This window comes from Hyalella azteca, unplaced genomic scaffold, assembly GCF_000764305.2.
Source record: "Hyalella azteca isolate HAZT.00-mixed unplaced genomic scaffold, Hazt_2.0.2 contig8537, whole genome shotgun sequence".
NCBI lineage: Eukaryota > Metazoa > Arthropoda > Malacostraca > Amphipoda > Hyalellidae > Hyalella > Hyalella azteca.
In genome coordinates, this window is record NW_025938628.1 from 55,631 (window position 1) to 123,618 (window position 67,988).

At 36.7% G+C, this 67,988-nt stretch overlaps 1 protein-coding gene and 1 long non-coding RNA gene across 2 annotated transcripts; one reads left to right on the forward strand and one right to left on the reverse strand.

Moving 5' to 3' along the window:
- Positions 1-743: 743 nt before the first annotated feature.
- Positions 744-4,154, forward strand: LOC108683093. The gene is made up of 4 exons (XR_007156840.1): positions 744-865; positions 2,055-2,180; positions 3,267-3,328; positions 3,801-4,154. It is a non-coding gene; the product is annotated as an uncharacterized LOC108683093 (long non-coding RNA).
- A 4,907-nt stretch (positions 4,155-9,061) lies between these two features.
- On the reverse strand, positions 9,062-19,165 carry LOC108683096. The gene is made up of 9 exons (XM_018172378.2): positions 18,960-19,165; positions 17,613-17,780; positions 16,994-17,128; positions 16,320-16,449; positions 13,762-13,954; positions 13,311-13,416; positions 11,727-11,860; positions 9,998-10,160; positions 9,062-9,295 (listed from the first exon to the last, which is right to left on the reverse strand). Exons 1-9 carry the CDS (start codon positions 19,021-19,023, stop codon positions 9,219-9,221), a joined length of 1,170 nt encoding a protein of 389 aa, XP_018027867.2. The 5' UTR covers positions 19,024-19,165; the 3' UTR covers positions 9,062-9,218.
- Between the last annotated feature and the right edge of the window lie 48,823 nt (positions 19,166-67,988).

Consider the following 67,988-nt stretch of genomic DNA (forward strand, 5'->3'; position numbering starts at 1 on the left):
ATTGAAAAATGTGAAAACTGATATTAATTTGGTGAGTGTAACAATTATTCAGGAAATAATAAAGATTTTCCGTGAAATTTCAAGACGGGACTTAATGGGACTTTCATGCTGAAGGTGAATTTGAACGAGTTTTTCTTTACTAACCATAATTTTGTTTAAACGTTTTCCGCTGAGTTCTGAATGATTTAATGTAGCATGACGAGATTCGGAATAGCATGAATCTCGAATTCATCTCGAACACGAAGAAGAGGTTCTCGAGCGCCTGGTAGCTCATAATCCCAACAAGTCATGTGGACCAGACGGCTTCCATCCCAGATTGCTCAAAGAATTAGCATCCGTTCTGGCCGGCCCATTGACAGTATTCTTTCAAAAAACCTTGAACGAAGGAATTAAGCCGACCGCGTACTCTATGACCCACTGCAAATTTCTTTACTGCCACTTCTGATCCATGTTGCATAGCGGGTCTTCCTCCCAAGCAGATTATGCGGGCGGAGAAGTTAATTTCCTCGAGACCTTCTGCCGGCGTCAAGAAACGTCGGTACACGCGGCCCGTACGACAACAGTCGAACCCTGATCGTCGAACCCAACGTCGAACCCGCTTGGCACCCTCAAGGTCTATGATTTGAACTCAACTATTTTTGAAGTATATTTTAAAATATCGTTAATTCTTTCATGTACCTACCGTTGCCTGGCCCCCGATCATGGTGTCGCAATTAATCTAATAATGATTACTGTACAGCTACATCACAATAGACGAAGAGGCGCACAACCAGTGTGAATGCCAGTGTCGCATTCAGGAACAGGACTGTAACCCGGCAATTCAAGACTACAACTCTACCAACTGTCGCTGCGTCTGCAAAAATCAGTAAGTCTTTGGCGATCAGAAAGGTGCAAAATACGGTCTAGACCATCGAATTTGTTTCCATCTGGCAACTTATTAATATTGTTTAGCGTCCAACAAATAAATAATTTGTTTTTACTTCGCAAAGAAACGCATGATGTATTCAGGTTTCTCTTTGAATTCTTTGTCGTTTCTTGGTCTACGACCGTCCATGTGAGTCCTTACAGTTTCCAGCCTCATATGTGAAAAAATATTTCATCAAGATTTCCGTTGAAGTTAGCCGTGCAATGGAACACTGTACGGAATCAGTTCAGCTCAAACCTTAATCGATCAAGTTGATGAAGCCAAAAGGTAAACGACTAGGACTGATCAGACGCTCATATACGAGTACCTATAGATGCAGAAGCGATGAAACTGTTGTTTATCTCTGTCGTGCGTCCGAACCTAGCGTTTGGAAACACCGCGTGTTCATAAAAAAACTAGAAAATGACAAAAATTTAGTCGAGAGAGTTCAAAGACGTGCAACATGGATAATTCCGGGATTAAAAGGCAAATATTATGAAGAAAGATTAAAGATTATGAAGCTTCCATGACTGTTTTCGACGTCTGCGTGGTGACCTCATTGAGGTATATAAGTATATCCATGGTTTACGCAAGGTCTCAGTAGGAGTCCTAAAATTTTATACAAGAACAAAACCAGGGCCCAAGGCTATAAACTAAAAAAACTGCTTTGTAACACATCCATGCGACAACATTTCTTCTCGCTTCGAGTCGCCGACATGTGGAACAGCCTCCGTGATAGCATCGTTGACTCTCAGAGTATGAACGCCTTCAAGAACAGACTAGACGAAGCTATACAGGAGCATATGTTCAGTCTTGAATCGCTATAGCACCTTACGGGCCTGGCAATAAGTCCAGCAGCTATCTCAAACAATCGTCAGTTATGAAAAGATCGGGTTCATAAGGCCGGATCCCTTTTGGAATCAAGTCACGAAAAGTACAAGAATCGGCAACATGCCATATGCCTATTTCTACAGTGCCGACACTTCTATTCTATTCTTCTATTCTAATATCATAAGCAATTTAAAAATAGAAGCAGACAAATGAGTCTGATTCGAGTAAATGTAGGTTCAGAATAGCCCCCGAAGTGCTACTAAAAATGAACTAATTGTTTTTTTCGACATGATTTATATTTGTATCCTCACTCTTACAGGGATGAGCAGAGCAAGTGCAGCGATAAAAACCAAACACATTACTGGAGCGAAAAAGACTGCGCGTGCTACTGCTATACCGACGAAACCTGCAGCACCGGCCAGCGATACGATCACAATCTCTGCAGGTGAGACCAGGAGGAGTCACGTCTGCGGGAATGATAACTACATCTCTAGGTGAGAGGAAGTAGGATCAGGTCTTCAGAACTGATCGCTGGTAGTTTTGCCACGACAGAAAAGCTGAACACAACATCTGCAAGTTAGACCTTAAGATCCCCCCAGGCAACATACCCGGAGTGTTTAGGGACACACACCCAAGGCCATGCTGAAAGCGCCACCTTAATGACGGTGACTCCACTAGCGACCACTAGCCGTCCACTAGCGACACCGAGACATTATATCTATATGAGCTTCCCGGGGCTCGAACCCACGCCTAGCTCCTCCATCTCGGTGCCGCTCTACCGTCGAAGGGTAAAGGACGAAGACGAAGAAGGGTAAAGTCTACCTGACAGTAGATCATTCTTGCAGGTGAGACTGAGAGAATAGAACTATTCACGACAGTTGATTCCACCTGTAGAACGGGTTATAGGTGGGACTAACTGCGGGACCGGGTGATTCCCGAAGATCTCTGAGGAATGATCTCATTTGCTGCATTCATAATTAGCAATTCAAGTTCTGATACAACCTCTATAAATTCCAATCCATGGACAGAATTTCACTTAAACAATGCAGTTATCTAGAATACGTTCGAAACATAAATTCGACAGTCAGTAGAGAAGAGTGCCACAGACCACTTGTGAGGGGTAAGGTACTCTTAGAATACATTCATATTCTGCTCTCACAAATTTGTAGGTAATGGATGGTTAGAAGTAAAGCCACACATTTTGTGCGAAAGAATGCTAAACTCGAGTTGAATTGAAGCTATTTATTAGTTCGCGTTCATTAGTTAAACTAATTTTTTGGCCTCTTAGCCATGAATTGCAAAGATTTAAGAAGATGATGATCTAATTTTTATGATTTACAGTGATTTATCTTTTTCAGACTTATTCTTACATGTTAAATCTAAAACTTCAGGAAGCAAACATGGTTTTCAAAAAAATTCCGACAGGACATATTAATTTCTGTTTCGAATTTTCCTCAACCGAGATCTGTATTTGTGTCACATATCTGTAGTAGACCTTGACGTAATCACTCTTAATTATTTCTCTTCACAGATGCACGAATGTGAACTTTGCGGCTCGATTACGACTCTCTGAACTCCCATCGTTCGCTACCGGTGAGTCAAACCAGAGCAGATTTTCAACAGCGAAAATTAACAACATTTTCAACAGCGATAATTAACAACAGATTAAGTGTTGTCGATAACAACAGATTAAATAAATCGACAGATGATTAAGGAATTATTCTAATAATAGTTATCAAACTAAAAAATTACAAATTCCATACATGTTTACAAAGCTAACTCTGCTACGATTCGCATCTATGACTTAGAATAACAAAGGTTTAAATGACAGCATACAATCGTAAATTGGCTCGAGAGACTTGACGTGTCATGAACACGTGGAAAAAAAACCTACAGACTCACAGGACCCAACCTCAAGTTAATCAACTCAGTTCGTGTATAAATAAACATTGGTAGTATTGTATTGTGTGCTTATAAACTTTTGACATTTAATTTTAATTTACAAATTTTAATTTAAATATTTAAGTCCATGATACAGCCAAATAAAGTTAACTAATATTTCCAGGTCTGGACCGCCGGCCGGCCACTCGAGTGCCCATCACGTTCGGAGGGTGAAGTGCGACGCTCGTTAACTTCCCTGCGGATTTGTTTTGTTCTGACCAACTTACAAATATAAACAAATTATCTTTAATCAACAATGCTTGTAGCTTCTATGAGACCTGAATTGCAACATTATTGTCTATAATTAAATTCTGAAGTCAAACACACTCGTGACAAACGAGTACTTTCTGGGCATCGATATTTTAAAAATTTAGTACCTTAAATATTGCAATGACTTTAGAGAGTAGAGTAAGCTAAAATTTTCATCGTTTTATCTATGATTAAGGAAACTGGTCGGCCCTGAGTGTCGTCAAAGCAGCTGGACGCATGACTTCTATAGTAATATCCCAGCCGCACGCAAAATAATGTTAATTGGAAGAATCATTTCTATAGAAGCGCTGACTCACCAATTATAAAATATATACTCATTGCCATAAAGGACTCATAAAAAACTACCATATCAAAATTCTTATAACTCTCACATTTTCTTGCCCAATTTCAAATAGCAGATGTTTACGCATGGACAGTCATCGTAAAATTAAAATTAGGTCAATATGGACTATAGAGTTTTTTATTATTATAGACAAAAGATTTATATCATATTGACGTTTGCAGACGATTTGCAATAAGTAATAAATAAATCGACGATGAGCTCGCAACGTTAAGAATATTTTCGTATATTTTAACGCGAATTACTGAGACTTTCGTCTATAAAAGTTACACGAAGTTGGATTATTTTGTATGCAAATGGTAGCGTTAAGCTTAAGAATATAAAATCATTATATGAAACCTATGCATTTTTATATCATTTTAGCTTAGATACTCCTTTAGTTATTATGTTAACGATAGGAACAATGTGCGCTATTCATTTAATATAGGTTGTAAATAAATGACGCTTTGCAGAAACACGGCAACTTCAATCATCCCTAATGATTATCTTCAATATTCACGAGTTGAAATTGTGTACAGTGGATAATTAAAATATTCCCTGATCTGATAAAAATCTTGATAAAGGTGAAGTTGAAGGTCAGTTCTAACCGATGAGAAAATCTCGACGATTTGAAGTCCTATTTTATATTTTGTGAGACTGCGTTTGAATTATTGGTATGAAACATTTTTAAATTTATAAGAGTACTAAAGTGCTTCTGAAGAGAAGTGATATTAATGAAGAGAGAAAAAAATTGCCGCTACTTTTCCCGTTTATTGTCTTTCAAATAACGTAAGGAAAAAAATATTGTGGAAATTTTGCATTGCGATAACTACGCCACCATAAATTTGTGATGAAATATGCGTGTTTTGTTTCCAAATGTGACTGAAGGCGATTAATTATATTATTTAAAAAAGTAGAGTCATCGTCCAGTCAGCATTTCTTGCTTTTCCGTAAACCTTCTCTGTCGTGCTAGTAGAAACGTTGCTGTTTCTGTTCCCTTCCAACAATTTCTTTCTTCAATTACACAGTTGATCATTTTCATTGCCGACAAGTCGTCTTGAGATGATCATGTATAGTTTTTTTTTAATTCAAGGTTATTAAACTGAATTAAAAATTTACCTTCTTCTCAAGAGATGAACCGATGAGATTTAATCAAATGAACAATATGTAATTTTCACATTTTCACTTGATTAATACTCACCAATTCGTTTCACTCACCACATTCGACTCACCAGTGCAGTGTCGTGTATTGCATGAAGTTGTATGAAGCAGTGCAGTGTCGTGTATTGAATGAAGTTGTATGAAGAACTCCCGATGCTAGCCTCGTCGTCATACCGAATGATGCTAGCCAGAAACTCATCCCAGTCTTTTTTATTTAATAAAGATCGGATACGAAAATCAATAGAACAGTAGATATTTTTTCTTTGAAAATATAATAAACATTACCTGTGATTTTTAACTGAACTTAATTATTTTCAATACTGATATTTTATCAGAAGATATACACTCAAATTGTGAATAGAAATTTAACGAAGATACGCATATAGAATTAATTAATATTAGTATAGGCTGGCAGAATTTCTTCTCTTAAGCAAGTTTTGTTAAAGACCAGAGAATTAGTTTTATTTATTAGCTTCTTGTTAGTTTTTTCAATATGAATCTTTATTGAAATTAAAGAATGAAAATAAAATTGACATNTGAAGCAGTGCAGTGTCGTGTATTGCATGAAGTTGTATGAAGCAGTGCAGTGTCGTGTATTGCATGAAGTTGTATAAAGCAGTGCAGTGTCGTGTATTGCATGAAGTTGTATGCAGCACACCCGACGCTAGCCTCGTCGTCATACCGAATGATACTAGCCAGAAACTCTTCCCAGTTTGATACGTTCTGTTTTCAGCACAATATTAAAAACCAATGTAAGTAATAATTTAATAAAGATCGGATACGAAAATCAACTGGACAGTAGAGATTTTTTCTTTGAAAATATAATAAACATTATCTGTGATTTTTAACTGAACTTAATTATTTAATTTATTTCCAATACTGATATTTTATTAGAAGATATACACTCAAATTGTGAATAAAAATTCAACGAAGATACGCATATGGAACTAATTAATAGCAGACATGAATCAAGATTAAATAGCATTAGATTATGATCATACGGGACCTATACAGAGCCCATGTCAATCATAAACATCATCGCCGGAATTTCTGTTTTCCAAACGTAATTTTTAAATAAATACGCCTAACGTTAAGAAATGCTTCTGCCTAGCGTTAAGAAATAACGAAGATTTCTAACGTTAATAGAAGAAGTTAATCTAACGTTAAGAAATTCTTCTATTGAAAAAGCAATTCTTTACATTTGTTTTAGATGTGATATTAAGATTATTCTTTTGTTTTATTTCGAATAGTTGTAATAAATACTAATAAATCGAAAAAAATTGTAAATGCTTGTTCCAAATCTAATGTATTTAATTCAAATCGATATATTGATTTTGACACGTCTCTTGCGAACAATCCATACGAATTGACTACGAGAAATTAATTAAATTTATCCTGTTCTGTTTAATCACCAAAACGCAAGTGAAAGTTCTCCGTAATAGACCTGCCGGGAGCCGCTCTTTAATTCATCAGTATATACATATAGGTTCTTCCTCATACCTAGCCGCTCTTTTTCATCAGTATAAGTTCTTCATCATACCTCGCAGCTCTTTTATTCATCAGTATAAGTTCCTCCTCATACCTCGCAGCTCTTTAATTCGTCAGTATATACATATAGGTTCTTCCTCTTACCTAGCCGCTCTTTTTCATCAGTATAAGTTCTTCCTCATACCTCGCAGCTCTTTAATTCATCAGTATAAGTTCTTCCTCATACCTCGCAGCTGTTTTATTCATCAGTATAAGTTCTTCCTCATACCTCGCAGCTGTTTTATTCATCAGTATAAGTTCTTCCTCATACCTCGCAGCTCTTTAATTCATCAGTATAAGTTCTTCCTCATACCTCGCAGCTCTTTTATTCGTCAGTATAAGTTCTTCCTCATACCTCGCAGCTCTCTTTTTCATCAGTATAAGTTCTTCCTCATACCTCGCAGCTCTTTTATTCGTCAGTATAAGTTCTTCCTCATACCTCGCAGCTCTTTAATTCATCAGTAAAGGCATTCTCAGTCAGTAGCCAGGGCGTGTAATGTTTATTAAGATGTAATGTACAATTGAGTTCTGCGAAAAAGGATCAAAATTTACTATGTAGGTATAATTAATATATGATGATGTTTCGAACTAAACACTTAAAAATAAACAAAATTTAGGATAATGACCGGCACCTCTTTTCGAAATCATAGACTGAAGCTAACGTTGAAATTTCTGCATGTTCGAGGCGTAAGCTGTGCATACAAACCTAATGAAATTATAAAATAATTGCAATGGAATTGTAATTAAGGTCAACTATTTATTTCGTGAACAAATTTTTCGAGAGAAAAAGATTACGTATTGAGCTTTGTCAGCAGTGAAGGTAATAATGATATTTAGTCACTTAGAACGAAATAATGTTGATTGTCATGATATCAAGACAACATGGACGGACCAAGTTATAAATCGTGGACACGGAAACAACTAAGAAACTAACAATTCAGCGAAACCAACGCTATGATTAATTAATTAAGTAGCCTTGCTGCTCTATTTTCATTAAGCTGTTCTACACGTTAAACTAAATAAGCTGTTCTACGACCATTTAGTAGCACGCCGGATTTCTCCGATGTACCTGTTAATAAATTGCAACAAAAGCGCTTAAAGCAAACATGAATCAAAATTGGGTCAAGAACACCTTGAGAAATAAGTGAAATTTTTCCAAAAAAAGGAAGCACTTATACTCAACCATTTTGCCTCAACAAAAGTAGCATATCACCACTACGTGAAAAAAGTGTGGCTTTATTTGGACAATGTGACCCATTTATTTATTCAGAGTATACAGGTGTGATATTATACACAGGATGTCCTCTATAAACCACTATATACAATGGTTAGTTAAGCGGATGAATGGCTAATGTTCGAGATAATATAATGTAATCTCCAATTGACGTCACTCTTATCGGGACTTTTATGAGTCGGAAAAAAACGTGTGTGCCGACCCATATGTTCCTAACGATGATGTCAGCAGGTGTCAAGAGGGTAGTAGAGGTGTCAAGAAGTAGTAGAGGTGTCAAGAGGGTGGTAGAGGTGTCAAGAGGGTAGTTGAGGTGTCAAGAGGGTAGTAGAGGNAACAATGTATCCATTTAAAACAATAAATATTTACAGAGCAACTCATCATTGGAAACATCAATGCGAAGCGCAATGTGATAAGGAATGTGTTATGAATTCTAACTATTATTTGTATATACTCGTCTGAACGTGTATTGCACATGTTCTGCAGTGATGGAACACGGTCACCTCATGTTCTTTGTTACAATGGAGAACATTTCTTGAAATCGTCAAGCGTAATACAAGCACCTGTCATTCTAATTACCTTTAGACTGGAAAGTGTGCAAAATTAATTTTTTTAATATCAATAATATTATTTTAGGTATCAGTAACTTGCTGATAATAAATGACGACTATAATTGGAAAACCTCTTCTATTGGTCGTGGTCTGGAGAAGTTTAGAAAAGGAATTATTTATATGTTTAATTTACGTTTATTTACAAATAACCGACCCTGCCATTGGTCACAAAAATTAAAGGTTAAACGACTGGTTTTCTTGATATCATCTTCACGATTTCATGACCATTTAAATATAGTGCAACATTTTTCATTACTGATACATCATGTCAAAATTTATGGATTATTTTATTTAACTGTCTAGTTATAATGAATACTGCTTGTCTAATGATGAACAACTCTCTTGCTTGATGAGTTTCAACATCAAAAACTACTTTGTAACTCTCGCTGCAGATAACTTCTTCAGAAGTTGCCGCCGTGGTCGCTACCTGACGTAGAACCGCTGCAATGCTAGCGCCAGCCCCAGGAGGGAGGCGCTTGGAACGCTTGAGCTACAGACACCTGGTAAAATATTATTAATTGATGGAATGTAATATAGTAGTTTGCAATAACTTAACTGTAAATATTAATATGTGATCAGGGTTGTAAATACTATATCTTTCGATTGGATAAGGATTGTGTTGCTTGGGTATGAAAACAATGAAACGCTAGTTTGGGTCTTGTTTGAGTTTCGGATCGTTCAATTGAATATTATACATGTGCATGTGACTATTAGTATGTAGTTGTCCAGACGCTTTTATTTGCTCCAAATTTTGTTGAAGGCCAAGGAGTTACTTTTAATAACGTTTTTATCAGTAACATTTTGTGTTTCTCAGGGTTTCAGTTTAATTTCCTGATTCAATTAAACACGAATTTGGGGTTGAAAACAAAAATTGAAGGTTTACAATGGCCATTTTATGCTCTTGATACGACGTAACTAACAATAATTTTTCATATTAATGACGAACAATATGTTTGCAGCGTTATAAAGTGTGATTTCAGGATGAATAGGTACTAATACTAGGTATTATTTGAGATAAAAACTCAAGAATAAGATATGGATTACTGCGAAAAAATTTACCATGATCCCCAACAAATCGGCATGTTTTTAAATTGATATCTGTAGCGCTTTTTTCATTTCATATTGTAACACTCATTACACTAATTAGAAATTGCATCGCTTATTAATTATTGGATAAATTACTCATTGTAATGACTTATTACCGTTAGGACCTGTTGATAATAAGTCACGAGGGCACGACTTATTGAAGTTCCCGATGTAGACGTCGTATTCGGCAAGAAGTTGTTCCCCAGCCTGCAGCTTCCAGACATTGTCTCGGCAGACCAGCGTGCGAGAGTCGTGCGACTTGTCGCACAGCAGAGTCGCCTGCGTGGAAGCAATCAAACGTATACGTATAGTATAAAGTAAATATATATATATTAATTTATGTTGTGTTTCGTTAAGAATATATAATATTCTTATTTTCACACATGCTGTATTTAAACCTGCCGCTGCTTGTCACTCGTTTATAGAAAAAATAATAATAGCTTACACAAATAGAATGGTCAGCCACATTTACAGCACGCATTCAAATGATCAGAAATTAACATTAACCGTTCATTATGTTGTAGCGGGCCAGCTTTGGCCATGCTATTAGTTTCTTCAGCCGCCGCACCTCTCTAACGAAGACCGACGATAAAAAGTATGCGTAGATTGTCTAGGGAAACAGCAGAATGCTAGTAGGCAGCCTACCTTTACCTGACTTACCACACTTTGTAATGACTGTAAATAACTGTAGTTAATGTCCATATAATGTCTGTGTTCGTAAACCTAGATGCATTTAGTGATAGTCCTGTGTAGTGGATGCCAGTTTTCCATGAAATTTAAGTAAACCTTATGGCCTTTGTAAATTTGCTGAACCGGTTTTCATTCATACTCGTACGTTAGGGCCCGGTTGCAGAGACCCAGTAACTTTGTATATGGAGCGTAGTTATCCCGCTACAATGTCACCGTCGATATTTTAGCAATAGCGAAAAATAAATCTTAATGATGGTAATCAATAATCAATGTGAAGCATACCGTGAGATTAGACAGGCGATTTGAGCTGTAGATTTTGCCGGCGCAGTTTTCAGAGAAGGCGGAGAATTTCAGTGACAGTCCATCAGTGATGTAGCGCTTAGGTACTTCTACCAGGCAGGCATCTGAATAGTCTGTTAAATGAAATGGATGAATCAAATCAAAGAAAGTTTTTTTCGCTGATTAAATTAATTAATTATAATATGCCTTATATTATTAGGGTTATGACAATTATGACGATGATTAGGGTTATGACGATTATGACGATGATTAGGGTTATGACGATTATGATAATTTCGTTGACGATTTTTAAGTCGTTGTAACATGATGATGCAGCAATTTTATTGGAAAATACATAGTTTCTCGATTTGAAAGTAAATAGAGCTTGGGAGTATTTTAGATAATTATGAAATATTCCAGAATATTTTGAAATATTTTTGGAATACAGCGACCTTCCGGGAGGGAGGTAAGACAAAAATAATATTTTATCTATCAACATCCAAAATTTGCACAAAATCTCTATGGTGCGGGAGTCGTGCGTCTTGTCGCACAGCAGAGTCGCCTGTGTGGAAACAATCAAACGTGTACATATTAAACAGAGTAATGGCATATATTAATTTATGTTGTGTTGTATTAATAGTACCTATACAATATTTTTATTTTCACACAAGCTGTATTTAAACCTACCGCTGCTTGCCACTCGTATATAGAAAAAAAATAATGACTTACAAAAATTTAGTGGTTAGCCACATTTCCAGCACGCATTCAAATGATGAGAAATTAATATTAACTGTGCATAATGTCACCGTTGATATTTTGTCAATTTTAAAACTGAAATTTGAATGATGGGCAATCAATAATCAATATGAAGCATACCGTGAGATTAGATATGCGATCTGAGCTGTAGATTTTGCCGGCGCAGTCTTGGGTGAAGGATGAGAATTTCAGTGACACTCCGTCAGCGATGTAGCGCTTGGGCACTTTTTCCAGGCAGACATCAGTGCCAGACACTTTTTCCAGGCAATTAAATGGATGAATTAAATCAAAGAAAGTTTTTTGATTTAATTTAATTTAAATTAATTAATTATAATATGCAATAGACGCATTTTATTATTATGGTGACTATTGACGGCGATATGACGATTTTCGTCGACGATTTTTAAATCGTTGTAACTAGATGCAGCAATTTTATTGGAAAACAAATAATTTTTTCCAAACGGAGTTTGAAAGTATTTTTAAAAACTATGAAGTATTTCTGAATATTTTAAAGCATTTCTGGGGCACAGGAATTTTGCAGAAGGGAGGTAGGACAAAAATATTTCAGCTCTCAATAATCCAAATTTGCACAAATAATAAACGGTACAAATGGAACGGAAATTGCAACTTATCACTATTATTTAATTAATATTAATAAATAATATTGAAGAATAAATATTTAATAATAGTAACAGTAATAAATAAATATTAATACTATTAATTATTCATTTTCATCGTTGATAATTCTCGATTCCCGTCACATTTGGCAAAATGTCATTGTTCAGCATTTCAATAATCCCAATAAATGATGGAAATCCACGGTGAATCGTGATATTCGTAGATTTCGGCAATGAAATCTTCAATGAATTTTAGTGTTTCCAACTGCAGCAAATTATTTTGAAATATACGTGCAGGTTATGGTCGTATCTTGTTGCTGTTTGAAGAGAATTTCTTTTAAAGTAATTTTCTTCATCATTCACAAAACATGATTGAATTACTCTTAAAAATTCCTACATAAAGCTATTCTAAGCTATTAGTCACCTGCTTCTATCGTTGAGATAGCGACGGAACACTCAACGTGAAGCTGGTCTAACATTTTCCTTGCCACATCATACACCTTTGTCTCCTAATTAAAAATCTATTCTGTGCAGCGCAGTCTAAATTTTCCAATTCGAATTACTATTTGCAAGTTATTATTTGCCAATTGTTCATTTAAATTCATATTAGTATTAATATTCATGGTCTAACTTGAATACCATTAAATATTGTTTTCAACACGGAGGTTATTCAAGGTGCGTTTGCTAATAAAACGTGTAAGGAATAATCGGAAAATTATAAAATGTTAGTTGATATTTACCTGTCGAACTGTTTTAAACTTATGAACGTAAACCGAAAACCATATCGTTCATAAGCGTTCAGCTTTGAATCTTGCCTACCAAATCCTGGACTAATTTCAGCTCGTCACATTTTAAGAGAAATCTTATCGTAAAGGTAAACCGAATTTTTGTTTCTCTACCTTTTTTCGTTACCTTTTGCTGACGGCTTCCGCCTTGTGCTGCTCTCAATTGCTCAAAAATTCCTTTACGGAGCCTAAACTTACTTTGCGCTAGCTAGATGATTGTAACACGATATTTGAGCAATTTGATTTTTATAGTAAAATTGTCTATAATATAATTCAAATAGACTTGTAGTTGTATCACTCACGCTCCTCCCAGTGATAGGCAGAGAATCTTGATTGTGGATACCAATTTCCTCTTGGAGAATGAAAGCCGAAGGTGCAGAGAAGGGAGGCGTTTAGGTCGTTGGGGAACTAGGAAAATTTTGTACAATTATGCCGAGTAAGAAGCAGAGCTTTTCATAACTTATTTATCAATTATGACGTTATGAGGAGAAAATATTGATATAAACTTGAAAGCTCAACCTTGAATATTCTTGAAAATGAACCTTTTAGAATACTTATGAATATTACTGAACCTTTTTGAATACTTATGAATACTACCCATGATTCGATAAGGTTAAGGCAGCAAAAGCTTTTAGATTGGGTTTAGTAGTGCCTCTCATATAAAAATTGTGATTTTCAGTAATGTATTTTTCAATAATCTTAGAACTATTAAGGATGTTTAAGCCTAATACACTATACTGTTTCATTACTTACGATAAAAAGTTTTTCGTTAAGTTGGAATCGGATCCGACCGGTACTGTCAACCAATTCGTCAAATTCTCTGCGGTCGGATGAGTACGACATCTTGACGCTTCGAAAATTCGAGCTTCGTTGTAAGGCAGATGCTTCCGTAATGCTAGATGGGGTCACCGGGTCCGGTGCTTCCAACCAACGTTCACGGCCTAATGTGGCGTCAAAANAGCCACATTTCCAGCACGCATTCAAATGATGAGAAATTAATATTAACTGTGCATAATGTCACCGTTGATATTTTGTCAATTTTAAAACTGAAATTTGAATGATGGGCAATCAATAATCAATATGAAGCATACCGTGAGATTAGATATGCGATCTGAGCTGTAGATTTTGCCGGCGCAGTCTTGGGTGAAGGATGAGAATTTCAGTGACACTCCGTCAGCGATGTAGCGCTTGGGCACTTTTTCCAGGCAGACATCAGTGCCAGACACTTTTTCCAGGCAATTAAATGGATGAATTAAATCAAAGAATGTTTTTTGTCATGCGTTAAATTAATTAATTATAATATGCAATAAACGCCTTTTATTATTATGGTGACTATTGAAGGCGCTATGACGATTTTCGTCGACGATTCTAAAATTGTAAATAGATGCAGCAATTTTATTGAAAAACAAATAATTTTTTCTAAATGGAGTTTGAAAGTATTTTAAAAAACTATGAAGAATATTTTAAAACTATCCTGAAAAACTGACTATCTTTAAAAACTATCCTGAATATTTTAAAGCATTTCTGGGGCACAGGAATTTTGCAGAAGGGAGGTAGGACAAAAATATTTCAGCTCGGTACAAATGGAAGGGAAATTGCAACTTATCACTGTTATTTAATTAATATTAATTAATAATATTGAAGAATAATTATTTACTAAGAATATTTAATAATAGTAACAGTAATAAATAAATATTAATAATATCAATTATTCATTTTCATCGTTGATAATTCTCGATTCCTGTCACAATTTTCAAAATGTCATTGTTCAGCATTTCAATAATCCCAATAAATGATGGAAATCTACGGTGAATCGTGATATTCGTAGATTTCGGCAATGAAATCTTCAATGAATTTTAGTGTTTCCAACTGCAGCAAATTATTTTGAAATATCCGTGGCGGTTAAGGTCGTATCTTATAGCTGTATGTAGAGAATTTCTTTTAAAGTAATTTTCTTCATCATTCACAAAACATGATTGAATTACTCTTAAAAATTCCTACATAAAGCTATTCTAAGCTATTAGTCACCTGCTTCTATCGTTGAGATAGCGACGGAACACTCAACGTGAAGCTGGTCTAACATTTTCCTTGCCACATCATACACCTTTGTCTCCTAATTAAAAATCTATTCTGTGCAGCGCAGTCTAAATTTTCCAATTCGAATTACTATTTGCAAGTTATTATTTGCCAATTGTTCATTTAAATTCATATTAGTATTAATATTCATGGTCTAACTTGAATACCATTAAATATTGTTTTCAACACGGAGGTTATTCAAGGTGCGTTTGCTAATAAAACGTGTAAGGAATAATCGGAAAATTATAAAATGTTAGTTGATATTTACCTGTCGAACTGTTTTAAACTTATGAACGTAAACCGAAAACCATATCGTTCATAAGCGTTCAGCTTTGAATCTTGCCTACCAAATCCTGGACTAATTTCAGCTCGTCACATTTTAAGAGAAATCTTATCGTAAAGGTAAACCGAATTTTTGTTTCTCTACCTTTTTTCGTTACCTTTTGCTGACGGCTTCCGCCTTGTGCTGCTCTCAATTGCTCAAAAATTCCTTTACGGAGCCTAAACTTACTTTGCGCTAGCTAGATGATTGTAACACGATATTTGAGCAATTTGATTTTTATAGTAAAATTGTCTATAATATAATTCAAATAGACTTGTAGTTGTATCACTCACGCTCCTCCCAGTGATAGGCAGAGAATCTTGATTGTGGATACCAATTTCCTCTTGGAGAATGAAAGCCGAAGGTGCAGAGAAGGGAGGCGTTTAGGTCGTTGGGGAACTAGGAAAATTTTGTACAATTATGCCGAGTAAGAAGCAGAGCTTTTCATAACTTATTTATCAATTATGACGTTATGAGGAGAAAATATTGATATAAACTGGAGCTCAACCTTTAATATTATTGGAAACGAACCTTTTTGAATACTTCCACGATTCGATAAGGTTAAAAGGCAGCAAGAGCTATTAGATTAGGTTTAGTTGTGCCTCTCATATAAGAATTGAGAATTCTAGTGATGTATTTTGCAATAATCTTTGAACTATTAAGGATGTTTAAGCCTAATACACTTATTACACTTTTACACTATACTGCTTCATTACTTACACTTAAAAGTTTTTCTTTAAGTTGGAATCGGATACGTCCGGTACTGTCAACTAATTCTTCAAATTCTCCGCGGTCGGATGAGTACGACATCTTGACACTTCGAAAATTCGAGCTTCGTTGTAAAGCAGATGCTTCCATAATGCTAGATGGGGTCACCGGGTCCGGTGCTTCCAACCAACGTTCACTGCCTAATGTGGCGTCAAAATACCTTATCCCACAAAATGCTGATCCTCTGGGGTAGGCGAATGGAGACTTGTATGAAAATACGTAAGAACAATTGTTTGAGGAGATCGAATGGTAATCGTATTCGTTCAAGTTTATATCTGTTGATGAGAAAGAAAATTCATGTTGTTTAAACTGTGATAACTTTCCCTGAAAATATATTGATGAGCACAATCACATATAAGATTGTATGAAACGAGACAAAAAGAAAGATCAATATTAATAAACTAAATACATTACACAAGGCAATGGGCATTAAAAACTATTTATTCAATTTCATAATAATTGATAACGAATTGAGGAAAGCAGGGGTGCCAGAGTGGCTCAATTCACCAGTTTCACCATTTTAATAGAAAATAAATTCAAAATGTAACAAAAAAATTCTCGCAACAGCGCAATAATGGGTATTAAAAATTGTACATTCAATTTCACAATTATAGGTTACGAATTGAATAAATGGGACGTGCGTAAGTGGGTGAGTTTAATGATTCGATTCAGCGCAGGCGTAGCGCCGGGATGACCCTCACAGTAGCCCATGCAAACGCTCACGCATTTCTGTCAATTTGGTAAGGCAGCCACGTTTTCATAACTAAAGAGTAAAGACAAGGCAATAAGGATGAACTTAAGGATAACTATTACCATTACCTATTACGAAGAGTTCAAATTTGAGGGTATCCGTGCCAGCGCTGGTGCGCACCGTGCAACTGTAGATGCCGTACGACTCCCGGGAGGGGGCGGGGATAGGGTAAAAGTCTGACGTTACTTCCCCGGCCGTCACATCTGCTTGAATTTCGGTAATATTCAGAGAAAGTTTTTTCTCAGAATGTATTTTTGATGAGTGATGACAAAGGCTTTGTGTAAGCATGTGGTGAGAACCTTTATGATCAGAATATATTTTTAACGAATGACGAACAAGCTTATGTGTAAGTGCGTGTTAGGCACAAGGAAAAGAAGATTGAGTTGGTATCATTTGATATGCGGATGCAAGGGCCTCAAGTATCAAGTTCTATTTACATTTAAAATAAAAATTAATCTGTTCAATTTACTTGGTTTTTATTATACGTCCATAACATGTCAGTTCACGCACCACAACCAGCTCAGCCACACTGCATCACCATCCCCACGAGCCCGGAATTCTACTCCACGTTCTCAGAATTAACAATTCTGAGCATGAAATGTATAAATATTAAACATCAATAATTAGTAAATATTAATAAGCAATACTTTTTAATAAGTAATAAACATTTTTAAATATTTTTCGTACTCGGTGTAGAACTTTTAAGCATTCGGCCCCCGAGCACCCACACGACCTCCTCCAAGATCTCGCCCTGGTCCAGGATAAATCGACACTCCAAGGCAGTGTCGTTAGCGGGGAGGTAAAGTGCGTCGCTTCCGTTCAGACGCACTTCTACGATGGACACCGACTGACCGCCTGGAATAAATGACAGGGCACTTTGAATTAAATGTTATATATGAAATAGAAATTGGTAAGTTTTTTATGATGGTTTGGAGGTGCATTCTGAGTTGTGCAAAATGGTTGGCCTTGAAATTAGATGAACAGAGATAAAGAAGCTGGCTCATGAATGAGATGATTTCATGTTATCTTGATGAGTCATGCAGGATTATCAAAGTCCACTTGAAACTCTGTTCAAAATTATTTTGAAGCGTATTGGTGAAAAATTTCATTAAGATATATCTGTAAAAAGCACAAGTTTTTTTACAGATATTTCACTTTTTTACAGATAAAAAAGTTATCTGCGCAATTATTGTAGAGAGTTTAGAAGCATGTGATCATAGCCAGGTAACCACTTGATTGTACTGCATAAAATTCAAATTGGAACTATTTTTTTACATGCGACTTTTTTGGGCATTAAAATTGGAACCACTTTTCAACTTCAAAAAATCGAAACGCACAGAAGACACGCTACTGCTAGGGAGAATCAAAATTTTTAAATTTCGTACAGCATTATCTCCTTATTCCAATAAAGTTTTCTTTGCCGTGGTTTGCATGCCGAATTGGAAGGTGCGGTCGATCATACGAACCCCTAGAGTGTGTTTCACATTTATTACTTTATTGCATAACCAAATTTTATTATTATAACAGCTTATCAATTTTTATGATATGAATGAATAATAACTTGTATTGTATACTTTTTATTGCTAGTTCCTCTCCTATAAGGTTCGATGTGAACCCCACCGGTTCCGACAGCATAAAAGTTAGTTAAAAAGCGTGATGCACATTAAAGGCTTATAATTCAATATATCTATAGAAATACGCCCTTGTCAGTTGTGCGTGGTGCAGCGAAAAGTAATAAAACAATTACTTCATCATATAACTTATAACTATTTCCTGCCTGATAAGAATAAGAAAAATGTCACTTATTCATGCCATTATTCGTAGTGAATGGAGAAGCAAACAGTGTTCATCATTTCATTTTTAATTAATTTTACTAAACCTCTCAAGGAGCACGAGAAATTGAACTTACAGTGACAAAAGATTCAATTTTTCATAATGCGCGATAAAGCGAACAGTTATGATACGGCACTTACTCAAGAAATATACTCATATGAAACATGCTTTCATGTGGAATATGTTCATATGGAAACTCACCGGACGGAAAGAGTAGTATCAGTGATGCGACGGACGCTAGGATAGCTCCTGCAGGATTCGCCATCGGTTAGGAATGACTTGATTTATGTACGCTCGATGTTTTCTTTACACAAAAATTATCCTATAAGACTAGAAACTGGCAACCATGAAACGACGTACAGGAAATAAAGCCTGGAAAGACATAATTATTTTCATTGTAACTGTTTTATATGTTCGGTAAAATTTACATTTTTAAATTCAGTGCATTTTGCATTCTGTATAACTGCCATAGAATAATTACTTAATCATCCCCAGGCTGTCGTATACGAGTATCTTTATAACTGCATTGCGTATAATATATTGATTACGACCGTGGTGACGCATGTGTATTTTTTAACGTTTGCGTCACTTCCTGCTGATACAGCGTCATCTGAAGTAACGCGCAGCAGAGGTGTATTTATTATGAATTTTATCAGGAAATTCAAGATGTTGTAGAGATATTACCGGAATAGGGATAGTGAATTATAGGGATATTATCAGAATAGGGAGAGTTTTTATATGGATGTCATCAGAATAGAAATAATGCATTATAGATATGTTATCAGAATAGGAATAGTTTAATGCGGTGATATTATCAGAATAGGATTATTTTATTATAGGGGTATTATCACAATAGGGATAGAGTATTAAAACATGGATATGTTCAGAATGGGAATATTTTATTAAAGGGACATTATCAGAAAACGCTCGGGCATCCTGATCTTCTTCAGCATGTCCTCGAAAATGACTTTAACAAGAATAAATAATTTCAACGTAAAATGCACTTCTTTTATATACATATTATTTATCCCTCTTATTCATCCTTTCATTTAGAAATTATCCTGGGGGTAAATTTTTCTTCAGCCAATTTGTCTTACTTTCAAGAGGTAGGACTGAACGTACCATGCCGAATTTTAATAATTGTACAAAATATAATAAAAAGAACTCTTCATAAATATTTATCAACGAAAGTTGACTTCATGATTCCCGAAACGTAAATTCGGTTAAACCACAGAACACATAAAAATAATTTGCCTTAAAAAGTAACAGTGAAGGTCCATACTTTTTTCAAAAAATTGAAAATGAAATTATTTGTTAATGGTTGAAGTAAATGCATGGATTTACTCGCTTAACATTATAATTAAGAAATATATAACTCAGTGACAGAGAGCGCAGTGAGTGACAGAAAGCGCATTTTCTCGTCGACGAAAACATGAAGTCAATTGGACGGACAGAACGGACGGACAGACGGACATGGCGAGCACAATAGTGCATTTTTTCATAAATGAGAAAATGCGCTAAAAAGTTAATTCAGTCAAAAATCTTGGGGCTATTTTCAAGCTAACCTATATATGATCTTCGTAATTTATATTATGCATTGTTATGATTATGCATATCAATGAGAGAAAGAGTTTATTCGGCGATGAAATGCGCTGCATGTATTCCTGCCAACACGCCTTGACGCGTTTACACTAATTACTTTGGTACGATCTGTAAGGCAAAGAACATATTTCATTTATCCCATTCATTCGATTCTAACTTAATATCGTTTGCTAGTGAAGTCATCACAATGGTATAGTTTACGAAGGTTGTAGACAGTTAAAACATTTCAATAATCAATTTTAAATTGTCGTTTTAAGTGCATACGAACATATATTTCACGATAGCTAGATATTTGCAGTGATTTTTTATGTTACAAAACATACGGTGGCAGAGATCTCGTCGAGGCATGTGCCAACTTATCAACGAGACGTCTGAACCTACAGTTTCAATGCTGCAATTATGTTGCCTTGATAGTGACATCATACAGGATTAAAAAAAGAAATGAGATTGATTCTGAGATAACGTCTAATTCATTGATATTATAAAATGTGTCTAAATTCAAGTATTAGTCGGGATAGATTTTTACTGCTGAGCCACAGCACGCGCGGAGCTGAAAGCTTGTAAAATAGTCAGAAAATACGCAAGGTTGGGCGTTCAGATATATCGTATACTTTGCTTATATACCGTATACCTTGCTTATATACTTTACATTCAGATACACCGTATACCTTGCTTATATACTTTACATTCAGGTACACCGTATACCTTGCTTATATACTTTACATTCAGATACACCGTATACCTTGCTTATATACTTTACATTCAGATATACCGTATACCTTGCTTATATACCTTAAATCTTGCTAGGTTAGAATTAAGAGCAGGTATCATCACAGCCAGACTGTTGCCCTTTTGCCGATGGCGTAGTGATGCCACTCAGGCGAGTGCCACCTGTTGCTATAGAGCGCGCTACATGCATACATCACTCGAAATAAGTGGGTAATGTTGTGCAAATTAGGATACACTTGCAGCACGTAGCGTTGATACGCTCTTATGCCGGGCAAAAGTGGACTAGGATGATTTACGCAGGGGCAAGATGTGCATCGCTATTTGGAAAAATTCTTTCAATTTTTATGAGAGTGCGCTCACTGTTGTCAACGAATATTTAGCTCCGTGTGCTATATGTTAGATTAAACTTACCAGGTGAGAGCATCTGTTAACTGAAATAGTGTATAATATAATATAATATAATATAATAGTGCTACAGGTGTATTTAATTGGGCGCTCCAAACTCTGTCGTTTCATTGATAATTATTTCATCAACGAACTGGTATGAATTTTGTATCAAAAACGTCAGAGGAAAGAAAGTGGAAAATTTTACTCAATATTTCCAAATCACAAATTTCCTCGAATAAAAAAATATGAGGTTTAATTGAATTTACGGAAAATATCAAATGGTGAAAATTTTTAACTTCTAAGGCGTGTAATTTGCACGCATCTTGAAAAATAATTTTCGTGGGAGTGTGAGAGAAAAGTGGCATGGGTGGCCTACTTAACCCGATCCTGGAAGTCATCTTATTCACCCTTTCACTTTCAACTCTGACATTTCCAGCATAGTTTAACTTCAAACATAGAAATATTTCATATATAATTTATACTTTAACTTCTAAACTACTTTAACTACTATACTTTAACTTCTGTTATAATTTATTATTTAACTTTTAACATAGAAAAACATTGATTAAATTCAGAATAAATTTATGAATTTGGTTGCTGGAATTTCAATTTTGACTCAAGTCGTCCCAAGTTGCGGGCTTTTCAGTTGACCTTCAGACGTCCAGGTCAAATTAAACCTGAGAGTGAGTCATTATGAATGAGAATGCGCCATTAAGAATGTAAATGAGTCATTCAGAATGAGAATGAATCGTAATGAATGAAATTGAGGCACTTTTTGCAGCTTAATTTTTAGATGAATCTGCCAAAAACTAAATAACCTTATTTAGTTTTTGCTTCATTATCAAACTACGAAATAACATCGCGGAAGAGTATGTGAAAAGTTGATAAATGTGCAGAACCGTAAGCGTTGGTAAGCCAGACTGAAAATTCGAAGCAAATAATGTTCCTGAAATTCGCTCGGCATGCATGCTAATAATGATAATAATAATGTTTACATCAAATAAAACTATTTCATTTTTTTGACTCTTAATATCAGTTTTGAACTGAATTTTTGAATTATAAATCCATTTTTTGAAATGAGTCATCAATCCTGATGATTTTTCAGACTCCGCCGTTTCAAATATATTCAAGTATCCTCCGAAATAACGATCATCCGCCACGTGACTTTATTTATAAAGTGCGCTTCTTAATGCATCGTTACATAACTCCGTAAGAATAAGTACAATTAGCTCATTAAATAATCATAAATGAGAGTCGGCTACTTATACGCTATTTTTTAACGTTTTCAGGCCGTTATTTCCTGTTGCAGCGAGCACGAACTTTTACCTCTTGTATCCAACATAAACCTTGTCACAAAAAAGATACCTTAGTTATGATTAGCATTTAATCACATTATCCAACGAAATTCCGACAAATTTAAACGTTCGACATCTGGTGATGACAACCGCGTAGATAAATGAATATAACCATCACTTTGGAATAACATAATTTTCAAAATTTATTGTGCAAGAAGAAATGCAAACTATCATTTGAGTGCTCATATAATCAGCATTTAATGGAATTCATAATTTCCTGACATTTGTATGAATTAATATAGTGGTCTTTTATTCCGGTTTTTACGCGCGAAAAACGAATAAAAACTTGATTCCGGCGATGAAGTTTGATTGAATCATAGCGGTAACGCCAGTAGCCGACAACAGGTGCAATATAATTCATATGATTCTTCACACTTTCACTTGCACGTTAGTCGCAGCAGGACCATGCTTAAGCTGGATGGAAACTACAACGAACATAAATAAATAATATTGCCCATTTTCTTACGACGTTAGTTATTCCGTCCGGACATGAAGCGACCTAACCCATCATTCCCACACACCCTCTCTCTGATCACCGCGCCCCAGCAGCACCACCTTCTTATACGGGGTCTTGAGTACCACTGCGTGCCAACGAAGGTGTGGTTCAGAAGGAAGCAACCTCAGTCCAATGCCGGTAGTTTTGATTTCCCTTATCTCTTGCAATGAAATGGCCGGAAATTCAGCAATGATGTAATGCGTGCAATATAAAACGAGATCTTGCGCACAACTTTTTAACTGACGCACACTACAGATCCGATTATTGATTGATGTACAAATTGATGCAAAACAACTGACGGTTAGCTTTCCTGCGGCATATTTTGTTAGAAAAACTACGATGTTTCCAGAAATTTTGGCATCCCACAGACTCACTAATAATGCATCATTGCTTGATGGTGCATGTAAAAGAAACCGACAGCAGTTAGCTTGTGGTCCGAGCTCACTTTGTACCTTTGTATGTACCGGTACTCCGCTACTTTATGACCGTAATAGGATTATGTCCGACACACTCATGATGTTATACAATCAAACATCACTAAGTGAACGCTGGTGAGATATGAACTCAGGTTCATGTTATGACGGTTTGAATAGTTGAGTAACGCAATTATTTAAACATAGTTCTGAAAGTTATGAACATTGAATTTGAGCGCATTCTACTTTGGCGTGATATTTGCAGGAGGAAAGATTCACATATGATGCATTTGCTGCGGATGGAATCTGTCCGGTGTACGTAGAGATGCTTGGCTGCGATGTCAGCAATTTCACTAATGTTTACCAACAATTTTATCCGAGTTACCTGAGCAGTGATCAGCACGACACTTCCAACCAAACTGCGGTATATCGAGTTCCTCAAGCCGCTGTGGACATATCATACTATCTATGCAATAATTATTGCAAACTAGCAGGTTATTTCGACTCTGTTAGGGGCAAAATATCCCTGATATTTTGTAATTCCGTTATACTGAGTCCCGCTATTCCGAGCCCTAATAATAATAATTCCAATGTATTAGATGACTCAAGTTCAAATACACATGTTACATAGAACATTGAAGTAAATTTCACTTTCCTTTCCAATTTCGAAAAAAAAATTCGAAGTATAAATTAAATTTATACATGCAAGCATCAAAATTATTTTTCATCGAATCCTTTCCCTAAAATAAATTTTCAGGTCCAGGCAATATCCCGACAAAATAAATATTCGGACACGCGCCCCTACAGCACCTATCTTTTTGCGATGCCGCCCTTCAAACACATACGCAAACAGATAATTAAAATATGTAAAAGATTGCTGCAAGGGTCGCCATAAGATTTAATTAATAAATTAACTAGTTTTATACATTTTAACAGCAGTGATATCTTAAAGGGCTTAATCCTTGTCATGGGAACAGAATCGATCATCGGAATCTCAGGCAGAATATGAGCCAGTGAGGGTAGAGGAGTTAGTTGCAGACAGTCTGTGTTTACACCTGGTGAAGGAGCTCCTAAATAGTTTACACAGCCTTGTAAACACCACTACCGCCGCATTGTGGTAGACACACGCAGCTTCTGCCTCCCATGTGCCGTGGCCAATAGCCACACGTAAGCTCTTACATTCCTATAGCCACCACCTTGGTGTTCGGTAGTGTGATCTACCGGGGCAAAATGACTAGAAAAAAGGTTAGCTTTGGCAAGATCATCATCATGTCATGTGCAGCATCATGCAATGAATAGGAGAAACTGTTTATGGGCCTGCCCTGAATGCTGCGTATTTTCCTCCAAACTTCCGTAGTGGTTGTTGATGAGGATATGGTGCTTATACACTCAACCCAGCTATTACGTTGCTTTTTAATTTTCAGATTTCGAGCCACTGCCTCACAGCGCTTGTAATCAATGAGATTTGCTGGAGTAGGAGAGCGCCACAGTCTACCTTTTGCTCTCCGTCTCAGGGCCACAGCCCTAGAGCACTCACCATCCCACCATGGTGTGGAAAAGCGACAGTGTCTATGTCCAGAGCTGCGGGGCACTGACATAGAGGCAGCTTTCAGGATGGAATTTGTCAAACAATTGGAGGCGTTGTTAGCGTCTTCAGGGCCACACTTCGAATCAACCAGTGTCTCATTGAGGAGCTGCTGATAGAGTGGCCAGTTAGCTTGGTAAAGCTTCCACCGGACTGGAGCCTTCTCAGAGGACTTGACTGTTTTGATACCAATTTTGCAGCAAATTGGAAAATGGTCACTGCCAAGATCCGGCCCCTGAGTCAGAATAGCCTGAGTAGATAGAGTGGGAGAGAGAACAGCCAAGTCCAGACAAGATGTGGTACCACATCGATTATCTATATAAGTAGGAAAGCTACCATCATTCAAGATGCAAAGGGACAGAGCCTCTATAGCTGCTTCCATGGATCTTCCAGTAAAGTTAGTCCTTCCCCTTGCATCCCACAGAGGTGAGTTGGCATTGAAGTCTCCAACCGCTACAAATTTCTCACCAAGTCTAGATAGGTAAAAACTTATTTCCTCATGGCTCACATTTTTACCAGGATTGTAAAAGTTACCAATTGCAATCCAACCCAAAGCTGTATTTATCTTTACTGATTGAAACTCCAGATTTGCTCCTCTGGAAAATTGTGGAAGTTGAAACTGCTGATGCTGAATATCTCTCCGAACTAAAATTGCCATACCACCTCCTGCAGCATTTTCCCGGTGTGACTACATTGCATGATATCCGACAAAAGAAGGCTCATGCACTCTTAGCCATGTCTCACACAGACATACCACATCTGGCTTTTCCCTATATAGATATAGCTTTATTTCTGTCAGCTTCCAAATAAGCCATGACAGTTGAGCTGCACAACTTCTAAGCCTAGCTCCCTTCTAGGTGATCGGGTCAAATGCTGTGTCTTCAGTGCATAGTTCATTGAGAGAGTTCGCCGCTGCCTGCTGCTCCATTTTTGCCTCGCCCCTTAGACCTCCCACTCTGTTTTGGAAGAGCCTGGTTCTTTTTCAAAGATGTTCTAACCATGGGGATCCGTCCTCTTGTGCATTCTGCACCAGCTGCTTTCTTGGATTGTGGAGTGTGTGATGTATTCACTTCAGGGGACTCTTCTCCCATAGACTGGTCCTGTTGAGAGGAAATTTTGCTGCCAGACATCCACTCCTCCTGCAATGCCTCACTGGCCTCCTGTCCAAAAGCATTTCTGAGGAGGCTAATCAAAAGCAAGGTTCTCTCTTTTGTTCCCTCATTTTGCAGGTTTAGCTTGAACACTTCATTCATGAATTTTCCCAATCTGATAGTGAACCAAGTTAATGATGCCCTTATAGTTTCTTCTAAATGCCTCTCAGTAGATGCAAGTTCCTCCTTCATTATCTTCCTCAAGATTGAGTAGGAATTTCCATCGGTTTGGTCAGTCACAGCAGCCGCTGGCAGATTGGAACTAGAGGCTCTTTGGTTCCTTGGCACTCGCTGCATCTGTGTAGATCCGGAACTCAAGTAACTGCCTTGAGATTGATGAACATCAGCGGTCGTTATCACAGGAGATGTAAATCATGAGCGTGTACTTGTCACAGAGGGAAAATGAGTAGCACTTGGGCCTGCCACTTCCCGGCCTGGGACTGCACCCCGTGCACCAGACTCAATTTCTTTGACAGCTTCGGCGTAAGTGCGTCCATTAGCACGCAGTTTTTCTACTGCAGTGGCTTTTGCAATGAATGGGCACTCCAATGAATTAGCACGATGGGGGCCTTTGCAGTTAGCACAGCACCTCTCCGTTGATGTACACACAGAGTGCTCGTGGGGACCCGCACAAAGAAGGCACCTTCGGGGTGAATTACATCCTTCAGCAAGGTGCCACAACTTCTGGCACTTGTAGCATCGCATTGGTGGAGCCACAAAAGGGCGCACAGGATAGGATACATATCATATTTTCACTCTGCTTGGTAGAGTTTGTCCCTCAAATACAACCTTAAGGATAGCAGATGGCTTACGTTTTCCATCGCGAAATCTGTCTAGGCGCACAATGTTCACAATAACAAAGTCACCAGCAGTGGCAATTTCTTTTATTTCATCTATGCTAGCACTGGGATGAATTGGACCAAACACTCCACAGACTCTCACATCCGATCCAGGCTGATAGCAACGAACTGACCACTTGCCAATTGTTGAAACTGCAAGGAAGTTGAACATTTCTTGACCACTAAGTGAAGGCGATTCCAAGGCTATTAATTGTCGACGTGGATTTGTCCGAACAATTAGGTCACTAATGGCTCCAAAAGGCGAGTCCCTTATGCCTTTGGCCAGGCCAATTGGATCCTTCAGAAACGTTATGGCATCAGGACCCTGTGGCTTCAACAAAATAGTCTGACCAGACCCAGCACTTTTCAGGGTAGCATTTGATGGGAGTTTTATTCCAGGTCCACTACTGGATTGGGAATCCCTTGACATTCTTTGGCAAGCCATTGCTACACGCTTCACTTTTGTACCAACAAGATTTTCTGAAGACCCACTTGTTTCCCAAACCCTGCGTTTTCGTCAGGCACCAACATTCACATTAGGAGTTGTATCAATGAGACTCTCTAGATCTGAATCCTCAACGATAGTACCCTGAACATCCATTCCATCAATCACAATGACCCCTGAGCCAGAGTCAGCTGGAGGGCCAAACCCTGACCCAGCAAGACAGTCTGAGTCCATACCTAACAACGTCAACAGGCAACTAAACTAACAACTAACAAAAAGATGGCAACTTGCAGTCAAAGGGAAGGAAGTAGGAGAGAGAGTAGAAAAAAAAGAAAAAAAGGAAAAAAAAAACGAATGACTGACAAACCTTGTTGGAGGAAGCCAGTCGTGTTACTTAATGACTTTGGTCTGGAAATCCTGCAAAAATTAACTCTAAGAGAACTTTTTTCAGGAAATCAATCAGAGAGCGCAAAATGGCACACGTGCTTACACAACGAACGCAACTGACTTCCTCCAAGTAGGTTGTGCAGATAAGAATGTGCAGTACATTCCGGTAAATAGGTATAAGCAGGTTGTCGGTTAGAGCATGGTTGAAATAACACAAATATTATTTCAACCATGGGTTGGAGCAGGTTGCCCGCGCGGGCAAACCTGCTTTCACTGTGTACGTACCCTTACCAAATATAGTGTAGCACACTAGTCAGCAATTCGAAAAGAATTCACTTTGAGAGCAAATGTCTTTGTGTGCATCATGAAAAATTCCTTTTAACCTAAAAAATGTAGTTCCTGACCCCATCTATATCTCGGGGGTCGATATTATGGCAGAAAGAAAGAAGGCATTAACCGCATATAAGATATTTCGACCGCTTAAATGCTGGAATCCGCTGTCGGACATTGTAAATATTAAAAGCGAGTAACTAACAAAATCCACGAAACTACGTCGCAGACTTGCAAGAAGTAAAGAGAAATACCATAATGTATTCCGTCAACTTCAACTCTACACAGCTGTCCATAAGCCCCGTATTAAAGAGCTCGCGGTATCATACAGGACTGTGTCATTTTTGTTTGGGGACTTCTTCCCACCTGTGAGGTGCGTTTAGGACTCGCGTAAATGGCATATGCAAGATTGCTAATACAGTAAGTAGTACACGCGCAAACGGTATCTTGCAGGGGTGTTTAATAGGTCTCGTTCAAACAGCCTCTTTTATGAGTGGTTAATGGATCTCGCTTAAAAAGCCTCTTCCATGAGTGGTTAATGTGTCTAGCGCAAATGGCCTCTTACAAGTTGGTGAGTCTGCTGCGAACGGTCCCTCGTATGAGTAGTTTGTTTAAGTCTCGCACGAATGACCTCTCGTAAGATTGGTTAGCTCACGCAAATTGCCTCTTGCGAACTTCGCTTCTTTAGCTGTTCATCGATCCGTTCTTTGTATCTTGAAAGGGGCTCATAGACGCTTAATATTTTTGTGAAAATAAGTTACATTAATTAGTTGCGTTGTAATATGAATAATTTACCTTCGAAGTCATTTCATTATTTACCCTCGTTTCCACTTCTTGACGCGGCTTTTTCAATATCTAAGGGTAAGGTGGCCCAGTGATTTCAGTTCAGAAAATCGTGACTGGAGCAGTAAGGTGCGGGTTCGATCCCTGATACCTGCTACAGTTCTGGTTAAAGCAGCAAGGAAACAGTGCGATTAAGGGGAGCGTCTAGGTCCAAAGGTCGAAATTTTGGCTTTACTGATTTTTAGGCTCATCTTAAAGCTTACTTTTTGACGCATCGAACGGTGCTAAAACCATCTCTGTACGTTGATTTATGCATTCGCATCAGATCCCGTAAGGGGGGAGGTGGCCGGGCCCCTACAGTAAAGTTAAGGCGGAAATTACCCGGCCGGGCATCAGAAAAGGGATCGTCTGATGTAAAGCGGCCAATTATGACATTCTCCAGTTCTTATACTCATCTTAAAGCTTATTTTCTGCCGCATCGAACGGTACTAGAACCATCTCTGTACGTTGATTTATGCGTTCACGACAGATCCCGTAAGGGTAAAGGAGGTGGGGAGCCTTCAGTAATTCCAAAGGGGGAAATTAACTATAAAATGTGCTCTTCACTCGGCTAGAGCTCAGTAACCTCATAGACAGCACGCGGGATGGTGTTCATTAAGTGGCTCCATGTACCGATAACTGACTTTGAAGTGAGTTGATGCTTACTTTTGGTATCTAGGCTACGTTACGTGTCTTTACGTGCCGCGCGGCGGTTTTTTGCCTCTACTGAAAAGTTGCCAAAGCTGAAAACATGTCTCACGGCAATCCTGTCTCCACCTACAGTTTTGAAGCTACAGCAATGAGACATATACCATTCTATTTGGAAAAGGAAGATCTACAACCGTCACTTGGTCGTTTTTCCAATTTCGTTATAGTTCGGGTTTTATTTTGCAAAAAGTGGGGGAGGGCGGGGGTAAAATCGGAAAATTTCGAAAAATATCGGAAAAAATACTCCCACACCCACAAAAATAGGAAATGCAAAAAACCGCAAAGTGAAGTTTTTAGATATGGTCTTTACGCATCGAATGATATGTGTCTCGATGTTGTAGCTTGAAAATCCTAGGAGGAGATAGGATTTCTAAAGTACCCCCTTTTTGGCCGTTTTCTACGAATTTCACGTTTTTTTCATTTTTTTCGAAAAATTCACACGGGAAAAAAGACTTAGAATTCCGTTTTACATACGTGTACCAAATTTCGAATCGATCCGTCTGTAAATAACCGAGATAAAGTTGTCCCTAGAAGCTCCCCTTAAGCACAGCAAAATTGGACCAGTGAGTTGCGTGTTCGAGGCCGCTACGAGCTGTGGAAATTCTGCGACGTTGAGAATTGGTGACGGGTCGAACGCCCTAATGAAAGCTTAAACCGCTCTATATTACGATGTCAACTGTCACAGACACTGATATAGCCCCAGCCATTGATACGGATCTATGTCATGGTAAAATATTGTAATATTTTTTCAATTTATTTATACATATTTGATTTTACTCCAGCTATGAAAGAAGGAGAAGGAATATCGATGAAAGAATAAGAGTATGCATAACACGTCTCGAACAATTTTACGGCCGGACTTGCGGCCATATATCTTGGGAAAGAAGGGAAAATCGAAAAAAATGTTTCGAGCTAAAAATCACCGTTTGGAGGTTAGGAATGTATAATCAGAGTTTCATCCAAATTTGTTCAGTAGTCGACGCACTGATACTTCAATAATCTTTCAGCCGTCAAAACTAGAAGAGGAAAGTATAATTGCCTCTAATAATATCGGCTCAAAATGTCCCCATGCAGGATAATTCATGCATAGTAACATGTAACTTGGCCCTAAACCCTGACCTAACAGCAACACTACCGCAGCCGAACTCGAGCAAAAAGGGTTTAACAAATCAATCAACTTCGCAATATCAAAGGTGATTTGATAAATTAAAATTGCGCATATGCATGATCTACAGTACCTACCGGGATTGAGTCATACCAACCCGATGCAAGCAAGGAAGTGCAAGGCACCGCTTCCTACCTGCAAGTGGCCCTTGCTAGATAGAGAAAGCAAAAGACTGATGCTGGGTGCTTACCGCAGTCCAGATTTGCTCAACTTCAAATTCCTTATCCGTATTCCTTTTCAGTGACAAGAACACTGCAGGCGAGAGTAGCAAATAGAATAGAAGTGGCGGCACTGAAGAAATACGCCCATGGCCTGTTGCCGATTCTTATACTTTTCGTGACTTGATTCCGCAAGGGATCCGGCCTTTTGAATTTGAACCCGATCTTTCCATAAAACTGACGATTGATTGAGTGAGATATGTAACTGCTGGACTTATTGACCCGTAAGATGCTATGCATTTCAAGACTGAACTTATGATCCTGCATAGCTTCGTCCAGTCTATTCTTGAAGGCGTTCATACTCGGAGCGTCAACGATGCAGTCAGGGGGGCTGTTCCACATGTCGGAGACTCGAAGTGAGAAGAAATGTTGTCGCATGGATGTGTACAACGCAGTTTTTAGCGCATTTTCTCATTTACGGAAAAAATGCACTATTGTGCTCGTCATGTCCGTCCGCCTGTCTGTCCGTCTGTCTGTCCGTCCATGACTTCACGTTTTCGTCGACGAGAAAATGCGCTCTCTGTCACTCACTGCAGTGAGTACCTAGTTATATTTTTTGGGGGATACAGATTGCAGAAACAAAATTGACGTAAAAAACGCAACACGCACTGGACTCGGGTTGAACAAGTGAAGTGCATGCAAACGAGTATGCACTACACATATTATGATGCACAACTCTATGTATTTTTCGCAAAATATTCAAATTTTTGAATGAGGAAAAACACATTTATAAATATTTTTTTTTTATTTTTTATTAAAAATTTCGAAATGTTACAATATTCAATGCGAAAATGTGTCGGTTCCAACTTATTTAGGCAAACATTTTCTTTCAAATCACTGATTGAATTAAGACAATATGATCTCGTTTCGGTATTGAATGATTTAGTATTTTAGTTAACTTCATTAAAACATTACCCATAATTTATCAATTTAGGTGAATTTCTACGCAAATTTCAAATAGATTAGTGCACAAATTAAATAGGAATTTTATCACCGTTGATTTTTACAAACGCGTTTGAAATGGGCACTCATCACATTTTTCGCTGTCGATAATTGTTAAATAGGTTTGTATTTGCTTCTGCGAAAACATACACCATATACCATCAGAATAAACTTTCAAACGCACCATCAAAGGTTGGAGTTTTAACCGAGACACCACGCACGCGCGGCCCCGCGACAGAGCGCCTGCTTCACTTTATCGCTAATATTATGGGCGAGCTTGTAAAGCTGGGGAATAAATGAGCGCACTTTCTTTCTGGCGCGACGAACAGTGTTCATAAAGAAGGAATTTTTACCATAAGTTGTCTCCAGGGCATCGACTTTCTATTTTCTGATGCTGGGATTATTTAAGTTGCGTCGGACAAAATAATAAGAGGCGTGATGGCATATTAGCTAGATTCTTTGTAGAAGTGTTATTCGTCTATCAATTTCAACATATAAATTCAAGTTTTTATTCCATTACACTAATTTATTATTATTGAATTTGAAACTTTCACAGGTAAATAGGTATTGAATAAATATTAATAACATAAGAATAATTGAGAACGCTTCTCTTGCTTTACGCTTGAACTAATTCTGCGTTATAAAAAAATTGTCTTGTGGCGTACGAATTAGTACAAAACCAGGAATTTTCATTCTTACAACAGTCTAAATTCAGCTTCTACGTGTGGAAAAAACCAACATGCTGAGAGCTGGGTGAATCTGTGGCCGCAGCAGTGGAATGTATGAGTCGTCAGTCTGTTCATTTTGAGGCGGCCGCTCATTTTGTCTTGGAAAGAAGTAGACGCTTTACAGCGAAGTGTAAACTCGTAAAATGGCATGAAAATCGCTACGCTATAAATGCCCGGAACTTCTCGACGGTCTGTGCATGCATTGAAGACAGTCTCGTGAAATTCACGGTGGTGAAGGTGTATGATGACGAGCGTTCATTGCGTGTCGAGCGTCTTTGCTATTTCCCCTACATTTAGCTGGCCGTCTAGAAGCAGGGTCGATAGTTGGCCGATGATAACATAAGGGTAATTTTCGTGTACGAGTCCATAGCTACGAGCGCAAAACCCGCAGTCGATTTTTTGTACGGAACGCTGAAAGGTCGGGATATTATTGTCATACATATTTTAAAATTATTGGACAGACAATGTATGTTGTGCATAGCAGGTTGGATGAAATTCGATGCTGTTTTGGAGCCCGTTTCATGTCATCGCTATTTGTGATACATCAATTAAGTTTAGTTCACTTAACGTATTATTCTGATAAAAATAGCTGCACCCTACGTATAAGAAATCATTTAAAATAATTTGTTGTCAAAATAACAGCTGAATGGATTAAGAGAAAAAATTTGAGTCACATAAATTTTGTTATAACGTTGCATTGTTAACACCTGTGACCTAATTAAGTCATTTTTAACGAAGAAGTTATTTCATATTTTGCCTGCGCTCAATCAATTATTCAAAGTTATGGTCAACAGTTCACAAGTAGTATTAATTTTAAATGGGCGTTGACAGCTGTTCCTTGATGAAAACTAGAGCCGTAACAGTGATGAACTACCACGGCACTGACGAACTACCCGTAATTTTCAGCAAGGTTTTTTATATTGGCGCCCGGCCGGCAGATTTACATTAGTCCTGTGCTGTCGATTTTAAGCGAGAGAGGGAGAGGTGGGAAGAGAGAAAAAGATGTATGTGAATTAAGAATGAGAGTTAAATGTGTTTACATGGCGTTTTCGACATGTAAACGTTCAATTACTACAAGCCTGCAGGAGTGCTAAATCTCGATTGAATCATTTGTATTTCCACAATATAGAATAAATTTTGCTTTTTCCTGAACCAATCAATAATAAAAATGCACAAATCATCACACGGATTAGAGGGTAATTTTACCTTGAATCTTTATTTTTTTTGTACATTCATGGTGACATTTTTGTCAATTAATAACATTCTCCAACCGTTTTATTCGTATGAACTATTATCTATTAAAAAACTTCCATCCCATGAGATTACGTATCATATGTTCACACAGTAAATTTCAGTATTAATTTATTTGAAGTAAAGTAGCCGGTGAACTCAAGGAGATTTTCAAAAATTTATAAAAGTCAAATCTCTATATATAGTTTGATGAAACGACGGACTTATGATTCAACACTTCATTTTTTAAATTGAAAAATAACAGATAAAAAAACCGATCTTCCACAATCCTGCCAACCTGATCGACTCTGAGAATGACAGCCTTCAAGTTAGCAAAAACAATGTGAATAATTAACGAGAAGAGCACGGATCTCCCCATATGAATCACGAGGGTATTTGTATAAAGTTTTTAGCTAAGTTTTTCTATTAATTGATTACAAGTAAATAAGAGAGCGCTTCCCAGCCACGGTAAACAAGCGAGGTTGTGAACAAAATACGTGGCGCTGGAATTTGTGTAATCAGCAGCGCTAAAAGAATTGCTCAATGAAACAAGAAAACACAAATGTATTTTCTTGTTGAAACCTACAAATACAAATTCGAATATATCACGAGAAGAAGTCAAGAGTGAAATGGTGACGTAAAATAGAAATAGCAAAGAAAGAAAGAAGTTGCAATTGTAGACAAATTTTATGTTAAGACTTTAAATTTGAAAATTGAAAACAGCTTATGAGTTTCATTTTGGCGAATAATGAAAACATTTCGGCGTAAACCTAATTTAATTTATTCATCTACAGTCAAAATAATTATAATGAAAATGCATATGAAACGAACAAATTGCATTCAACTTTTCTGGCTACATTTACTTACGGACATTCTGTAAACAAGTGAAATACAAAGCCTTCGTATTTTTCCAAGCTTCAGTTGTTCGGGAAACGAAATTCTCTTGCTTGTCGGGGAAGCAAAATTAGGCTGGTCTGGAGTCAACAGCTGGGACGAGTCCAGATGATTCTGTGTCAGAGTCGCGGCAAAACAAACTTTTCAGGAGCTGCTTAGGATTCAGATATTCGCGTCGAGACTTTTGCCCTGGAGTCTCGACAAACATGAAGAACTGAAGCCTCGGGAGACTCGACGAGTGGTCCCAGAAACTGATCGTAAAGACCCTATTTTAAGCACGGAATATTTATGTGTGCAAAGCAAATCAGCCGAGGACAAGAGCTAAATTTAGGATTGCGTGATCAATACGATATGCACGATTCAATAGCCAATGAATTGCCGTTTTTAACCAGCGCTGCGTTATTAAACAGAATATAGTATAATAATTCTAACCAACATATTATCTTAACATAATAAGTTGCCGTCATTGATGCACAAATCCAAACAGCCAAGAAACAATTGTCAATTGTCAATTGCCAATTCCATTGACATTAATGCAAGTTTCAACAATTACCAATTGAGCGAGTTTCAACGTCTGCTATTTTTCATGTGCTGTAATTCGTCCGTAAATTTTGCAGCCGATATCTATTGTTCATTGCGAGCAGATTTTTTATTAATTCTTTCACCTAAATGTTGTTCAACGGAAATTGCTTTTAGGTTAGTAGGAACTAAATTAATTTAATATAATATAAACATAAACGATATTATATCATGTTTATATAACAACCAAAATAAAGTTGTTTTGCCCAATTATTAAAATTTTCGAACAAAATTGTTTTATACACTGAGAGAAATGGGCGGGTCTGGATGACCCACTTTGATGAGTCAACCGCGTCCGGAAATCGATGCACTTTTTTGACTCACTTGCCCCATTTGTGGGTCATACTGACCCATTAAATTTCAAGCATGACTCACTTGGGGCGTTAAATCACTCTGATGCCCAGATGCTAACTACGTATCCATGCTACGGGTGGCGTCATAGGAGATTTGACGTCACAAGTGAGTCATGCCTGGAATTTAATGGGTCAGTATGACCCACAAATGGGGCAAGTGAGTCAAAAAAGTGCATCAATTTTCGGACGCGGTTGACTCATCAAAGTGGGTCATCCAGACCCGCCCATTTCTCTCAGTGTAGTGCGTTCATTGATCGCCTATAAAAACGTTCATTAACAATATTAAAATTGTATAAATTTCAATCGTACATGTTATGCGCTTATGAGCATCGCTCGGTGATTCCTCCCTAGGGAGACTCAGTTAAAAAAGATGGTCGTCTAATGGTAGGCTGAGCATAGTGCACAGCTTGGCCATCAACCATCGAAAATTATTTTATAATGCTTGCAATCCTGACGAAAAGTTGTCTCCTGGGAGCCATAAAGCTGCCAAAGGGTGCCAGCAACCTGGCTGCTATAGTGAACATCCGCAAACAGTCTAAAATGCCCAGGTATTGTCAAAGAATTGTTATTGTTATTGTAGTCATTGTTACTGAATTGACAACGATGGCGATTTGGATGACAGCTAACGATACGAGAGCCAGAAATTTACAGTTTTAAATAATTTTCATCTACTCGTACAGCATTTTTATTTCTAAATTACACCGTGGAATTGAAATATTCACACTCTAAATTAATTCATAGCAACGCCCGCACTTGTGATCCTCAGCAGTGATTGAAGTTTCAGATCTGCATGGAGCAGCAAGAAAAGCCTGCTAATAATATAACTCAGATTGTACTACATCGGAGCAAACTTTATTAATCACTCTTTCTAATGCAATGCGTGCCGAGCTTAACTCTATAGAGGTTCTCCTGTGAAAGGCAAATCAAAGAGAGCTGCTTTAACATAGCGATGTCGGCGCTAAAGAGTAGGCCTGATGTGGCCTTAGAAAACGTTCTTAAATTATTAAATTATTAGAACGCTAGACTGCCCTCGTATGCTATCAAGCTATACAGGCGTATCAAGGGCAGCCGCCAGTCCCATGTTGACAGATTGGGATAAAATAATTTCATATTTAATGTAGAAAATCTCTATGACTCGCACTGGCATGCATTAACAAATATACTAATGTGTGTATAGCTGGGATAAGGTTGTTCATTAATGGAAGTTTTGTTAAAGACCGGAAGTGTAATTCGTCGAACTGAGAAAATCAATAAGAAAATGGTTGATAAGAAATAATCTCTGGCTTTCAATGAAATTTGCACTTATAAATATGTATGCATGAATTTTATATGTTTTCTTCTAGAATAATTTCGATGTCGTTGGATATAATACAAAGCTACACGAGCAGACTGTTGTGTAAGGAATCATACCATAAAAGAGCAACTTTCTATCTCAGTATTATATGTTGTTTCCTCCTAAATAATATCCTTTAAATTGTGTTTTTATTACTGTTAGCTTTGAAATTAGGATACGTAGGAGTCGTGGCATAACAAGAAGAAGAACTACTAAGAATGTCACTTACTAATTATGTTGTTATACCACGCTACTATTTTTTACGTTAAAATGCTATTGACGTCGGAGCGAGCAAAGTTATTCATTAGTGGAATAGACGTTCATTATGTTTAATTTCTTATGAATCGCATTGCGTGCATCAACTTCAGACACACGTAACTGAAAACATCGAGGATATCACAATCTTATTTACGGGGATTGTCAGCTTTACTCCATGCGCACAATTGACCGCTCTACTCCATGCGCACAATAGGCAAGGACATCTTGAGTGCCAAGAGAGCCACCCTGTCAGATGCCAACTTTGAGAGGCTGATGTTCATGAAGGGCAACAATCATCACCTCGAGGAGATGAAGGCGAAGAGCAAGCCAGAGTAAAAGGAGTGTGTAACCCTGGTGCAACCTTAACATTTCTTATTCGTTTAATAAACTGTATGTTGAATGTCAACTACTGCCTAATTTCATTTGTTCATTTAATTATTTATGTTGCGTACATCTTGATCATCATCTGATCTTGGCATGCTACATCTTTTTGGAAAGCTCATTTTCAAGGCTGAAAGTTCGGCTCTCTAAGACTGTTTTTCAGAGTTCCCCCCCCCAAAAAAAATTAACTAAAATCTAAATTTATATATTAAAAGTTAGCGGTTAGCGGTTAGCGGCAAATTCCGCTACATTTTTTGGTGATTTATCGGTTTAGCGTTATCGAAGCTAACTTTTCAGTTAGCGGATTAGCGGTTATCGAAGCTAACTTTTAGGTTAGCTGTGCCCACCACTGGTCATTCCTACTTACGCCATGTCAGCAGAGGTATACGCTGTACTTGAATATCCAACCATAATATAACCACTTAATGTCAACAGTAGTATTTATGGTATGTCAAAGTTTTAACCAAATTTGCTCTCTTATGTCCCAGTAAATTTGGGACTCAGTAGATTCAACATTGGACTTAAATATGCTACGGGCCGACGTTTTTAACACAAAAGCCTTTCATTGCCATGCATATATCAAATTGGAAACCAATCATAATAGAATAATAGAATCCGAGATGGCGTTGCACCAAGATGCCTCGTAATTTGGATTAATTCCAAATTGTAATTAAATTTAATTTTTTAAATTAAATTTAAATATTATTTTTTTATTCGTTACATTTAATTTTTAGTTAAGAAAGTATTTTTTGTTAAATTGTGCGGTAAAAGAAATGATTCAGCATCTTTCACATGCAAACCTCTAATAATTTAGGAATTAAAAGACAAGTTCTTACGCCATTTAATTACATTCATATTGTTATTCCCGTGAGTTCAGATATTTATAAAAAAATTCTGTATTTCCCACTGAATGTTGAATAGGATGTATCATTTGAGTGCGATTATCTAGTGTTTAAAAATAAAGCATTGGTTAGTATTGATTTGTTTGTTGCAGCCCCTGACAGATGCCAGCTACGATGCAGTTTGCTGATATCAAAGCCCAATCTTGTGCACAATTGAAGCCAGAATTTCAGGTACAGCGGCGTTTCGTGCTATAGTTGCTAGTTACGTTGATATAATATCCCAGTTATTGTTTGCTGAAAATTTTAATTGAGAATTAATAACATAAAGTGATTGTATTGTTTTTTAAATTTGCAAGGAATTAGAGACTCCGAATGCTCATCAGCTTTTAAAAGCATGAATGGAAACCAACATCCAGATAAAAAATCTATTCTTGCGCAATAACACTTCAATGATACAATGTGAGTGACACATAATTGGCACAGTTTATGAATAGAATCCTGCAGTTGCTTTCCCACTTCCATGTATATTAAAGACTTAGAGGCTGGAAAGAAGAAAAATTTAATTAGCGCCATTGGAGTTCCATAATTGAAACTAATCCTAAAAGATCCGCGAATAACCAATGGTGAAATTTTCAATGAATTCGAATTTATTGTTTGTATTGCTCGTTCAAATTACCACGAGTTTTATTTTTTAAGAGTTATTGAAATTCATGGTGCTTCAGCAGTAGTGTGAGAAGCCATATTTTCACTTGTATTGTATTTATCTTACTTATCATTTTGTCCATGTTTTACTTCATATTTTCACATGTATTGTATTTATCTTACTTATCAATTTTTTTATGTTTCAATTATGTTCGTTTTTGTTATAGGAGTTGGTTTTTGGTTTTATGGAAGTAAAGAAGAGGAGATCTTGAATTCCTGGTTTATGCTGAAAAATGTAGGGTGTAAACTTTGACTTTAATGTTGCTGATAAATACTATTTAGAATACATATAATTTCATTGAGGAGAACGAAATACTTCTCTAATATTAACAAATAAGTGTTCATTAAAATTTGATCCTGAGTGCTCTCCAACGTATTAGGATTTTCTACGATGGCTACTGGAGCATCACATGGCTGGAGCGGTGTAGGGTAACACTACAATTTCCCCTACTCGCTGCTACAAGTCCATGCAAGTCACAGATGAGAGCTTCATATGGGGCAAGGTTACGGAGTAATTTTAAGCACAACATATTACGGAGACAAATTGTAAGCACAACATTGACATTGTGTAATTGTAGCACAACACTGAGCTCTACACACTGCTCGTCCATATCATATGTAACTTATGTAAGGGTATCGTATGGAGATGAGCCCAAAATATCTAAAATTAAAATTCATCGAAAGTCTTCGTCTACAAATGTAACATATTTTCAACTAGAATGTCCACCATCAATTCTTGTCAAAATGTTCTTCAATTCAAAACCTAAAGTTTCATTCATGAATGATTACAGTCAGGTGGATTAATGTTTTCAGGAATTCTTTTAATTATGTGTTTAATTTTTTTTCATTTTTTTTTCAGTTATATCATTTCACGCATGCAATTTTGTCAAAATTCCTAACTTCATTTTCCGAATAAATTGAACTCTTGACGCTCCTGGTAAAGGTAGTTTTGAATTTAAAATTTTATTTGAGATTCATGAAATTAGAGTTTTTCCAAGCATTGCACGAGTTTAAAATGTTCAATATCATAGAATTTAAATAAAAACGTTTGGTAAATAATTTGTTTTAATTTGAAGGCCATTACGACACCTTGCTCAACTTGCTTGAGGTACTACGTATAATTTTTTACTATGGGAACATAATTATTTTTAATTATGTTTCCGCTGGTCAAGCTTGATTCGCATAATTTACTGATCCATGCTCTCTAACTATATTTAATTTTATATTTTATGTGCTGGCACCTGCCAATCTTAAATTCATTTCATATACATCACATACCGACACGTGTAAACCTTGTTTAATATTATATATCATATTATTGTTCCGTCAAACTTGATTTCATTATATAAAAGTGGCCTATGTAATCGCTGTTATGTTATTGAAATAAAATATGCTTGGTCAGGCAGACGCGAGTACTTGAGCTATGCCACAACTTGAGCTATGCCACAACTTGAGCTATGCCACAACTCGAGCTATGCCACAACTTGAGCTATGCCACAACTCGAGCTATGCCACGACTCGAGCTATGCCACGACTTGAGTTATGCCACGACTTGAGAAAGTGCGACCGCAGCTTCACCGCCATTACGCAAATGAAGCTAACGGCTCGCCTGCCTCCATTACGACGTCGTTGCCGCGCCGCTCTGCGCTCCTTAAGTCGATACTGCAACAACAATTTTCAAACCTTCTTTGTGCTTGCACTGGATGTTCAAGTTCAGTTAACCTGACCTTTCAAATAATCTGAGCCAGCTCCTAATTCCGGTTAATATTATTTTATTGTCTGCTTAAACATCCTTACATTTTCGCTTAAAGTGACTGTTGGGAATGTTTTGAGAAGTTATGCGTGGGCTTTAATTTGAAAATCAATTTCCGACACATAATTATTCTGGTACAAGTTGAGCGATCTCATATCTGATTACCATCTCACCAAAATTACATTATTCTGGAAAGTTTAACGACCTTCAAGCTTCCAATTTCTCGACGCGAAACATTTTGAGCTAACAAGCGCTCGATCAACAGGACGTAGTAGGATGAACAGGAGCAGGATGAGCGCTTGACGAACAGGAAAAAGTGCGGGAACAGGAGAAAGTGCGACTAACAGTAGAAGGTGCGATGAACAGGAGAAGGTGCGATGAACAGGAGAAGGTGCGACGAACAGGAGAAAGTGCGTCGAACAGAAGAAGGTGCGATGAACAGGAGAAAGAGCGACGAACAGGAGAGAGTGCGATGAACAGGAGAAGGATCAAGGCTCGACGAACATAAGAGAGTTGGACGACAAACAGGAGGGAGGCGAGTGCTCGACGAAACAGGAGATGAGACGATGGCGTTGGTAAACAATTGACGCTGAGATATTCCGCTTTAAACCGCTTACGTCATGTCTTGTGATCAGCGAAGCTGAAAGCCTTCGTTAAATCCAAGTATTCATTATCGTTATTTGATTGGTACAACGCATATCATTTCAGGCCAATATGCATAATTCCATATTAATATACATTTATAATGAAGTGAAGTAAACGAAAATGTTTTCATTCTAAGCTTGTTATAAGTATGTTTCAATATTACTGAGATTCAAGTTCATGAGAAGTTTATAGAAAGTTATGAAGCGAATGTTTCAATATTAATGAGATTCAAGTTCATGAGAAGTTTACAGAAAGTTATGAAGCGAAGATCATTCAATAAAATTTTAAGACAATGCATTAGAAAGCATGAAATAGATAAGACAGTGATGCAATTTCCATAAAAAATTCAAATTATACATGTTAAACCTGTTATCTCATGGGCCGTTAATTTAATAAATACTTCAAAACTAAATAAATACCCTAGACCGGTGAGGCGAATTCATTAATAATTAATGTTGACTATTACTTAATGATACAGTACATGTTCGCTGAATGTAAACTCGAAGCACGGTAATAAAATACTAGTAAAATATTGGATGTATACAACAAAAAGTGTTTGATTTAATACATGCACGGATAACAAGATCCAATCTCGAAGAGTGTTCAACAAGCATTGAACCTTTCGATCAGCATATGTCAATTCTTTTGAGTTGGAGGTTGGAAGCTTCAACTCGTTGCAAAGTACTGGTGAGGCAAACATTTCCTATAAGGAAATCCGTACATTCATGCAGAAGGATTTTCAGGCGGAATCCACTAATCACAAACGAGAAATCAGCTGCGAACTTTACTTAGGCTGCTACGTGTACGTATTGTACACATGAACTGTCCAAACACATCCAAGCCTTTGTTTACCTCATGTTAAGGCTTTGTCCCAGCCTTTGTTCTGCCATGTAGGCGTAGCGCCCAGCAATTGACTAGAGCTTCTCCATAGAGTCTCTGCCATGCGTTTCATCACTCATAGAAATGAATGCGTCACAGTGTCCTAATAATTACGCACCTTCTTACCCACAGCGAGCACAGCGAGAGCACGTATACACACTAATACGCCCTTTTGCAGCGCCAATTTGAGTTAGGATGACGAACGCATTTATAAATAGTGAATCACAAAAAATAGTGAATCAAAATCACAATGACAATAGTGAAGCAAATTCCTACTCATTTGTCTGAATGAACACTGAAGATAGCAAGATGCTCGGCATTCTTGCGGCAAAATGACTATATTTTATCGCTTCCACAGTGCGGAGTGAGGAACGGAAGTGCTAGCGTATATCGGCTTCTTGTCAAAAAATTCTTAACCATTCGGAATCTCATGCGAAAAATATTATGACATATAATATTCTTTGGGTTGGTATTGCGTGACACGAATTAAATTGTGTTTCTTAATGCCGGATATTTATACCGTGAACTCGTGTATTACCACACAATTTGATAATACTTTTATTTGTTTATCCTAGCTTTTTCAGCTGCCTGATCGCTAGATGGTAGGTTAAATTAGAACATGAGCTAAGCTAAACTACTACAATACGCATAAAACTAATTTATTTGCTATTAATAACTATAAAAACAAAAGTTACGAACTACCCATGACATTTTTACTGATGATGTTCCCGTAAGTCCTTAAATTTTAGTTTCAAGCATTTATTTAAATGCATTAGTTTTTCTCACTTCATGTGATCAATAGGTTTCCATGTTCTTTGGTCGTTTTTGGTGGTTAGATTTTAATTTAATTTCGTAAATTTGTTTTCTCTTTTAATCGAACTTTTATTCACAGAATTTTAATTAATGATAAACTTGGGCTACGAGACGTTTTCGAAGAAGATATCGTGAAATACTTGGCATCTTTTCGCTTTTGAATTCTTGTCCAAAGTTCAGCTTATTATATAAAATGGAATCAATCTTGCATAATGTACACACGTTCCTTTCACGACATTAATCTTTAATTTTATTAAGTTCTGTCTTCAGGTGTAACATAATTTGCCATAGTGATATTGTTTGAAACCATTGTTGCTACAGAGCTCTTTAATTTTTAAATTCTCACGGATATTTTATCTATCAGCAATGCAGGTTCAACCTACTTACATGCATAATTTTGGACTAGGAGAATGAAAACAAAAATTGTTTTCATTCCGCCCAATATATGTTAATTAACGTACAGATTAAGAATACGTTATTATTATGTTATTCTGGAAGTGCGCAGTGCGTTGATATGTATTATAACACACCATATAAGGATTTTTTAAAGAGTGAAGTTAATTATAGAATTTTTGTCGGATGTTTTTCTGTGCTCGTTTGCATCGTAAATGATTTTAAATAGGTTGAATTAGATACAAAAGAAAGTGAAAAAATATTGTGTTCAAAGTCGAATTTACAAATGACCAAAAATTCTGTTGTCACGAAATAGATTTATTAAATAATTAAATGCCACTATTAATTAAGTTCTGGCATAAGCTTGGGGGCGGGCGCAGCAATATCGTTATCCAATATAAATTGTGAAGGTTTTTAGGTGCTGGTAATCACCATAATAGAAGTTTTGGCCGCGTCAACACAGCCTCACATTTGAACTTTGAGCGACACCTGCAAATCTCCGGCAGATGCAATCTAATTCCAGCAGACGTCTCCGGAAGCTCGGAATTCCTGCAGAGGGAGCATATATCCTGGGAATTTTTTGCTGCGTTCTCCAGCAAGCCATCCTGAGGAGCACGAGTGTCTGACACCCGCAGAAAAACCTCCCCGAAGTTCCTGATATGTTATAATCCTGTTTGTAACGATTTATCAGTGAATTAAATCGATTTCAGCAACCGTCGCTTATAGTTTCAAGAATGATAAATTGCAGTACAACACGCATGGAAACTTAAAATTTTTTAACTTCGAAAAAACTCTGTTATTGCCACAAGACATTGAATTATTCAATAAAAATTAAGGTTTCAATTTTGTCAGAGACTTTGTTTAAAAAATTTCATCCCTTATCAAGCTTAAAGATGGAAATGAGATTGATTGAAAACCGAGCATGTGAAGTCAGTATCTCGCAAATGTCCAAGATCGTCTTCAAAGTCAGTCTGTTCGTCCTGGCCGAAACGTTCGTAAAAGCAGCACGTCAATTGAGATCCTTATTTGTAGTTGCAGGAACTATAATTAGCTCTATGACGACCTAATCCGCTACCCTAGATTCTGCCATAAAGGATCGGCTGAAGTAGAAACTGTAAAGATCGATGATGATAATGCTGGTATAAAAGTATACTGAAAGGTTTAGTGCTGGTGATTAACTGACAAGGAGCAAAACGGGTTGACAAAGTTAACACATGAATGAACTGTTTCTTAGGTTGATTGATTCAAGAAGTCAGGCGGGATGTTGCTACAAAATATCTACAAACATTTTAAGCTGTTCTGTCTGAATCCGGTGGAAGTTTTAATTATAATGATATTATAATTTATGAGGGTTGTACGGAATTGGTGAATAAAAGTTTAGAAACAGTTTTTGTGGTCACTTGCGTTGAATTATTTTATATGCTTCTTACATTTAAAGTCGTCGTCAGTTCCTAAAAGGAAAAGTGCGCGTACTCCCTGCTGGCGCACGAAAATATCTTGATGGGTATTTTAAACCCGTCCACAATTCCCAGCGATCTGTTTTTTTTGGCAGATCAAATGGTTGTCACGTCCGCAGTGATGAAAAATTAGGAAGCATTTGCCTGAGATCATTCCTTTGAGTAACATTTTAGTCTAAAATGAACATAAATGAATCGTACGCCTTCATTTCGCTACTTTTAATATCCCTACTTGATCGAGAATTCAGATATATTAAAGACATAGAAAAACTCGAAAATATACAATATTTTAATCTACATCTACATTACTTTACTACTTTAATCTGATCTACTTTAATCTACAAATCATGTTGATGTGTTCATGCCCAATGATATTAATCACTGAATATATCGCAAAACAATTTAATAAATATTCACGTAGAAATATTACTTAATAAACATTATTTGAGTTTCTTGCATCCCAAAAAGCTCTAACGATGAATTCTTCTTTGTTATTCTGAAAAAAAACAATATTATTTCCTCGGCCTATCCAAGTTTATATATATAGAAGTATATAATGGACCTATAATACCTAACTCTAGTTATTCCTAAAAAATAATTATTATTCACAAAAATCGCAGGACAATATATGAATATCACCAAGAATAGTAGTCACATAAGTTACACCACTAGTGAAGCGTAAGCTGCTTCAAGACTGAAAGAATATAAAATGACGCGTATCGATTTATAGCGAACAGCAGAATATTTCTATAGATGAAAATGCTAGTAAAACCGAAAGATAAAACACTAATGAAGAAAAAGGAGTAAAAATTTAACAGAACAAATATAAGAAATAACTGCTTGGATGATCGCAAAAAATGACAAGGAAAGTCGCGGTACAAAAATTAGTGACACATGAGGTGATTAGTATGAGGTATAATATTAGTATAATGATCAGTATAATATGATTAGTGACACTACAATATTAATTTCAGCTCCACCACAACTAAGATCGTCTCCTACGCGTCGTAAAGAAAAAATTGAGTGCTCGAGTCCTGTGAGAACTGCATTCACGGGACCAGCAAAAACTAAAAAAGAATCAATTGATAGAAAAACAGGTTTCATGAATAGACTTCAGAGTAATTAGAAACGCTGACAATAGAACGGTTTATGAATAGACGTAGATTTAATCAGGCGAGCGTCTTGAAATCATTGATAACAATGAGGCAGAATCTAATATTAGTTTAGTCAGTACAAAAGAATTTATGACGAATTTAGATTTATTTAAATTTTTGTGTTCTCATGTTTTGTCATATGTTACGTTCGAAAATGATATTTTATCGGGTAGTTTCACGGAGGTACGGTGATAAGGGATAAGGATGGCATGAACAAGTTCCAATTAATTCACTGTTTATCTCAAGGGAAATAATTCAAATAAAGTCCCAGAATTACCCTGCACGAAGTCCTTTAGCTTTAATCAGTGAGCGTTCCTGCTTTGTAAGGAATATTTTGTGGTCCCTGTTGGGTAGCATTGAAAGAATGGACTGATATTTCATTCATATATGACTAAGACTGAATATTATCAGATTTGTTGACTATTTTCATCATTACATTTGTTTATTGATCCTCGAAGGTAATGTTCAGAAAATGTGACGAAAAAATATACGCACCTATCGAAAATAGAAAAACTTCTAAGAAATACGTTTAATGATGCGGGGGAAGTGATTTTATGGAATGGATGTTAAACTTAAAATAATTCCTGAAGAGACTTGAATGTCTCGGAGCTGAACGAAAGTAGGGGAAGAAAATGCAAAGAAGACATCATTTTTCACGTCACAACGAAACAAAAACTAAGGAAATCTGTTAACATATTTCGAGAATAATTACTTTATTGAATCGGGATACCCGGAAAAAATCCATCCAACTTTCACGTTTCCAGGACATGACTTTCTGACTTGACATAATATTATCAAGTTAGTATCAATTTTCAAGCTAGTATTTCTTTCCAATCTATAAAACGAGATAAATTAAAACGTTAAGATTCATAGAATTAACGATAGGAAATTTATCAAGTTAAACAAATTTAATGTAAATAAATTTATGTCTAGATGGAGAATCTTTTGTCTAGTTCCAAAATTTCTGAATTCATGATCGTTGCAGACATCGGCATTGAAATGCTACACTCAATCGTGCTGGCCTGAGCCACACTCACGCGTGTTGACCTGAGCCACACTCACGCGTGTTGACCTGAGCCAAATTCATCGCGTCTGGCTAACGTCAATGAGTGAATGACGCCTCACTTGGCTTTCCAGTCTTCAATTTATATATTAATTGCACTTTCTTTTAAAATTATCAAAACGTATTACCAAAATCGGAAACTATTTTTCTCCCTATAAAATATTTCAATCGGGAGCTAGTATGTTGTCAGTAAATTTGTGTATTTGACCCTTTTCATGGACTAAAACTAATTACCAAAATCGGATGAAATTTATTGCTATAAAATAACAAAATCGGCAACTTTTTCTATTATTCCACGGCAATTAAAGAATAAATTTATCCATTATCAATATGTGAGTGAGTTACCGCACACAGGCGAGGATATCGAGGCGACCAGCAGTGTTTGACGTCGCGTTTGGCTGCGTTTGATTGATTCCTTTGCCCCCTCCGCTGCAGAGTGCCGCGCTGACTTGCAAGACCAAGACAAATTGTTAGTTATGGACGGATGGAAAACAGTCCCCTTCAGAGGTGCTGACTTGCAGTCAGGGGAGACCAAGACAAATTGTTAGATAGGGACGGATGGAGAACAGTTCACTTCAGAGGTGCTGACTTGCATTCAGGGGAGACCAAGACAAATTGTTAGTTATGGACGGATGAAGAACAGTCCACTTCTACGGTACAAAGTTCGCCATGGTGCTAGATGTTAACATATGATCATTCAAACAAATATATTGCACGAACAAAGTAACACTACCCTTCTTGTTGTGCAATTTTGCGAGTGTTGGTGACCTGAAGAGTTAGGGAGTATGAGTTCTAATTATATCACTAAAAATTTAATAAAGAAAACAGTTTGGCTCGTTAGTTTTCATTTAGTAATTTTATTTGTAAAGCATACATTATTGAGCGATTTTATGTGAATACCAAAATTAACAAAATTTAAAGGAAATTTTCACATGACATATAACAAATGTAATGATAGGCTCAATTATAGCTAGCGCCACCTTACTTTTTAACACGATCGCTTCATCTAAAGTTTTCAAATAGTACTTGCACCTGCAGACAAATTAAATACTGTAATTAAGCAGCAAGTGTTTATAATAAAAGTAACTTTCATTCATTTTAATTTGTTGAATATCGAAAAACTAATCTGGTTTACAAAATATAGAAGGAACCTGACTCCTAAATTGAGTTTTTCCCCGCGCCAGAAAATGTTTCTTGTGAGAATTCTTGTAAGCAAAAGCTCACTTTGCCTGGATTTTCTAGTTACCAATTTGATTATCTAACATCTAATCTTCTGACGATGGCGCACAACGTCGCATTTAGTGCCCTCTGCAACGCGGGAGTGAAAAGAAAACGGAATTATTTTTTTCGTTGCGGAGGCACCTCATATCGCGGCTTCCGGAACTCCTGCGTGCACGGNCGCGCCGCTCTGCGCTCCTTAAGTCGATACCGCAACAACAATTTTCAAACCTTCATTGTGCTTGCACTGGATTTTCAAGTTCAGGTAACCTGACATTTCAAATAATCTGAGCCAGCTTCTAATTCCGGTTAATATTATTTTATTGTCCGCTTAAACTTTCTTACATTTTCGCTTAAAGTGACTGATGGGAATGTTTTGAAAAGTTATGCGTGGGCTTTAATTTCAATTTCCGGCACATAATTATTCTGGTACAAGTTGAGCAATCTCATATCTGATTACCATCGCACCGAAATTACATTATTCGGGAAAGTTTAACGACCTTCAAGCTTCCAATTTCTCGACGAGAAACATTTTGAGCTAACAAGCGCTCGATTAACAGGATGTAGTCGGACAAACAGGAGCAAGATGAGCGCTTGACGAACAGGAAGGAGTGTGGGAACAGGAATGTTTGCGACGAACAGGAGAAGCATCAAGGCTCGACGAACAGAAGAGAGTTGGACGACGAAAAGAAGGAAGACCTGTGCTCGACGAACAGGAAAGAGAAGATGGCTCAACGAACAGGAAAGAGACGAGTGCTCGACGAACAGGAAAGAGACGAGTGCTCGACGAACAGGAAAGAGACGAGTGCTCGACGAACAGAAGTAAAACGAGTGTTCGACCACCAGGAAATGAGACGATGTCGATGGTAAACAATTGACGCTGAGATATTCCGCTTTAAACGCTTACGTCATGCCTAGTGATCAGCGAAGCTGAAAGCCTGCATTAAATCCAAGTGTTCATTATCGTTATTTGATTGATACAACGCACGTGTCAACGTCAAAACATATAACCATTATGCATCATTCAATATTCGAATACACTTATAATGAAGTGAAATAAATGAAAATGTTTTCATTCTAAGCTTGTTTTAAGTATGTATCAATATGACAGCCTGAAATTCATGAAAAGTTTATAAAAAATTTTGAAGTGAAGATAATTCAGCAATATTTTAACACAATGTATTAGAACGCATGAAATAACTAAGACAGTGATGCAATTTCAATAAAAATTCATATTATACTAGTTTAACTTGTTCGCTCATGAGCTGTTATGTGAATGAATACTTGGAACTAAATAAATACCCTAGACCGGTGCGGCGAATTTATTGATAATTTATTATGACTATGAATTCGCTGAATGTAAACTCGGAGCACGGGAATTAACACTAGTAAAATATTAATGTATACAAAAAAGTGTTTGATTAATGCATACATGAATAACGAGATTCAATCTCGAGGAGTGTTCAACAAGCATTGAACCTTTCGATCAGCATATGTCAATTCTCCTGAGTTGAAGGTTGGAAGTTCAACTCGTTGTGAGTTAGTCGTATTGGTGATGAAAACATTTTCAATAAGAGAAACCGCACAATCAGAAGTCCACCAATCACAGACGAGAAATCGGCCGCTACCAATACTTAGACTGCCACGTGTACTTAGGACGCAACGTATATATACTTAACAATTTTGCCTTAGAAAGCAGTTTCTGAAAAAAATGCGTTCAGGTCAGTTAAATTCCGAATGACGTCTCATCTTAACTCAAATCGGGTCTTCTTATTAAGCGATATTTTCAGGCGCCTTTCGAATTGCAGTAATGTTGTCTTAAATAGGGCGCTTCATCGAAATTTTCACCTAAAAAAAATAGTCAAAACTCACACTGAGAAGTGTCGGACTGGAAGCATACGAACCGCTTAGGATATGTGTTGGCATAATGAAACTGCATTATAAAATAATCCTGAAAAATAACAATATTGGCTAATAAATACCGAATTAATTGCACTGAATATGCGGGTATTTTTTTCTGAAGGAGATGTCAAAATCTAGCTGCTTGACAAAAAGAGTGAGCCTCTGTCTTAATGCAATGCGTTATTTCTTGTGTAGGTCATCCTGACTCAGTTTGATCCAGCGGAAGGACGTATCGGTGCAACGTGCAATTTTTTTCGTTCTCTGAATCCAAAAGTGTGTCATTATTAGGAAAATATGACCCATTATTTTCTGAGTGTACATCATCGTCGCCGTAGCGCAGCAATAATAATAATAAAAACATTTGGTATTACATCTGTTATCATGGTTTGGCCCGTTAGTTCGTGTGCACGATGGAGAACAACAAGGAAACCGTGGTAGTGCAACAACAAAGAAAAAGAAACATTTGGTAGTACATCCGTTGAAATGGTTTGGCCCGAAGGTGCGCACGCACCTTGCACAACACGGCAGCCATGGTAGTACTCCGTTGTCAGAGTTTTGTCACGTGTTGCGCTTGCACGAAACATCACAACACGACAGTATAAAATAATACGGTCGACATGACCTTGACAATGCTGCGCGCGTGCCATTTTTTTTGTTTAAATTTTTTTTAGGCCTCGAGCGATGACGTATTTCATCAAAAACGGATATCGGGTATGATGCTCTCAGAAGAATGAATAGATCAGATGGTGCAAATAGTGCCAGGCTCACTGCACGTAGCACTGATACGCCATTTTTCTGGGTCAAGCTGTGTCATGCTGGAACACAAACGACGGTTTTAAAGTGCTTGGTTATCTGGAGAAATCCTCGCTAATTTCCTTGAGTGTACTTTTTTGACAATCTCACGTGTGGTGCTCAAGGCATCGACATTTAAAAATTTTATTCAAGGATACAATATTACCTGCTTGCTGCCTCAAATATAATAAATTAAAAAATCGAAATAAAATTTGAAACACACGAGAAAATATTGACCGGTTATCTGCAAAGGTTAATTCGAAAAAATTGACGGTGAGAATTCTAATCATGAAAATTGTGTTTACTGTTAATCTTGAGGGAAAATGTATCCTTTTATTCTTAATGCTATTCGCACCTGCAAATAAAACTAATGTTCAAAGGCAGAGTAAGAAAAAATACGCAGTTTCAATAAGATTTCACATACTCTCCTGAATTTTTTATGTAATCTTACAGTTGAATGTCATGAGTTAAATTAATTCAAGCTTTATTGCAAATTTTTAATCCATACAATAGAAGCCCTCAGCCCGCATGTTTAAACTTTTAATGAGAAAGCTAAATTTTTAGGGATATTAGGGTAATTTTGATGAATTAATGATAAATTAAACAACAGAAGGTTAAATACCTGACTCAACTTTTCTGAGTTGAAATCTTATTTCCAGCCATGGTTGAACACATACAGCGTATCGTCTATTGAATGTTGTTCTGGCACACGAAACTCAAATATTTTCCCTTAAATCATAAACTCACAATGAACTCGAATTTTTATATTCAATGTCAAGCCAGTACAAGAGACCAAAATAACCTGTATTGAATGGTTAACTAATGAAAAAAACTGCAACAAATAATTATAATAAAAGCTAGACTGGCACAATAAACTGCTAGAAAATTCTACCGGACTAATGATACCACAAATAATGATGCGGATCACCATATGCCACCTTCAGCATAAGAACCCAATAGTCGTATTCGCTATTCGTTACTTCAATACATTCGAGAACTGAATCTCTCTGTTTAGAGGCCTTTCGTTTATGATCGAGTTGAATATTTACACGGTTAAAATGTTCAAAATTCTAAGGCAATTAATTTTTTTTGCCTCGATTATTATTAGAAGAACAACTGAAAGCCGAGAAACTATAAGAACGATAATGTCTGAATTTAACCGAATTTTTACGGTAAACATTTTATTTGTGCCTTCGCCCCGTCGTAAGCTCAGGTGTACCTTAGGTCAGCATCGCGTTCAGCCTTCAGTGCGCTTCAGGCTGCGGTGCGTGGAGGTGGTGTGTCTCAGACCTCCAGGGCCAGTGAGGAGAATTTCCTACCCTGAGATGGTGCAAGTGAGGTGTCACTGTGATGGTGATGATCAGTCTTGTTAATAAAGAAGATAAAATACGACTAGATAATTCACGTGACCTAGTTGATGTGACAGATATGTGAATCGTAGCATGAAAAGATGAAATTTACGATTAGAACGCCATTTGATGCGTCTCTCGGGCAGGTGAAATAGCAGCGTTTATGCACGCGACAATTTCCTTTATTATGGCCTGTTATGCAATTAATATGTACCTACACGTCAGGAGATAATTAAATGTTCGTTTGAAAACTCGTAGACTTTTCCATGACTTGTGCTAGTGGTAGTATTTCGCGAAAAAAAATCTTTCCGAATGAACTTTCATGTGTGATATCCTTAAATTAGTCAGTAATCAAACCAATAACATCTTAATTCGCATCACTATTTATATGCGTTGTTGGTTGTCTAAACAGTTTACTTAAATGTTTTCGTTGGAAGCAAGGTTGTCTTCTGATTAACATCTCAACTGAAGCAACAGCGATCGATAGTTGCAGTTTATTATATAATAATACAGTGTATTATATGCTATAACATACTCTAAATATACATAAAATATTATTAATAATATATGTAATACATATGTATATAATACAGTTTTTTACGCACTCAATATTAGAAGCGATACATAGCAACGCGATCATATTTATCCCATTTCAAATTCAACGGCAGCGGCATATACTTATATTGTATAATCAACGATAGGTCATTAACAATAACCCTTCGAAACTACATAAGCCACCTCGATCCAGGACTCAACATTTAAAACATTTAAATTCATATCATGAAGAAGCATGATATGAGATAGAATAAACTTAGGACCAGAAAAATGTGCTGAGAAGTTATGTGTTTTACGTTGCATTGAATATATGATCATAAATTTTACTCCGTATCAATAACTTAACAGATTTCAATTCTAAACCAACAAAAGTTGAAAATATTTATCTTCTACAAAATTTTCACTCTTTTTCGATTTTACTATTTTGTTTTGGGTAAAAATCAAAGTATAAAAAGCACGTTCTTAACGCTTAACATATTTCGTGCACACGTGTGTGCACTACGATTGCGATTAAGCACAAGTTCCAATTAACTTGCTGCGCATCTATTGTTTGTTTTCTTTATAAGGGAGACTTACCGTGCTAGGATAGAATAGAAATACCGGCAAGATCGGTGCTATTTACTCACTGATATCGTGTTCTTCTGGCGTTACAATATTTACAGGATGGAGTTGCATTATGCTGAAACCACAATAATGATTTAATATGCATGAACAAATAATGATAAAATGATGGGAAAAACTCATAATAAGCGTAACATTATTTTATTAAGTTTTACAAGGCAATTTACATTATCTACGACCCATGATTTTATGGAACTGACAAAATAAGTTTGATTATCACAGGAAAACGGAATACGCAAAAGGTGCGGCAATATTTCTGCTTCTTCTCTGTACGAAAAATAAATGTTTATAAGAGCTTCTTACCGTTCAAAATATATTCCATAATTTATGACGTTAAATTTCATTTTATTTGCGTTAATTTATTATAAAAAATGCCACAGTATTTTTTCAATTAACATCGTCCATTTATGATATATGGTAAAATAATTAATATTTTGATAGCTTATTTTTCAAGAAAACTTTTATACTTTTCACTTTATTTAACACTAAACCGTATGATAATTCAAAGACGTAAATATTGTCTTTAGATATGACATTATTGTAGGTAAAAAATAGCAGATGTACGTAAGTAGATGCGCATTTTTTTCACAGTAATTTGTAGCATAGATTACAGTTAAAAAAATCGTGAAATATATAACTGCTTCGAAGTGAAGTAATATAATTTGGCAAAGAATCGATTATTTACATCAGTGTTCCTAACACTTGATTACGATAACTCACAGAAATGTCTGCATCAAAAATGATAGGCAAATCCGTTTTTGATTCTTCGATAATCGTTTAATTAATGACATTTACTTGATATTCTGATACGATTGACCGCTTTGGCAGACAAGGTAAATTTGTAAGATGACTAATATTTAAAAATAAACTGTCTCCAACCTAATACCAATACCATTTATATTTTATTCAGGATTTCCGCCAGCGTCGCTCCCAGAAATTGTCAACCAGTTGCTGCCCCTGACAAATTTGCGTATTTACACGACCCTCCTAAGACTTTCTCTCAATACTTGTCAAAAGCTAGTCATTAATTTCAGTGCTTCTTAAGTTACCTGTCACTTTCATCGCTCCAGTGACACTTAGGGCAACATATTGTCTCGATTTAATCTTACCAAAAAATAATAAGGTATGAGAAATTAGGTGTTAGTCAGCTTCAAATAAAAGAAAATTAATATTCAAGTAATTATAATATTCATAAAAATTGATAATCAATCTACACGTGTGTAAGCGGCACTGAGATGAGTGGAGCTTGGCGGGGGTTCGAGCCTCGGGAAGCTCAAGTTTATTTCTCGGTGACATGTGGGCGGGGCTTGGCCGCCGTCAAAAAGGTGGTGCTTGCAGCATGGCCTTGGGTGTGTCACCTGAACGAACTCTGGGTGTGTCACCTGGAAGATCTTAAGGTAGTAGAGCAATTGAATATGTATTGGATTCTTCAACAATAATGGCTTTCCGCATCTAATTATTGACATACATGATATGAATTATGGGAATTATTTGATAAATAATGATAAGAATTATTATTAATTATAGTTGATAGGAATTATGCTGAAGTGGCTCGAATCATCATCAATTATCTTCAGCTGCTCGCATATCAGCGTCATCGTGTCACATTATTGGCCCCAACAGGCATTCATTTGCCGGTTGCTGACCTAGATTTACTATTTGCATTCATTTCTTATGACTGCTTCCCCCAATTCATCAGCTCATTCACGTTCATATCGACTCAATTTCTGGTAGTTGACTTTACACCTTTGCCTTCACAGCTGGATATTTTATCTGTTTATTCACCGGCCGAAGTCAAACCAGCTATGATGTTAAACTTGGCTGGAGAAGCTGCAGCCAAACGTCCACTGATTTATTGACAAAACCACTATTATTTATTCTTGCTCAACGAGTATCAGAAATAGTCGACATAGTAGAAATGTCACTACTCGTTTCTCACTTATCAGCATCCAAAAAAATGACTGGTTTCCTTGTATTATCTAATTCCTTATGGAATTTTATCGAATGCTGGTGCGAAATTATTATCCAATTCTATTATTAATGAGAAGAAAAATTCTTCTCATTATTTTTTCAGTACAATATTCTTTTATCATTGACAACAATACTGGTTATGTTTTCTTTTAATATGCTCCTTGATAACAATATTCTGGATATCGATTCTTGTATTAGGTTCATAATCATAAAAGCGAATATTTATTATTCATATTTATTATGTTCATTGTTGAAAATAACCTGCTTGTCGTATTTATGCTCATTATAACTCAACTCCTAACTCTCAGCAATCATTTAGGAGTGCTTAATGATTGTTTCGGCTTAGTTCATGCGCGCATCTTTATTTTGCGGTAAAAATAGATCATTGTTTTTGGACTAGGCATGGAAAATATATAAAATGTAGTTTGCTCTCACCCGAATTAAAAAAAAAGAGGGAATAACAAGAATATATTTACAGTGCACTCATATTTTAATTGGCTTCACAATAAAGTTATATATCAGAAAATTAATTCAGGAAAAGATTGGAAGCTTGTCGAGGAATAAATTCCCTTGGAGAGTCTTTGTAAATTCAGCGTCGATTTGAACAAAGGATTGCTTTCTATTGATTACAAGATCAATGGTGGGATCGCAATTGAGTATAAAATAACCTTAAGTAATTTTCACATGAAGAGCTCAAGATGCTGAGATAGGAAACAACAAAAAGTGAATTGGGCACCACCGGTGATATTTAATCTGGGTCATTTGAATAAGAATATCTCATTCCAAGAGCTACGCATTCCGCAGTCATCTCATTCCAAGAGCTACGCATTCCGCAGTCATCTCATTCCAAGAGCTACGCATTCCGCAGTCCACGCAGCGCGCAAGTGAGAGTTGCGGACAAATGTAATCAGAAGGTTTCACCAACATGGAGACACGGAATGCAAATCCCAGCTTCGCCTCGGCATCTGTTGCTTACGCGACAGCAAATGTCAAGTGAAGATCATATTCACGTCATATAGGATTAAAGGTGGCCAATTAATCATCTATGATCAGGTTCCCATAATCTGCACGGTACTAAATATTAAGCCCATGTTACAGAGAAACACTTTGCATCAATCATGAGCGTATTGAGCAATGATTTTTCAAAGTTTCGCATGCTGACTTTTAAAAATAGAATTATTTTTAAGTTTAAGACTCGCAGAATTGCATGATTTTTTTTCGCTAGAAAAAATTCCAATTTAAAACAAAGCTCGTTTGATATGGTCACTGTTCATTGCTTCAAGTTCTACTCATATAGTATTGTTGAACTTTGTTTTTCATTAACATTTATTACCGTCTCTCGTATACTTCACATCAATTGCACGCGTAATTTTTCACCGATAACAGTTCAATGAATTCTCGGACATTATATAAGATTTTCGAACCTTACTTGATTCTCAGAAAAATAAGATTTTTCCTGATATTATTAGTAAACATAAGATTTTTCCTGATTGTAACCGCTGCCTTGCTGTCTTAGCCTGTCTAAGATGGTTACATACCATTCTAGCAATGGTCTTCAAGTTCACTGACTTAGTAATTCACATAAGGGCATGAAACTATGGATATTCACAGACAAATTTTATTACAGCAAAGTTTCGTAATATGGGCTTCAAGTTAGTGTCACAGGTCTAATGCCGCGGGTTGAAATTATTTGCATTTTCGTCTGCAGGGGGATTAAAGGCTATTGCATACAGTAATAAATCCTACAACCATTCAAATCTGATAAATAACAATATGATAAATGTTCAGCATCTCAGCACCATACCGTACTGGTCAGCGTCGGGAGCAAAGTGACACGTGGAGAAAGAGTGATGCTGAACACTACTCATGGTAAACAAATGCTACACGAGATGCGTTAAACTGCGGCTACACTGATATTATTAGTCTCTGGAAAATCAAATTCCTGATATTGTTAGTGAGAAACGATTGTTGTTTTTTAATGCATTTACAGCCTGATTGCTTCATTATTGCTCTGCGAGATAGACGGAGAGTAATCGGTGAAGATATTCGCTTGCTTAGAAGATTATTCTGCTTGCCCATTTGAGAAGATTATTTAATTTCTCACGGCTATCATAATTTGAAATTATTCAAATTAACCAAACACACGTGCCCAGCTTTATAGTGCATTCATGAATATCTTATTGAACACGAGGCGATGCGATGATGGAGTAATACAAGGTAAATATTACTCTAGGCCTAAAGTTAAATTTAAATAAATCGCATGTTCTACTAGATATAAAAAATATCAACAACAAAGGTTCCAATCTGTATTGCGGAAATGTTTAATTATCTTCTATGTAAATTCAACCTGGTTCATATAAGTCCCTATTATTGAATTTATCTATGAATTAAAATTATTCCATTCAATAGAATATTTAATCATTTTAAACCATTTTTAGGATCCTTATTGAAAAATTACAGACTTCGACTACGTTAAATCTCCGCATTTTTCGCTCGCTTAAATCTTCGGGCTCTTTAATTGATACATACCCGTCAAAATGAACATTAGTTTAAAGTCTCAACTGACACTAGAATTCTTTCAGCCTGACGATAGGGCTGTAGGTACAGGGATAATTTATGCCTCTATTGACATCGTTATACTAATATCTACTCAACGTGCGTCGCCCCGTGATCCTATCTAGTGTTTAATAATTACCACTAGGAAAGTGCCTGTCTCATCATTTATTCCTGCTATTTTGGTTATTGGACAACTATTGAAACCCAGACCCTCAGGATAGAACTCTATTAGTTAACGATGCAAGTTGTTAATCTCTCGAACAAAACATCAGGTTGTCACTGAATTTAGCCGACGGCCTAACAAATTTAAATCGCAGACGATTAATCAATACTAGATCGTAAGAAGTTTATTTCATGGCTCATGTTTAGTCAAGTTGACAGTGGTTGTGATAGATCCATAAATTTCAGAACCATGCTTAATTTATCCATGATTTTCTGTGGTCCATACAATATATTAAAAGACTTTATGAGCAATACAGCAAGGCGCTGCGATTTAACTCTCTATGTCGAGGGTGAATAAGATTACTGATGTCAATTAGAGATGAAATTAAGTGACATGCTTGATCACTGGGTTGCCATGTCATCATTCAGCTGCTGTGATGCTGACCGCTGTGATCATAAAAATAAGTGTTGATGAGACCAATAATTTCGGATGCCGCCCTACGCCCGTATTTGTCCGCCGCGTGGCCTTACTGCCATCAACGTCAGCCTGGATGAAATATCAGCTTCATGTGTCGGTCAAAATGTGGAGAGTAAAGCGGTGATGGCTTCAAAACAACGTTAATTGCTTTAACAATTAACGTGGCTCGCGCTAAGTGATACGTTTATGTTGCTGCCGGGGCGGTCTTGCGTGAAGAAGATACTGGAGTGACACCGTGCGGCAAATGAGGTGATGAAACTGAGATGCATGGCGTGACAATGTGATTGATTTAAGTTTTGCGAATGATTCATCTGTGATCGTCGATTGAGAAAATTATATTGAAAGAGATATAAAATGGAATTTAAATCGAATAAATTAAAATAAGATGAATTCAAGTAACAGAAATTAAATCTTGTTTGTGAGCGGTTGGCAGATATCAAAACAAGCGCAGTATTATTTTCAAAAGTTAACAATTATTGAGCTAGCCGTTGATGCAAGTTGTAGGCAAGATGGACGTTGAAAAATTGCTGAGAGGATAATTAATCATAGATAAATGACCGATGAATATCCGATGAAAATATTATGAATGGCGAATGAATGATCTATGATGGGCAAACAATAAGAATTTTTTATTTCAACAACAATAGCTAGACGCCTCTTAAAATTATTGCCTTCAAATACCACGGGTTGTCCTAGCTTGAGGCCCGGCAGTGACTTCAGCTCAAACAATGACATTTTTGTAACAAAATTCCAGACCTTCACGACGAGGTCCATCGTCCCGTGTCTAAGTTACACCCAGCAACTCAAAACAAATAAATAGCACGAGCTAAAATAATAGTGAAGTTTCAATTGAAATATTTCAGTTCAAATTCTAATCTGAAAAATCGACATTTCAGCAAATTGGAGCTGCATAGAATAACATGTATAATGAAACACAATCCCGTGCCTGCTAGTGAATAACTTGTGAAATGTAAAAATTTTTATATTTTGGAGTGCCTTTACTACCGGAGTTCGCGAAGTTGAAGGATTTAGTAATCTTTGCTCCATAGAATAGAATAAATGAAATTGTATTTTTAATTCACCCTCAGAGGCAATGGGAGAAAAACGCTAGCTTTTTCAGTGTAAATGGAAAGGATAACTTTGAGTATCGAAATTGATCAACCGTTAAAAGTTTTATTCTGACCAAAGAAAATGGATCGAAAATTCTGAAGAATTTTTCAAAGCGACGACATCCACTCGGTGAAGCTATTGGCTGACTTCCAAACCAGTGCCTTCGCACAAAATTATAACAAAAAATGTTGCAAGTCATTTCGGATTTATATGCGACGTGCACGTGAGGATGAATATTTCAAGCCGAGTTTTAATTCTTGAGTGTACAATTTAATCCATTAGGTGAAGCTATTGGCTGACTTCCAAACCAGTGCCTTCGCACAAAATTATAACAAGAAATGTCGCAAGTCTTTTCGGATTTATATGCGACGTGCACGTGAGGATGAATATTTCAAGCCGAGTTTTAATTCTTGAGTGTACAATTTAATCCATTAGTAGCAAGCAATGGAAAAACAAATATTCGAGTGGTAGCCTCTTAAATAAATGTAATTCGTACTATCGCACAATAATAATCGCGCTTTTTACCGAACATTTACCTTCGGTTAGCCCACCGCAAATTTCTATATAGAGTTTCAAAACAGCTTGAAGTTGCTTTGCATACAAGCGGCTGGGAATAATGTCACAGGAAATAATACAAGACTACCAGCGGCAAGCGAGCCTCCAGTCTTGATTGAATTTTCTATTGGAATACAAGGTTATTTCCTGGCATGAATATCGGCGATGACGTGCAATGTATCAGACGACCTGCATGATCCTGTTCCTGCATTGACGTCTGATCGGTGATGAAGGAAATGATATATAATAATAATATTAAGAAGATGAATAATATTAATAATAATAGAAATTACAATAATAGAAATAACAATAATATAAATAATAATAATAATAGTAATAATAATAATAATAATAATAATAAATATAATAATAATGTGGTTTTTGTAATTATTATAATAAAATAATCGCGGTGTTTGGTAATCACTTGACTCTGTTTTATCAAACTGTCTGATTTCTCCAAGACCGACACCAAAATATATATTGTATGAAATTCATTTGAACATGATATGAAGTTTGAAGATTGCCACGGTCATTCAGGGGTTGAAGGTTGCCATGGTCATTCCGAATTCAGACTAAATATTTGTTTCTAAGTCTAAAAGCCTGCTTGAAAATCAACTTGTCAACTATTGACCTTGTAGATAAGTACTTTATTACCTACTTGTTTCTTATCTGTTAGGGTAATTAGCATCCACTTGGTAGCTGTCAGTAGAAAGTTACTAACAAAATTAATTAGAATGTCATGATCTCGTCACAAAAATAACACGGCCTTCGTTTTTTGCATCCGTTTTCAGAGGCCCCGATTATAAAATAGTCAAGAAACTGGCATCTAAAAACAATAATGTAAAAGAGAATAACAGGAAGAGAATTTTCTTCAATCATGAAAAGTCGAGTGTTTCCGTTTCGGGAATAATAGTCATTCTTCATCTATTTCAGAAAGAATTGACAGGAAGTTTTAACTTTGAAACATTAATCTTGATATTAATCGTTGAGGACTCTGTACGGCAAATAAACTCGACAAAAATAGCATTGAAGTTATGAAAACAATTTAAAATCTCCTAGAGATGACACCTTCTTTGGCCGGCCCGATCACCGGTTTGACTCGGTGGAATTTTTTAATTAGGGCTATTTTAAATCAATTGTTTACAATGACTGTCCAAGGACCCTACCTCATTTGATGAACAACATACGACAAGCCATCGCCAACATACCAGTCAATATGCTTCAGCGAGTTGAACAAAACTTCAAAGCAAACTGAATGCATTGACAATGGGGACCGTCATTAATAAAATAAAATTAAGACCGTCATTATTAAAATAAAAATTCAGAAAATGTGTTTTTCAATAAAATTATCATCGTAATGATATCTTCACTAGTCCTTTTTATATTGAGCTTTCAAATCAGGAAGTCTCCGTGAATCGCCCTGTTTTTTGTAAGAGTGCCATCATTTGAATTATTTCAATTTTGAATTAATTGTAATATTTCACGCTAATGGTTCATGACGCAACTAATGATAGAACAATCTCTGATTCCAAAGAAATAAATGGATACTCCGATCTTCCTCATAAGTAAAGAAGCTCTTTATAAACAAAAAAGAACGCAATTTCTCTTGTATGGGGTGCCATAGTCTTCGGACAATAATTATGTTGATAGGGTAGAGTTTAATTTCATAAATTTGGTACTAACTACTAACTTGCCGCACAATATATAGTTATTGCATGAATATGGATAAAATGTGTGATACAAAGAAGCACAAACATTAGCCTAAGAAGAAGCGCTGTTTCTCACTTGTTCGCGAGATGGGCGGAATTTTCATTAAAAAGCTGAGTCCGGATCTTTCTGAAATATGTTTTAAAAAAATATGCAAAAAATTAGACACGACCTGATAAAATCATGGGAGGATAAGACATGCCCAATGATTATAATGTCGCACAATAATTTTATTTCATGTTAGATGGAACATTACGATTTGCCGTCATATCAATCATTCTTATGGTAAAACGTGCGTCATGTTGCAAAGTATTCTCGTTCTTGGAATCGAAGCCAGGAACTGATAAATGTTACTGCGTGTTACGTATGGCGGTTCTTTAATTAAGCTAATCCCACCAATCACAGACGAGAAATCGGCCGCTACTTGTACTAAAGACCCCGTTCAGGATCATGAATTGCAGTTTACTTCGTCATTAGTAAGAAGGCAAAAAATAAAAATAAAATGAAAGGATAAACACAAACCTAGATGCGGTACAAAAAAGGCCTGAACCATTAACACTGTCCTAAACGCGATGACACACTCATGTTTGCGTCCTTGTTCCTCCCATTAACTCCGTTCTAGACACGATGACACACATGTTTGCGCCCTTGTTCCTCCCGTTCCTCCTTGTTCCTCCCATTGCGCCCTTGTTCCTGGAAAGAAGCTCAAGTGACACCATTGTTCAAAAAAGGTGACAAAAGCTGCCCGGGCAACTATCGCCCTGTCAGTTTGACAAGTGTCGTTTACAAGGTAATGGAATCTGTTGTGAGGGATCGATTGATAGATCATTTGACTGCTAATAATCTCCTATCAGACTGTCAACATAGCTTCATTGCCGGGAGATCCTGCACCACTAACCTCTTGTCGACTCTGAACGAATGGACCCGCCTGCTGGACGAAAGGGAGCCAGTAGATGCAGTGTACCTCGATTTTGCCAAGGCATTTGACAGTGTCCCACATGAGCGGTTGTTGCGTAAATTGAAGTCTTTGGGAAAACTCGGTGAAGCTATTGGCTGACTTCCAAACCAGTGCCTTCGCACAAAATTATAACAAGAAATGTCGCAAGTCTTTTCGGATTCATGTGCGACGTGCACGTGAGGATGAATATTTCAAGCCGAGTTTTAATTCTTGAGTGTACAATTTAATCCATTAATAGCAAGCAATGGAATAGCAAGTATTCGAGTGGTAGCCTCTTGAATTAATATAATTCTTACTATCGCCCATTAATAATCGCGCTTCTCACCGAACATTTACCTTCGGTTAGCACACCGCAAATTTCTATAGAGCATTTCAAAACAGCTTGAATTTGCTTTGCATACAAGCGGCTGGGAATAATATCACGGGGAATAGTACAAGACTGCCAGCGGCAAGCGAGCCTCCGGTCTTGATTGAATTTTCGCTTGTAATACAAGGTTATTTCCTGGCATGAATATCGGCGATGACGTGCGATGTATCAGACGACCTGCACGATCCTGACCCTGCATTGACGTCTGATCGGTGATGAAGGAAATGATGTATAATAATAATAATAATAAAAATAATAATATTAATAATAATAATAAGAATAATAATAAATGATATTGAGAAAAAGAAGAAGAACGAGAAGAATAATAATTATAATATTACTAATAATAATGATATTATTGATGTTACTATAATAATTTAATCGCGACGTTTGGTAATCACTTGATCCTGTTTTATCGAACTGTGTATGATTTGCTTGGGAACGATACAAAAATATCTATTGTATGTCATTTATTTGGATTTTTATGACATTTTGCCAAGGATGCCACGGTCATTCACAATATTCAGACTAAAAATTTTATCCCTCTCTACAGCTTGCTCAAAAATCAACTTGTCAACTATTGACCTCGTAGATAAGTACTTTATGACCTACTTGTTTATCTATTATGGTAATTCACATCCATTTGTGGCTGTCAACAAAATTAATTAGAATGTCATGAGAGCGTCACAAAAATAACACGTCCTGCGTTATTCGAAGCAAACTGTTATTTTTTGCATCCGTTTTCAGAGGTTCCGGTTAGAAAATAGTTAAGAAATTGTATAAAAAAAGAGAATTTTCAGGAAGAGAATTTTCTTCAATCATGAAATGATGAGAGTTTCTGTTTCCTTAATAGCTGTCCTTCTTCATCTACTTCAGAAGAAATTGACGGAAAGTTTGACAATCAAACGTAAATCTTGGAAGTTGACCGTTGAGGGCTCAATGGGGAAAATAAACTTGACAGAAATGGCATTGGAGTTTGAAAACAATGTTATGAATTTTTATTGTATATTACCAATTTTTTATATTATATTATATATCATATTGAATTTTGTACATTATACTATAATATGAATTTGTCCTGTTTTTATTTTACTTTATATTTTTAACAAATGAATTTTTGCTGTTAGACCTTGAAATTGTATGGGAAAGAGTAGCTAGTTCTTCGGAGCATAAATACTTGAACTTTATTCCTACAATATTATTTACAAATACGTTCGTACCTTAAACTGACACCGAGCTCTATTGCTGCCAAGATTCATGATTAATCAAACAAAGTATTCTTTATGGAAAAACTCAATTCAGTTGACAAGTAAATCCAACCTTCATGCGCATGTTAGACAAGTGTCATAATCACTTTATTATTGGTTTCTTCCGTGAAGAATTGGCGGAAAATTTGGGTTAAAATTTTAAAGCAAATGGCCGTTGCCGCAGATGAAAAATTGCTCTGATGAACGCCGCAGTTGTTCGATATCGGTTATGTCGCGGCATCGAACCGCTCTCGTCGAGTGCCAATTACCTAAAGAGGGATTGGAAGCTGTAAGATTTGCAGGTATTTGATTTTAGCTCTAAAAATATAGAAACGAAAAATAATTCGGATATGATGAACCGGAAACTGATTGTGGGATGGAATAGTTATTCGGTCGAAAAAGTTTTGGAGAGTAACGAAAAACCATTTGTTTCAATCGGAACCGCCGGTATATTTTTCGAAGCAATCTTTTTTTTGGCGCAATATAAAGTTATAGAATTTTCGTATTATCATCTACGACCTAAGCAATTTGAACATTCATTTGGCTGAAGTTCTTCCCATCTGAAAATATTTTCAATTGAAATTTAATTTGCTTCATATTTAAGCTTTTCTAATTTCTCTATTCCTTACAATCTTTTGACTTCCTATCCCACATATTACATGGTATAAGCATCTGCATGTTGTCTTTGATCATGCCATTCTACACTTCACATGCTCACCCTACAGACAGGGCATTCTCCCTGCACCACACACTGCCGCACCACATACGAGATTCTGCACGCTCCAAAGTCTACGAGTTTTCGCATTGCACATTCCGCAGTCATCTCATTCCAAGAGCTACGCATTCCGCAGTCATCTCATTCCAAGAGCTACGCATTCCGCAGTCACTTGAATTTCCAGTAATCGACCATAATCTTGCTAACATCTTGAATTTCCAGTAATCGACCATAATCTTGCTAACATCTTGAATTTCCAGTAATCGGCCGTATTCTTGTTAATATCTTGACTTTCCAGTAATCGGCCGTATTCATGCTAATATCTTGACTTTCCAGTAATCGACCATATTCATGCTAATATCTTGACTTTCCAGTAATCGACCATATTCTTGCTAATTTCTTGACTTTCCAGTAATCGACCATAATTATTGAAAGATTTTATAATTTGTGACGCGGAAAATGAAACGTTCTAAAAATTAATTGAATGAATTTTGATCCATAAGTTAAAAAAATAAATAAATTATTCGGAAATTGTGAAAAAGTAATAAAAAAATTGTCAAGGAAAATAACTTGGACGTGCCAATCCAGCAAAAGCCAGCTTAGTCTCGACGTGGGTGAAGTGCCCACTTTGTCAGCACGGTCTTCGTCGCAAAATGACTTTCCTGGTAACCGCTTGATCTCAAGGATCCTTATAGGCGCCAGTAAAAATCCATGATTTGCCATTGCTACTACAATGCGCAAAAACTGACCATGGATATATATTCGAAAGAGTAAGAAATGAATTCTTATGGCCATGCAAAATGAAACCTCTGGTGATAAACCGAAACAAATTTCGACATTCCCAACTGAAACGTATACAACCAGGCAATATGATTGCCCGTGTTTAGTTGTGTGTTGCTCATCGTGCGGTCAATCGATGCTAAAATTTATCGAATGCTATTTTAGTTTGAAGTTTTGAATATCAACATCGGGATTGGATAAGATGATCTGCATCTTAATTGCGTAAGGGAATGTAACACAAACACCTTTCACTCGCCTCGTTTGATGCCAGAGGGGACAATTTTCCTGCACACCGTGCATGCTGTTGGTACACGCCGATCTTAGATTAAAGCGTTCGAAATGTATTGAACGATATATAGACCAATGTTGATCCTCTAGTCAATGAAATGTTTAGTCGTGTCCGCACACATAATGCTAATGAAACTTTTAAATTTGCATGTAGTTTATGTCATTTCTAAAAACTGCACACGATCCCCAATTACTAAGGCAGCGAACATCTCGTTCACATGCTCACAAATTTGGTTCATGCTTGAGCATGGGGCTAATCCGAAGGCAACAAAATGTACGATTAAAAAAGATGGAAAACAAAAGAAAAATTGGAAAAATTTGCGAATCTTATTAAGATTATATAAGTAGCAGCCTAAAAGTAGCAGCCTCCTCGCGAGGCTGTAGGTGTTGGAAGGGAAGTTAATTTGATTAAGGAAGTAATTTTGAGTGAATTTCGCCCCTACTTTCGACTTTAACGTGACACTATTTCCATTTCAAGGCCAAGCGTTTAAAACACAGCCTCGATCAACAATATCACGCTCTTAGCGCGGGGATTACCCGCTTTAGGTTTTTGAACTGTTAGGGTTCATAATTTTGCTGTAGTGTCGTGGCTGTAATTATATTCTTCATTAAGAGTCTTATAATAAGTTGTTTTCATATTTTTTACGCCCCTAGCTTGGATGAGGAGCGCACACTGTCGAAATTAGGATGCATAATGGATCTCTTTCGTATTCAGCTCTTGTGCAGATCCAAGCGTCAAGCCTCACCTCAACAATACTTCACTGTTCGCGTTTCCACCTCTTGACACGTGAGAGTTGCTCCAGTTTCTTGACACATGAGAGTTGTTCCAGTAACTTGACACGTGAGAGTTGTTCCAGTTTCTTGACAC

Coding starts and splice junctions, on each gene's coding strand:
- LOC108683096 (XM_018172378.2), bottom strand. CDS start 19,023: ATGGCGAATCCTGCAGGAGCTATCCTAGCGTCCGTCGCATCACTGATA. Junction 17,781..18,959: donor GATACTACTCTTTCCGTCCG/GTGAGTTTCCAT, acceptor CATTTATTCCAG/GCGGTCAGTCGGTGTCCATC. Junction 10,161..11,726: donor ATCGCATATCTAATCTCACG/GTATGCTTCATA, acceptor GCTTCCACGCAG/GCGACTCTGCTGTGCGACAA.